Genomic DNA, 72,089 nt, shown 5'->3' on the forward strand with positions numbered 1-72,089 from the left:
GACTTGTCTTTAAATACTGCTCCCATTCTTCTTGCTCTAAAAAAATATAAGCATTGATGTGTATCAACTGTTATTTGACGGCATCAATGATTTCAAACTAAACTCTTCAGGTATAATTTGTTATTTAAAACCAAGTATTTATTTAAAAAATATTAACCTACAGAAAAGTCACAAAAGTGGTAAAATGCATCCCTATACTTTGCACTGAGATTTACCAGTATTTAAACTTTCACCACATTTGATTTAACTCTCTCTGAGTCCATTTTTCCTGTTAAAAATATTCAGTGAATGCTGATCATATGTAAATTTTGATTATATTTTTATTCATTCAAGTTAATGATAGTGCCAGCAATAGATTTGGCAACGAAGTGAAACACACCATCCTACCTCCCCCATCTCCCATCTCCCAGGAGTTCCAGGTACTCAGAGAGAAAGGACTGGAAAACCTTATTGAAGTATTTCATACTAAAGTGTGAATGAAGTCTAACTACCTGAGGGAGGATTTGCACTTAATAAAATGATGTAGTTAATCCACTTAAGCCTGTAACTGGGGATATAGAGTGGGTATGTTTGACAATATATTTGAGTAGCAAATTTCTGCTGATCCTAGCCAGTCCAAAATTATGTCCTCTGGTCTTTCCCTGCCATATGCATTTTAACTACACACTAATGTTTCCTGTATCCCTAACTTGTCCTTGAAAGTGGCTCTGTGGTCTGCATGTGGCAAATAGAAAAATGGGGTATGGACTTTGAAAATCAGAACTGACCCAGGAAATCCATTTTGTATGTGGTTCTTATATCTAAATGTGTAAGTGACATAGTCATTTCTTTGGGATAAATTATGGTTTTGGAGACATAGGCAAATATTTGCAACCATAAATCACTAATCTAGGTTCGGGGAGGGCCCCACGTATTTCATAAAGCAAGGCATGCCTGTGTTCCCATTCCCCATAAGCATTTTGGTTAAATGTGAATCAGAGTTTGGGCTTCCTCTTAGACATGCTGACCTGGGCCTCCCAGCACAGCTGCAGGCTTCTAAAGAGGTTGCTCTGAAGAGTGATCCTACATATCTGATGAACCACAGGATGTCAACAAGACACACCCATTGGCCCACATTTGGCAGGCTCCAAAAAAAGAATGTAGCAATGAGCTCTCAGCAAGCCAAACCAACACTGACCATAGTAACAGGCTCTTCCAAATGGGTGCGGCCAAGTGGATCACACTGAAAAATAACAGGCCCTAGGATAAATCTGTATTAAATAAAAGCAAAACAGGGCTTAACTGTCACAAAGAATGGAAAGGAGCTGTGGACCCTTTCATCATTACCAGGGTTTGAGAGGGTGTTGACTGTGCAATATTGTTCCAACCTCAAGCTTTTTCCTTGTATTGAGAAACTTAAGAGTGAGGGGAGTAGGTTTAAACTCATGTTGGCTATACCACACCTCAAAATCCAGGATAGGGTGAGGTTCTTAAGTTGTAGCTTGAAGAGAAAGGCCCAAATAACTTTTAATTTGGACTCAGAATAAAGAAAAGTTCATTTTCTGTAACTGCTATTCATTTTAATACACAAAAGTATAAGAGTGCAATTTTCTTTTCATCAGTGGGTGAACTATTTGTTCAATACCTCTTTACACACACACATGCACCATGCACATACATACAACCCATGGATGAACACTAAGAAGTACATGTAAGACTGTGTGACAATTACACAGGTAAATATAATTATTCGGCATCACACATGCAAGGTAAAGGAGGAATATATATGATAATTGAAAAAACAGTCCTTCCTCCATAAGACTGTGTAATTATACTGTGAACTGTGTGTGAAAAGATTGTATATCCATAGCTTTGGAGAATTTTCTGAAACACTAAAGAAGATCTGGGTTTACTTTTACTATAATTTGAGTTCTAGGACTAATTTATTATGTCTAGAAGCTGAAAATTGATTAATTCTGGTGAATATGTCTGAGAAATCCAAGTTATCTCCTCTATCTCTGTCAATGGTCTTATCATGCCCCTCACACTCAACTTAAATCAAAAGGCAATCTTTGATTCTTTCCTACCAGCATCTCTCCCATTCATTTAGGAGTTTTTTGTATCTTTTTCTTCCAAATGTTTCAGTGCCAGTCTTCTTTGCATTTCAGTCACCACCAAACACACGTAACCTCAACCCTCTTCCACAGCATTCTGCTTGGGGTTCCTTCCTCATTTTCCAACCTCCAAATCTTTTACTCTGTTCTCAGATCATAATAATGGTGTTTAAACCACTGATTTTGAACATGATAATGCTCTACTGAGAAACTGTCACTTCATATTTTGTACAACACCTAGTTCAACATTCTCGGCCCGGCTTTCACAGCACTTTGTTGTTTGCTTCCACCACAATACTGAGAACTTTATTTCCATTATCTTCTAATACACATCACACACACCATTACTGCAGTCTGTTTGTTTACCAACTGGACACAACATGGTCATTTCTGTTTAACAGCCTACAATCTGCTTTTCTTGCAACAAAATGTCATCTCTCATTGCTTTTCTAAATCCATGCCACTTTCTAAGGTCCAGATAAAACTCAGTACTCTAAGAATTAAGCTGTGACTATGCTAGTCCTCAGTTATGTGCTTCTGTGCTAATTATTTCATCAATGATAATTTCAGTCAAACACATTATACACACTCACAGGTGCACATGTACACCACACATTGCCTTTAGATGGTCACTGTAGTTTCAGATGAATTTGTTTGACTAATTAGAGAAAGAAAATTCTTTGAGGAAAGGGACCATATTATAGAAATAAATGTCCCTATATATACCCTAAAACAACCAGCCTAATGCCATATACAGCATATAGAGTTTGGTAAATTCTTATTTTGGAATGAATTAGAATTGACTATAAATAGAATAGTTATTTTAAAAAAAGAACATCACATTAATCAAACTTATCAAATTTAGCTTTATTCTGGACAAATAGAGTTTTGATCTTTGGATGCAATAATACTGAAAATATAATGTCATTTTCCACTATATCTTGCTAAGAAATTTCCTATGGAGTAGAATACTGTTTCCACATGGAAGCATTATCAGGTAAATGTTGTTATCATTTCACATAAGAGGAAGCTATCTGTCAAGTTCACACTCTAAATCTAATCCTTACCTTAGTCTTAAAACTAATCCTAAACCCAAGCTTGAATTATGACAATAGGCTTAAATCTAATTCTGTCTTAACTCTAGGTCTAGCCCACACTTAGCCCAAGTTTTAGCCTTAACCCTAAACCTAACCCTAAACCTAGACTTAGCTCTAAGCTTAGCTCTAATCTAGCCTTAAACTAACTCGAGCCCTAACCCTAACTCTAGCTCCTATCCTAGTCCTCTTAACTCTAACAACAATCTTAATCTTACTTCTAAACTAATCATAGTCCTAGTCCCTAACCACAGTCCTAATCTTAATCTTAATCCTACCCCTAACTCTAGCCATAAACCTAACCTTCAGTACCAGAAATATTTGAAAAATAACCATCATTCTTTTATCAGTTAATGCCTAACTTTCAAAAAGAGAGAAACATAAGTGGAGGAAACTTTCCGCATGAATACATATTTATAAGTTTCCCCAGTAGGCCTTTTGGACTTCTTGATAAACACATAAAAATCATTTATTTTTTCATCTTTAGGAGTCTGAGATGATCACTGTAGCTTCAGATGGATTTGTTTGACCAATTAGTAAAGGAAAATTCTTTGAGGAGAAGTACCATGCTATATATATATATATATATATATATATATATATATATATATATATATATATATATATATATTCTCTACAACAACTAGCATAATGCCATGTACAACATACAAAATTTGGTAAATTCTGTATATAACTAAGTTGTGTGAAATAAAGTTCCACTCAGCAATCCCTATTGCTGTTGAAATGATTAATGAAAAAATGGTCAGAAATATAAGATGGGCATTGTGATGTTTTGAATTGTGCCTCCCCACAAAAAGGTATGTCTAAATATGGAACTTGTGAATGTTACCTTATTTTAAAAAAGATGTAATTAAGTTAAAGATCTCAAGAAGAGATCATCCTAAATCCAATGACAATTGTCCTCATAAGAAACAGAAAGGAAAAGATAGAAGGGGAGGAGATAATGTGACTGTGGAAGCAGAGACTGAAGTGATGCAACTGTAAGGAAAGCCAACAGCCACCAGAAGCTGGAAGAGGCAAGAAGCAGAATTTTCCCTAGAGCCTCCAAAGGGAGTGCAACTATGCCGACACCTTGGTTTTGGATTTTTGACCTCTAGAATTGCAAGTAAATAAATCTCTGTTGACTTTTAGGCCACCAAGTTTGTGGTAATTTGTTATAGCAGTCCTAGGAAGCAAATAGAGACATGCCATGAAGTGGTCAGTTCTATAAAGCCAGAGAGGTGAAGATTGTGAATTTACTGGGCAAAAGTTCCAGTAACAAACCACTAGGCAAAGAAAGCTTAATCAGAAAGAAGATTCCTAGTGCTGAAGCTTATGCTCTAATGAAATTGGATTGGTGTATAAGCTTTTTACATGAAGGATGCTATACAATTTTTCCATCTTTATCCTCTACCACAAACTGTACATGTGATTATGGAGACAAAAATAAAATGACAAGGTTACTGCTCTTGAGGAGTTCATAAACCAGGGGAGAAATAAATATGTAATTAGATAAATTCTAAAAGAATAGTATGGACAAATGAGGTTGGAACCCAGGCAGCTTTGTCTGCTGTAGTAGTGGGTGAGGTGGGGAAGTTTAAGGGAGGGTATTGGAGAAAACATCAAAGTAGAAGTGGAATGTCACTAGAAAATTAATTTCTCAAAAAATGGCACTGGAGGTCTTCCCTGGTGGCGCAGTGGTTGAGAGTCCGCCTGCCAATGCAGGGGACAGGGGTTCGTGCCCCGGTCTGGGAAGATCCCACATGCCGCGGAGCGACTGGGCCCGTGAGCCATGGCCGCTGAGCCTGCGCGTCCGGAGCCTATGCTCCGCAATGGGAGAGGCCACAACAGTGAGAGGCCCACATACCGCAAAAAAAAAAAAAAAAAAGTGGCACTGGAAATAAATACAGTTTACTTTCATATTTGCTTCTTATATAATTTATTTAAATTTATTAAATTGACTTGATTACCTCCTTCATAAATATTTATTGTCTTTATTGTCCCTCTTTTAATGTCAATATTTTTTGTATGATCCTGCCATTTACAGAGATTTAAAACAATATGGGTGATGCTTTTTTCCATGAGTGATTCTCATACTGAATCTTTATGGGATAGGTAAGGTACCTTGCAGCACTGAGTCCATTTCAGAGTCACAGAACAGAGCTCATAATACAGCTCTGACTTCCCCAAGTGGTTTTGGGGACTTTGATCAGGAAATGCCACTGGCACAATACCATGGCTTCAATCATACTGTATAGCTGATCAACAAATCACAGCTGTCTACAATGTAACCCTGAACTGGTACTCAAGGACTTCTCCTATCTGTTTCATTTCTAGCCTTGTCATGTCTCCTAACATGTCTCTACTTGGACCTACCATTAATTTTTTTTTTTTTTTTTATCCTTTAGTAGGTGCCCTTTTACATGGATTCCTTAAATTGTCATAAGATCTTACCTCCCCTTTAAGGAAATTATTTGCGATCCTTAACTCAAAGCTTCCCTCCCTCCGTCTCTCCCAGACTCTCTTCCTTCAACATACACCTATTTAGTACTTACCGTATGCTGGATACTGGGTTAGGTGGTAGGGATTTATAAAGCTTCCAATTTTTGTCTCCCAACAATAATCTGTTTGTATCTACATCTAGCGGGCACTTTTCAGTTCTCATCATAAGTCCTTATTTCCCCCACTGGAACACTAGCAAACAATCTGCTTGACAACCTCTTCCTTTTGTTCACTGTTTCTTTCCATTTCTCTGTGTGTGGCACATAGTAAGTATTCAGTAGCTTTGAATGAATGAATGAATGGGTAAGCACTGAGGTTGATATTGTATTAATCATAGAGAAAATAAAACAGTTTTTCTTGAGAAAAGGATTATTTACCAGGATCTTCAGCCCTGTTTGAAGGATGGAAAATACCTGGGCAAAAGATAGACTCAGCATAGGGTAGTTGATGTTTTTCTCTTCTTCCTTCTAAGTAACTGACCTGGAGTGGACTTCAATGGCAAATATAATTTGAGTCACTCAGAGGGAATTGAAATTGTTGAACTTGAGAAATCAGGAGTGATTCACTTTATTATTTCCTAGAAATAAGGACTAAGAATCAGAATGTTATTGCTCATGTCAGACAATGAAAGAAACGGAGTTACATTTACTTTTTAAAAATGATATTACATGTGTCCATTTTTGAACAGAAAAGAGCAGTTGAGGTTACTCATATCATAGAATTTCAGACTTATTTTAGTTATACACTCTGTTAAGTAGAATCTTTCATAGACAAATATACAAAACCAATGAATACAGAGATGTGGGGCTGAGTTGTTTTAGGGTCTTGGGTGACAATCAGTACTTTCGGTGACATTCTGTGGAATCCAAAGAAACTCAGCCTTCATAACATTTAGACCCTGCAGTAGCTTATAAGAAAGAGATGTGAAAATATTGATTAAAAAGTTCAAAGTTTCAATTAATGGAAGATGAATAAGTTCTGGAAATCTAATGTAATGTTACTATACTTAATAAAACTCTATTGTACACTTGAAATTTGCTGAAAAGGTAGATTTTAAGTGTTCTTGCCACACACACATACTCACACACACAAAAGCAAAAGAAAACAGTATGTGGTAACTAATGGATGTGTTACATAACTTGATTGTGGTTACTTCACAATGTATGTGCATATCAAAATATCAAGTTGTACGATGTAATATATACATTTTTTTGTCAATTATATCCTGATAAAACTGGAAGAAAAAGGAAGAAAAAATAGAGAGACATGTGAGACAATATCAATACTTTAAATCAATGGGTACTTTAAGTATATATGGCAGAACGAAAACATCTCTGTGTTGCTCTGTTCTCTGAAACCATCTGCATATAAGGAGAAGGAGCAGAAAATTGAAGATCATGAACTCTTCAAACTATTAGAAAGAAAATATTCAGGCTACAAAACAAAGAAATCTACAAATCATAGAGAAAGTTTAAAACACAAATGAAACATTAAAAACAGAAATTAGAGCATAAAATCTGATGATGAAACTAAGAAAATACATTCTCCTCTGCAACAAATACATATAAAATAAAGATACTTGTTCAAAAAATTCTTAAATTAGATTTTTAAAAAGAACCTTATTAAACTCTTTAAATGAAGTGCATTTAAAATGACACAAATATATCAAAAGTAAATAATGGGCAAAGACACAGGAGAAAAAGGCAAAGAAAAAGTTAAAGCAGGGATTGTAATATCCAACAATGTTGAATTCAAGTGATAAGAATGGTCATTCAAAAATGAAAATTGCATGAATCACAATGAAGGTGCATTACAAAGTTTTAATAAAGTAGAATAGACTCAAAGCCGAAGGCAAAACAAACCAAAGTATAAGGGAAAGAAAAATATAAATAATAAAGTAGGGGTTGGGGACTTTAATCTGCTTCATTGAGAGCAAAACATACTGTGCAAAAATAGTAGATATTTACAATCTAAGTATATAAGTAGCATGATAAGTAAGGTATATCAGATTATATAATCAAGAAATCAAACATCTCTTCTTTCATGTGCCCATGAATTTTTTACAAAATTATACCTTATATTAAGCCACAAAAAAATTCTCAATGTCGTTCTTCATTCATAATTATGTAATAAGCCTAGAAATTTATGACAAAAGGGAAATCAACTTTACCACCAATATGTTAAAGTAACTTTCTTGTTGACTCTTAGTTCAAATATAATATCAGAAATTTAAAATTACAATACACCTAGAAAAATAGGAATAGTTAAAAAATCCATACATCAAAACTAAGAGTATGGTTAAAACGGTCCTCAGAGGAAAATCCTTAGCCTTAATTACATAGCACACTAAATCAAAAACTGAAAAAAAAATAAAAGCAAAAAAACCCCTCAGTATCCAACCCAAGAAAACCATTTTTAAAAGAGTCAAATGAAAACAATTAATAGAAATTCACAAACATGAAAATAATATCAGAATGATTCTTTGAAACTGGTAATAAAATATAAAATCAATTAACTAAAAATATCAGGAAAAATAGGTATCTGAAATTATAAAAAAAAAGAATTGAGAAATAATCATGGATAAAGAGAAAAACCTCAATTACTCTGGAGACTGCTTTTTTCAATTTTATGCAAATACGTTTGAATACCTGAATGAAATGCATGATTTGCTAGGGAAAAGAGAAGAATGACTCCAGAAGAGACAGATCAATTTCCATGTAATAAATCACTGCAGTTGACAACAAGTTACTCCCCACCTCCCCCTGTCTCTCCCTCAAAAATACTAGATTATGTGATTTTACTTATTGTTGAAAGATAAACTGAAGTATATTAAAATGTTTAAGTTTATTTGAGCAAAAATGGATTAGAATGGGACATCGCCAAACCAGATGTGGTTCTGAGAATTCCACTGACAGAGCTCAGGTGAGACACTTATAGAGAAAAGAGTAAAGCAAAGCAAGGAAATTATTTGATTGGCTGTAGCATAAGGGGTTGCCTTAGTTGGAAGAGTCTAGTTGGCTGTTTGTGATGGGTTGTCTTTTAGGTTTTTTTTTTTTTTTTTTTTTTTTTTTAAAATTTTTATTTATTTATTTATGGCTGTGTTGGGTCTTTGTTTCTGTGTGAGGGCTTTCTCTAGTTGTGGCAAGCGGGGGCCACTCTTCATCGCGGTGCGCAGGCCTCTCACTATCGCGGCCTCTCTTGTTGCGGAACACAGGCTCCAGACGCGCAGGCTCAGTAATTGTGGCTCACGGGCCCAGTTGCTCCGTGGCATGTGGGATCTTCCCAGACCAGGGCTCGAACCCGTGTCCCCTGCATTGGCAGGCAGATTCTCAACCACTGCGCCACCAGGGAAGCCCCGTCTTTTAGGTTTTGATTTCTTAACCTTGAGGCATTTACAGGCTTAGGTTTTGGTTTGTTTGCATATGATACTAATGCAGTAAGTCTGATGGCCTCCTTGCTTGATTAATTTAGCACTGTGGACATACAAATTCTCTCAAACCATTGAGAAACAGAGAACTTCAAAGTCATTTAAACTGCTTTAGACCTTAGAGAAAGAAAACCTCCAAATTACTATTATGACATCAATATAACATAGAAAAAGCTAACAACATCACAGTAAAGAAATTATGGGAACTATGGACAGATATGAATGCTGACATATTACTACACTTTTAGCAAATAAAATCTAGAAGCACTTTAAAAGAATAGTAAAACTCTAAACAGGATTGCCTAATAAAGGCAAAAATGAGGTATTGAAATATACATCATATATGGTCTCATTTTGTTTATTTATTTAACTGTATATACATAAAATTTTTGAGAAGTGCACACAAGAAATGGTTATCATTGGAGTGGGGGCTAAAGACCTGGGGTGGCAGAAAGACTTAGCTATCAGATTTCATCAAATCTAATCACCATCTATTATAAGATATATCAGTATGCTGTAATACTAAAAGGAAATAACCTTGCCAATTAAATTATGACACACCATGGATTTTGATATTGTTATAATTACTAATAATGATTCATTTATTTTACTTCAGAAATACCAAAATATGAACAATCTTAGGATTTATGAAAATCAGTGTTATTGTATATTTTTGTTAGTCCTTGAAGTTTTTACAAATATATTGATTACCTTTTTATTGAGAAATAACTAAACAAAAGTTTTAGTATTGCTTCTGGATAAATAGTAAACAATTATGGGACTTCAAATTCATATTCTTTCTTAAGCAGTATTAAGCTTATAAATAGAGCGAGTAGGGAATCTACTCCTTAGTGGGTTAAATTTAAGGGATTCTGAGAAACTGGGACGTAACTCAGCTTCCAATACTAACAATGCTGGGCTCTGATCATCTTCTGTCAAAGAGCATTTTTGAACTTAAGGATTGGCTTCTGGTGAAACCCTTTGTGACACTGGGATCTTTTGTCTTGGGAGAATGAGTTTTTCAAAGATTTCCCAAATTCCTTAATGGATGTGCTAAAGGAAATAAAGAAAATCAGAATATGATGCAAATTAAGTGTTTGATTAATCTTTAAATGAACAAATGAAGGAACAAATGAAGGTAACGAAGGAATGAATTAAAAGAGGCACATGAGCATTGGGGGGAGAGGGGAGGGTCCCTGAGAGAGGAAGTGAGAAGGTTCTGAGCCTAAATTTCTATCTTTTTACAGATATGATGAGACCAGTCCTGCTGTATAAAAATACTTTCTATTCAGCAGCTAATGGAAATATCTCAGGTCATTTAAAAAAAGAAAGACAGAGAGAAAAAAGAAATTAGAGGAAGTTTGTGGATATTGGTAAATAAGATAAGATAAAAATAGAGCAGTCACAAAAAAATAGAGCAGTGACAAATGAACTCCTAGATTTTATAATATTTCCCTTTTGCAACACTACTTCCCCCTATTGCTTATATAATATTTATTGTTTGTTAAACTTTGCCCTACATTTGTCTTCATGGTCTCAGTTTAACCTGGAGGAAAGGGGGGAGGGAGGAAATGATGTCTTTTCTTTTAAAATATTCCTTACTAAACACAGGAACTGTCCCAAATTGTCTGGGAAGCAGGGTTCCCCATGAGTCCAGGCTCTATTTTTGAAAGTCAAAAGGATTCCAGGCAGGCAGTCTTGGTTTAGATAAGCATCCGGATTTGGGGATGGTTATCTGAAGCCCTGCCTGTCATTACATTTCACAGCAATGAAAGAATGTCCCCTCTTAGGTTCTAATCAGTGGAGAAGATTCAATGAATATCTCAGCTTGTTTTCTTACCCAAGTCACTGTAATATTTCCCAGATTTGCACTTCACCTATCCAAGTGTGTGAATATCAGTGTGTGATCAGCACCTCCCATCCTGTTTGTAGGTATATTGCTTCCTATCCTCTTAACTGATCCTTAAAATAGAGGTCAGGATGAAAAGGTGCTCTTGTTATTTCTCATGAAGGACATTTTAATGGCTAGAGTTCCAGATCCTGAGAAACTAAAATAACAAAGGGAATTCTTTGGAAGAGAAGGTGAGAAACTTCTTATCATGAGATATCATTGCAAGACTCGAGCATCACTTAAATTGAAGGATTACTATCAGGAAAAGCATTCAGAGATAATGGGCTGGAGTTAGAATGAATATAGTTAGAATGAATTAGCTACAAAAAGGTAATACCTTCTGTAGAATTAATTCCAGGTCAGTTGTGCCCTGTTTCAAAAAAGTTATCAGATATAACTGTGACCACAAAACAGGGTTTCAGGGTAGCTTTTAAGATGCAAGTGAAACTATATTTCTTGATCTGGGAGCTGTTACACAAGTATTCTCAGTCAGAGAAAATTCATCAGGATTATAATATGTACATCTTTATGTATATACATGTTATATATCTGTAAGAATAAACAAAAATCTGTTACCTATTTATTTGGAACAACTACAGAAAGTTGTCACTAAACATTCAAAGATATGGTCCATTTCATATCCCACTCAACTCAACAACTACTCCCCACTTGTGACCCTCAACATTTTTCCTCCAAATTTGGTTTTGGGGTGTCCTCTGGATAGTGTCCATTCATAGAATTCTGGCAAGATCTGTTGGGAAAAATGGGTCAAGGAAGAAACATGTGTCATGGGACTTGTTAGACTTCATTGTTGTTATTTATTGAAGAGTCAGAGGATGATGAAAGAGACATTTCCAAGTGTAGTGAATATGAAAGTAATTACATATTGTGATTGCCGTCAGTGGCTGCTTGTGGTACCGTTAACAACTGCTATTATAACTTATGCTAGAAGGGCAGGAACGCCTCCATTATGTGAGGGCAAGATGTGGACAGATGTACAAAAACACATTATAGGAGATAAAATCTAGAAACTTTTTTTCATTGCTCCTAGAGGCCTTTACCCCCTGCTCGAGTGTCCCTTGAGATAACTAGCCTGGTGGATTTCTCATTATGGATTATGACTGATTTCTTTTAACTGTTGTCTCTCCATTGTACTGGTAGCCCAGATCTATATCTTGTTTCTCCACTGATTTTCATCATTTCTCTAGACTCTGGTCACCATTCCAATACTGCTGTCAAGGCCAGTACAAGTTCACATGGTCCAAAACAGAAATTTCTAATTCAAACAATCTGTAAATTAGCTTCATCAAGGGATCTGAGAACCCCTGAAATTCTATGAAAATATTATGTATATACACACTTGTGCAGTTTCTTAAAAGCAGGTGACTAATATATATCACAACCTTTCAGATATTTGTAACCCCCATTCACCCAAATGTAAGTACTACAAGTATAGATTCTCTTTGGCATGATTTGGACACTTTTATTATATTGCCTTTTAATTTGCCTTCCTACAAAGCCAATAGATTCTTAATAAGGGACAGGATTGTTTTTGTTGCAAATAGGAATCCTCACTTCCCTCATTCATCCAGATCCTCTTTAGAGGCAGGCGCAACCAATTCCTAGCTGCCATGAGTATTGTCAGGTATCAGTTTAGGACTGCCCCTTCTGCAGAGAATTATTGTCCATCTAACTGTGAAGCTTTGCTCACAGGATGAGCACAGCCCACGTCTAATGACCACTGACCCAGAACACCAAAGGCCTGCCCTCCTGCTGAAAGAAAACACCAAGTTTATGGTGCATTCACACTTCAGAGGTCTCTGTGGGATCAGGCTAAAGCTCACCTCCAGCTGAGACCACATCCTTGTTCAATTCATTCTTCTGCCTCATTCTGCTTCCCTCATTCCCCCTTTTCTGAGAGCATCTGAATCTCTGTCTTAGGCCCTGTATTTGTAGAACCCAACCTAAAACAATGCCCATACTCTTAAACCCTGAAGCTAATTTAATGTAGCTGATTGTCTCATGGAGATACTAGTCTAATGGGGGCCATTGTATGGGATCATTAAACTCAAATTAGTTCTAAGTAAAAACTTTACTCTTGAATATTTTCTTGGGCTATTTATTTAGAAATAGAAATAACACTTCGGACTTATGTAAGACTATTTTTCATAAACTGTGGGTGGCAACTGCTATTGTGAACAACTCTAAATAAAAATAATATATTTGACTTTTTCAAGTTATCCAGAAATGGAATTATATAATCTATCTACTTTCCATCATATTTATTACTTGAGCATCTCTCTTCCATTTTCCATTTATGCAAGTATTTCAAGCTAAGTTCTGATGAAAGTTCAGCTTGCAAATTTGTAGGGCTAGCCTTTTTCTAGAAGAGTACCCAAATTTTGAAGGCAGGCAAAGAATCTTGGCATCCTCAAAACTTGGCTCTTTCTTTAGGTAAGCCAACAGGTGATGTACTGCTTATCACCTGTTGATGAGGCATACGTACATGGCTCTAATAAAATAACTGGCTTTTCACAAATTCTTAAAACATGCCAGGCCCTATGCATGCATTATCTCATTTAAGGATCAAAACATTTAAGGGTCAAAAATCATTATTGTGCAAATACAATTATCTCCATTTCACAAATGAAAATCTTAGATATGTTAATATTTTCTGTATAATCACAGAACAAGTGACTGGCAGAACTAGGCTTCAGAAATGGATCTTCTTGACATTAATCCTTTGCTCTTAACAAATCCTTTGCTCGAACCAAACTTGGGTCCCCTCCCCAATCTACTGACGCTGGGTTGTGATGAAGGAAAGTGCAGCCTTTATTGCAGGACACAAAACAAGGAGTCCAGGACAACTTGTCTCAAAACACCCAAACTTTCCAATGGGTTTCAGGGAGGCATATTTAAAGGACAAGTGAAGGAAGGAAGTTTCATGGTATATGATCAGCTTGTGCACAATTCTCAGATTGGGTGATGGTAAAGTAACAGGGTGGTGTCACAAGGGTTAACATTATCAATCCTAAGGCACCAGTAGATCTGGGGACTATGTGCTTATGGTCATCAAGTAGTTAATTTCTTCCGTTTGGTGAGACTTTTACCATCTATAAAACAACTCAGGAAATGAGCATCAGATACTATTACATAGGTACTTCAGAGAGGAGCTAAAGCAGAGGGTATATGGGAAGGGGTCTGTCCCAGGAAGGCCCTATAGGGTCCTGCTTGATTACAAAACTATATTTTGTTCCCATAATCTGCCTCTCATTTGAGGAAGGACAAGAAGTAATAGTTTATGTCCAAAAGTAAATGGGAATGCCAGCACAGTGTAGAAGTGTGGTATGGAAGATGCAAGGTAATTATTCCTGGAGGTTCTATTTCATGGTTGAGCACAGAGCAAGCTTGAAGATTTCTGACCAAGGTAAGTGGGGGACTCTCCAACTTCAGTGAGTCTCTGAGTTTTTTGTTTTACATGCTGCTAAGACACCTTAGGGTGACTCCTTTCCTAGTCTTACCTCCAGTTTGCTGCCCTCATTGTCTACTTGTTCTGAGTTTGAGATGCATGGAAAATTGTTTCCTTTTCAAACCTGGGTGTTATGACATGGCTGCTACCTACGCAGTTAGCTGTCTGATAAAGTTGGGTGTTCCTCAGTCAACTCACCAGTCTCTCTTCTATAAAGAGTTATCAATGATCCTCACTGTTGTTATAACAACAGGAAGTATTAAGCACAATTTAAAGTAGATAAACAAAACTAAACTCATTTCTTCTTCTTAAACTGTGTTTACATAAATTGAATTTATTTGACCTCAATATTTTTGTGTATTTTTTTATAAAATATGTATGATTGGATGTTATTTCTCCCAATTTTTATTTATTGTTGCCTTGAATTTTCTGGTATATTAGAAATAGATAACTTGGATCTCATCATATTTGAAATTTCCCTCTGTGAAAGATCCTCTTAAGAGAACTGAGAAACAAACTAGAAACTGGGTGAAAATACAATAAGTCCCCTACATATGAATGAGTTCCATTCTGAGAGTGCATCCAATTTGTTCGTAAGTCCAACAAAGTTAGCCTAGGTACCCAACTCACACAATCGGCTATATAGTACTGTACTGTAATAGGTTTATAATAATTTTCACACATATAATACATAAAAAAACAAACAAAAATATAGAAAACATTTTTAATCTTACAGTACAGTACCTTGAAAAGTACTGTAGTACCAGCTACATCACTGCTGCTTTTATGCTTGTTTCCTGGGCTTGAAATAAAGATCCTGTTCCACTGTACTCTATACACTACTGTACAATAAAGTACACAGAAGGGCAACCACTTGTAGAGGATGCAAGCACATGACAATGTATGCCAGACATATGAACTAACTTACGTGATTGGACGTGTGAATGCACTTGCACATCTTAGAAAGTTCTCGACTTGAAGGTTCATATGTAGCGGACTTAATGTATTTGCAAACCACATATTTAACAAAGTACTAGTATCTAGAATATATAAAGGACCCTCAAATAGCAACTTTAAAAAAACAATCCTGAACAGACATTTCTGCAAAGAGCATATATAGGTGGCAAATAAGCACATGAAAACATGTTCAACATCATTAGCAATTTGAGACATGCAAATTGAAACCACAATGAGATATTACTACATACCTACTAGAAAGGATAAAATAAAAAATAGTGATAACACCAAATGCTAGTAAGGTTGCAGAGAAACTGGATCACACATATATTGCTGGTAGAAATATAAAATTGTATGGTTACTCCTGAAAAGAGTATGGCAATTGCTTACAAAACTACAGAGGTACTTATTATATGATCCAGACATTACACACTTGGGCTTTTATCTCAGAGAAATTAAAACACCATTGACACAAAGACCTGTATACAAATATTCATAGCAGCTTTTTTCATAACAGCACAAAGTGGAGACAACACACATGTTCTTCAATTGGTGAATAGTTGAACAAACTGTTGTGCATACATAGCATGGAATACTACTCAGCAATAAAAAGGAACAAACCCTTTACCACACAACAGCTTGGATGAATGCTCAGTGAATTATGCTGAATGGGAAAGCTAATCTCAAAATGTTACATATACTATATGATTCCATTTATATAACAATATTGAAATGACAGAACTATAGAAATGGAGAACAGATTAGTGATCCTTAGAGGAATGCAGCTTCTAATGGAAGTACAAAAAGAAAGGAGCATACTTTGGTCCATGAGCTGGGTAGAGGAATGAGGAAATGGCAAAATTATATTAACTTGATCTCTCTTCATCTCAAAGTGGTTTTGATGATTTCTCATAAGGAAGATGTCACAAAACCAATTTAGATGGTCCAATGGGCCTGAGATTTATCCAACAAAGGTAATAATGTGGAAAGAACATTTACTCAGTATTAAGTTTTTCAGGCACCATTCTAAGTGTTTCACATTTATTAATCTTCATGATAGCTTAATGAGTTAGATGCTATGATTAATCCTATTTTCAAACCAGCGATTAGGCATAGAGAGACTAAGTACTAAGTACTAAGACTGCATATGTTCCTAAGGTGGTGGAGTGGGAATTTGAATCTAGGAAGTTTGTATCTGAATTCTTGCTCATAAACTTGATGCTATAGCTTTGTATCCTCAAGAAATTGTGCCTCACTCATTTCTCCTACTCCATGTAAAGTTTCCTTAAAATAGAAGCTCGTAAGTCTGATCCCTGGTGGTAGCCTGAAAACACTTTTATCCAGTTCATCTGGAAATGAGTACATTAAACTGATATTTAAGAATCTTGATATGAAATGACAAGCCAAAAGAGTTAAGATGAAACAGACTGAATAAAAATTATAGTTTTTGCCTTTATTATTTACTCTTTCCTCTAAATTGTGTGTATTATACTTAAGTACATGGAAGAATTTTCAGCAATGTGTAAATTATGAATCCAAAGTGGATACCTTTGCACTTTGCTTCACAATGTGGAGTGAATAAAATGTGAACCAGAAATAAAAGCATCTGAACATTAGAATGCTTTTGGCACATAATTAGTGTTAATTAGCAATGGTAGTGATTTCCGTACATTATTTCATGTCACAAAACTTGTGCTTTGGAATATTGGCTTCTTGCCCTCATTGTCTTTGGAATGTGGAAACTCTTAGAAATTATTGCTTTGCAAAAAAAATCTACCATGATGGAATTTCAGGAGGCTATGAATAATATATTTTCAGTAAGGAAATGATTGACCACGTGGCCCTTCTTTATAGTTTTTGTTTTTCTCTCTGAGTGTGAAGGTATAGACTCAGCATTTTATTATTCTCATAGCCTCTTTTGTCATTAAAAACTCTTTACTTTGTAGTCAGAGGCAGATAGGAGAATGCTAAGAGTTGATTATCTTGCTGAAAGGAAGAAAATAATGCTGTATTTAGTGATCTCTTAAAGAAAGGCTAGTTCTCAAAAGGCTTATCTGACAAGCACTTATTTTGGAATCCAGCTTCAAAAAGTTTGGAGAAAAGAATATCAGTTAGAACCCTTTCTTGCAGTTCACTCAGCTGGTAACTTCTAATGCCTCAAGCCACACAGCTGAGATCTAATGGAAACAAATTCGTATGGAACTCTGTCTGACTCCAGACTTCTGTACATCAGTGTGTATCTTCTTTATGCAGAAGAGAAATTTTGTTACTTGTGAAAGCTCAAAAAATAAGACTCAGACTTTTTTCTGAGAGTGATTCAGAGATCAGTCTGGAAAGTCCTGAGCTGAGGCTGAGACTTGCAGTATGGCCTGCCTTGACTTAACAGGAGGCCAGGTAGTAGCTGCTTCTATAGTTGCTACATGAGGCCTTCCTACCTTCACAGCTATAGTCTCAGATATATCCAGGACATCAAATACAGTAAAAGCCAAAGAAATGGAGATGCAAGATTAAATAAACATTTATCTTTAAAATACATTTAAAATAATTAATCTAAGTAATGGTAATACTGAATATTCGACTTGGTGAAAAGCCCGAAGAAAGGAATCAAACAGCTCCATTTTATCTTGATACTTACTGCCTTACAGTAACACAAGGATTATTGTACTGTAGTAGATACTGTTAGTGCCTTATCAAGATTCCATTTACCTTCTTAGTACCACCATCTCTCAGCTGCTCTGAGAGTTTGCTGCTCATGGTTCAGAGCTGCCATCCCTCCTCAAAACTTCCCCTTGGCAAATGGCAGCCATTCCACCCAGAGGTGCAGGGAAAATTACATCCACTGGAGAAGATGGCTGGTAGTCAACGACCAAATGATGAAAGGGTACAAAAGCCCTACCCTCTCACCTCAAGGTATAACCAAGCTTGCGGTACTATTCACATTCCAGAGTTCCTTATGGGATCAAACTGAGGCTGGGCTTCAGCTGAACCACCTGTCTGTATATTTTCTTCCTCTTTCTAATAACTGGAAAACTATTCATTTTTACCTAATGCAAATGCTTGCTATCCAGTGTAAATTTCCTTCCTCTCCCACCCTGTGTAGATTTGAGAAATTAATGAGTTATAATGTTCCTTTACTTTATCAGAATTCATTTTCTTACTTTCTTTTTTGGAGCAGAAACGAAATGAGGATTCCCATTCCTCTAACTGAGGGACAAAGCTCTGTTTGACCTCCCTCTGGTTACAAACAGCTAGATATTCTGGATAAGATATGCTAATATCTGCACAGGAATGGTTAAAAAAAAAAAGACTCTAGAAATAAAGAGGGAAACTAAAGCTAAGATGGCAAATAATCTGGTAGCCTGGGACGGTTATGGGTCCAATATATGTTAGGATTTCAGGGTAGCATTTTATAGCTGTTAGGAGCTCCGTTGAGCTGGAAGAGAGAATGAGCTGCTAGGTGTCAAATAGGCATTTAAAGCAACAAGCCAAAAACAAAAAATTTAAGCCCTTAATCACTGTGATGGTATAAGCAAGAGTCTAAAATCAGAGAATGTGTTGGTTGTCTCCTGTTGGGTGAGTCAGCACAGACATAGGTGGGAGTTTCTTAATTGTTGAAGGAGCTCTGAACACCTGGGTGGGGGGAGGGGGATGCCGGAAGGGTGTGTGGCTCACAGTGGAAAAGTGCTCAGAACTGAGATTGGGGAAAGTGTCTTCAAGGTCTTCCCCTCCAACCCCCATAAGAAAGCTCAGCAGAGGTGCCTGAGGAAGACCTCTCTCTACCCAGGGCCTCAGAAAAAGAGACCTAGGAATGAAGGGTCTGAGATAGGAATGCAAATGTGTGAAAGAGTGTGGGCAGCAGAAGGGGTCTGAGACCTTGAGGGCAACTCCCCTTGAAGCTTCCACCAGACTGGTGCACTGTTTCCCTGTGAAGCTTGGCAAATAAAGCCTTTGTCATTGTCTATGGTTGGGCCTGAAAAGTCACACATAAGTTTTTAACAAAGAACCAGAATCCTCGCATTGAATGTAAGGAGAGGTAATCTGTCCTTGTGCTAGTAATAAGACATATCCTTGGAACAGATAACTTTACATTAAACTAGCATCCTGGAAGAGATTTTTCTTTGGTAAAAAGAAGAAGAAATTAACTTTATACACTAGTCCACAGAAGGGAAAAATAAGAGCTTCTCTTTGCCTCGATCTCTATATGGAACAAAAATCGCACATGAGAAACGCAAGTCCTAGGACTATCTCTTCTGGGGCTTTGGAGTCTAATTTATAATATGAATGTGGTGGGAGAATCCCCAAATTAGGGTCTGAAAATGAAAGACATGAAGACTTGCGAGGTGCTTTGTAGCAGCCATTACAGAGCAAAGAGTACACAAGATTCCCACAGAAAATATTAAATAACCAAGCTGAGATGAAGATGAGCTGTTAGTAAAAATTTACAAATGACACAAAGAAACCACCCACCATGATGGACGGTTATGTGAACAGTTAACCATACGATGATTAGACACATAGTGAAACTGCAGAACATGGAGGACAAAGAAAAGAATCTCATAAGAATCAGAAAGAAAGAGCAGATTTTCTAAGAAGGAATGACATTTATATCAATAGCAAGGTATACTATAGACCAGGAAACAGGGAAAAAATATGTTCAATAGGTATTTGGAAATAACTGTCATAAAGGAAGAAATCAATTTTTTTAAAAAAAAGACATTATTGAAGCCTGCAGAAAAATCAAATATTAAGAGGTTTTTTTTTTTGAGGATAAAAATTAACATACAAAAATCAATAGCATTTCTATATACCAGCCAAAACCAATTATAACTTTTAATATATTTTACAATGACTGCATTCACCAAAGAAGGAAAAACCAGAAGGTATCTCAGAGCAAAAGGAATAAAACCACATTTATGAAGAAAAGTATTAAAATTTATTTTAAGTCATAAAAGAAAACCTTATTGTTTTGAAGGAGATGTGTTCATGGATAGAAAGACAATGTTAATTTCAATAAAATAATCTATAGATATATTTCTAATTAAAACCACAAAATTATTAATTTTAAAATTATTCATTATTAAAAACTTAGAAATTTGGAATTCTTTTTCACAGACCTTGCCAAATAGATTGTTAAACTCTTATATAATAAGATGTATAAAATCAATTTGAAAAAGAAAAACAAAAAGGTATTTTTTTACCAGATATGAACACTAGTGATAAAATTATAGTTATTAAGGCAGTGAGCTATTAGTATAGACAATAGATAAATGTAGTGCTAGTATACACACTAGGCCAATTGAAACAGGAGGGAAGGGGCAGTGCACAACCTTTAAAAGAATGATATAGCCATAGGACATGACAACGACTGATTAGAACCAATTGTGTCCAAGATGGCAGAAGATTTGTCTTCCAGTAGACCTTGAGCCACATTTTATGCTCATTATAATACATCAGCACACTAAATGACACACCCACCAACACCATGACAGTTCTGAGGTCAACCATAAAAGTTCAAAAAGTGGGCAGTGACCCAATTCCTGGAAATCCCCACCCCCTCCCCAAAATAATTAGAATAATCCTCCCACTCATTAGCCTATGAAATTACCCAGCCTATTAAAACTAACCACACTATATTGCAGAGCTCTCTCTCACCTTCTGAGATGGCCCACACTCTGCCTGTGGAGTGTGTTTCTACCAAGGCCTCTTGCTTTCTGAAATGGCCCACATCCTGTCGGTGGAGTGTGTTTCTCTCTAAATAAATCCAATTCTTACCTATATCTTTGTCTCTCACTGAATTCTTTCTTCAATGAGACATCAAAAACCTCAAATTCACCAGGAATACAATGACAGAATGGACCTTAGAAACAGACCCACATGTACATATATGAATATTTGCTTTATGACAGAAGTGTCATTACAAGTCATTGTGAACAGAATGAACTATGTATGTGTAAAAAATAAAATTATATTACTACCCCACATAATACATAAAAATAAATTCCCTACAGAGTAAAATTCTAAATGTGACTAGCACAAAATTTAAAACTTTTAAGAGAGTCTATAGAAGAATCCCTTGATGGCCACAAAGTAAATTAAAATTTCATAAACAAGACAAAAATGCACAAACTGTAAAGGAAATGAATGACAAACTGGCCACATTAAAATGAATACAATCAGTGGTAACAAAATAACACGATGAGCAAAGTTGAGATCTACACCACAGACAGTCAGAAGATATTAACAATGAACATAGTCATGGAAGGCTAGTAGCCAAAATACATAAGGCACTCCTCCAAAACAATGGGAAAAAAAAAAAAAAAAACAACCTGATAAAAAATGGGTTGAAAATGGGCAAGAGATGAATAGGCAAGTTTTAAGAAGGAGAAAAACAAATGCCAATAAAACAGAAAATATTACTTAACCTCACAAATATAGATAAATACAAATTGGCACCATACTGAGATTCTTTTAGCCATTTGTCTCGTAAAATTAAAATAGTTAAAAGTATTTTAAGTCTGACAACTTCAAAAGGAGGTGAAGATGGAAAGAACTGTACATGCAACACATCAGTTGAAGGTAACATGTAGCAATCACATTTGAAACAGAAACATAATCTCAGTGGCTTAATACAAAGAAAGTTCATTCATTGTTCATGTCCCAGTCCAGGGGACATGTTCCTGGTCATACAGCCTCTGATGAAGTTATTCAGACAGCCCAGTCCCTCTCATCTTGTAACTCAACTCTGTTCAAAGTCCTTAGAGAACTCTCCCTGCAGCTGGATGATGAAGAATGAGACCATTGGGAAGTCTCACTTCTTGGTCATGGAAGCTTTAAAGCACCACACACCTCTTATCTTCACATGTCACCAGCATTCAGGTCTTCAGAAACATCTAACTACGAGAAAGACCAGGAAATGGAAACAAGATTTATGCTCAGGAGGAAAAGAAAATGGGACTTGGTAGATATGCATAATTTCTTGCCACAAAATACTTGTGCATTTCTGGTAAGAATATACATTAATACAATCATTTTGAAGGCAATTTTTAGTAAAATTTTCATTACACATAATTTTATAAGCCACAATTCAACTTAAATAAATAACCTAGGAAAATCTTATACACATGTTCAGAGGATCACTTACAAATATATTTTTTTAATATTCCTTTCAATATTTTTAATAATTTTGATAAATAGAAAACAACATAATTTTCTCTTTGTTGAGGAATGGAAATGCGAACAGTGGTTTATTTATACAATGGAACATTATAGTGTAGTTAAAATAATTTTAAAATTAAATGTTATCAGTGTAGATACATTTGAAAATGTGAATTACATTAATATAAGGTATTAAATGATAAAAAGTACAAAACCATATGTGCACAATTTAAAATTTTAAAGAACAACAATTTCCACTGTTCATGAGTACATGTACATGACAATAGAATAAAAGCATGCAGGGAATAATATACACTATTTTCAGGATAGTGGTAAGCTCTGAGGATGAAATGACAAGAAAGGTGATTTGAATTCTTAAAAAAGGAAAGAAAAAATCTGAAGCGTATCTGGCAAAATATTACCATGTTTTAAATCTAGATTTTGTGTACAAATGTATCTGTTATATGCTCCCAGTGTATATTTCAAATGTATATTAATAAAGTTATTCTAAAAATAAAGTGAAAAATATGTAAGAGATGTTTCAGCAGTAACTAGTCTGTCATAATTTTCAAAATATTTTGACTTCACATATTGCAGTAGATAAATTATATAAAACAATTAGATTTTAGTATAATTTTAAAAGGAAGATCTTTGAGCAAATGAAATGGGAAAACATTACCTAAAAATCATTAAAACACATTAATTACAATGTTTTGATAAAGGCAGATCTTTTGGGGGTTTATGGAGGCTTCATTACAATAGACAGGGTTGATTAAATCATTGGCCATCAGTGACTGAACTCAACCTCCAGCACCTCTCCTCTCCCTGGAGGTGGATGTGAGACTGAAAGTTCCAACCCTCCAGTCACCTGGTTGGGTCACCTGGCAACTATCCCCCATCTCTTAGATAGGGTCCAAAAGTCATCACATTAACATAATAAGAGAACTATATTGCTCTCATCACTTAGGAAATTCCAAGGGTATTAGAAGCTCTGTGCCAGAAACAGGGACAAAAAACAAAAAATAAACCAAAAAACAAAAACAAAAAAAAACCCATTTCTTATTATAAATCCCAGTATTGAAACCGAGCAGAACACTTTGGGGCCCTCAGGATACAAATCCTTTCTATGTCCCCCATTTCTTGTTTGTGGGAAAAAGGCTTCATTCAGTCTCCTTGATCATCCTTGAGTACCAAAGGGCAGTTTCAAACAGGTGCTTATCAAGGAAGGTTGGGAATGCAAAAACAAAGGAGGAGCAGTCAAGAAACAATAGTGCAGCATCCTACTCAAGGAATATACATAACAATATATCTTTGAGTTATTCTTCAGGAGCTAAGATCCCCTCCCAGGTGGAGAATGATAACTTCAGGCTGAGCACAGGAGTCCTAGAACAACATAGTTCTAGGTAACAGGACTGGAACTCAACAGTCCTGTTACCTCACCACCAACCAGTTAGAAGAAAATCTTCACACGGTGGAAGAAAACAAAGACTCTGACTCCCTTCCCAAATGATTAACTGTGACTGATCTCCTCTTTATCCCTTTAAAAACTTTTATAGCCAAGCAGAATCTTCAGAGTTGGTTCTTGGACCTGAGTCTGCCTTCTCCTCAGGTTGCTGGCCTCCTGAATAAAGCAAGCTTTGCTTTCCAACCAATACTTGTCTCTCAAGTATTGGCTTTTGAATGGTGAGCAACCAAAACCTGAATTCAGTAACAGTATCACAGCAGACCTTTTAATTGATTTATTGCTCTCTTGCTCTCCTACCTTCCCCAATATACAAAAGTTAGATACATAAAATAATAAAAAATAGCTTATGTAGTCATGAAGTGGCAATGAGACAGTCACGTCTTATCTTAATCCTTTAATGGTATATTATTTATAATATCATTTTCAATATCTCAGTGGGGGCATCTAGCTATTTACAAACTGAATATTGGTTAGAGATCCGCTGTTCTCAGAATCTCATGTGACTCTGACTTGGTGAGTGAATGCTCCATAATCACATAATTCTTAATTTTTAGGTTGTTTCAGCTACTCTGTCTCTTGAAAACTTATTCAGACCCATTTACATTTCCTTGAGATTTTGTATTCTAATATTGTGGTTTTGAAATAAAGCAGGACCTTATGGTACCCTCTTGGGTGGGTACAAAATACTTTCAGTATCCCCTTTTCTTGTTTGTAGGAAAAAGGCTTCAGCTTCCTAGATTTTCCCTAAGTTCCAAAGGGCAGATTCCATTTCTAATTAGGGAAGTAAGGAAATGCAGAAACAAAGGAGAAGCAGGCAAGAAACAGTAGTGCAGTGATAAAGCAGGGTCCTGATTCCTCCTCAAGCAATATACATAACAAATATCTTTTTTTTTTCTTTTTTAGTGTTGGTGTTTTTTTTTTTTTCACACACACACACTGTATTTTATTTTTACAGGAGATAAATAGACTGACACCAAGCATTGTAAATGGATGACCACAACAAAAGCAACAAGGATTGCAGTTACCAAACAGGAAACACACTCATACTATGTCATAATGTTGACATTCAGTCCAGTAATCCTCCATTGTAACAGCTCCTTTACTTTGCAGTGGATTTTTTTTTATTCAAACAGAAAGTCACAAAAATTATAATAATCCTCATCAGTTCACTCAGTCCCATGTAATTAATTTCCTTTTTTTCATCTTGATCTTCTGTTAGCACTTTTATAAATTCATCAGTTTTCCATTCGAGTTCTGAAAATGCTTATTCATTCAGTTCAGCAGTATAGTCAGTTACCAGAAACCTGTACTTGTCAGTCTTTTCCATGAACTCCTTGAAGATGAAACCCTTTCATAGGAACATTTTTGCAAAAGCATCAGAGTACAGAACTGTCTGTAAAACAATAAATCTTTGAGGTCTTCTGCAGGAACTAAGGCCCACCACCCAGGTAGAGGATAGTAACTTTGGGCAGAGCACAAGATTCCTGGAACACCACCCTGTTACCTCACCACCAAACAATCAGAAGACAGTCACACACCCTCCAGCCCTCACCCCAAATTTTTCCTTTAAAAACTCTTTCCTGAAACTCATCTAAGAGTTCAGGTCTTTTGAGCACAAGCCAATCTATCGCCTTGTACGGACCTTGTAATTAATTTTTCTCTGCTCCAAACTCTGATATTTAGGTTTGTTTGGCCTCACTGCATCAGACACACAAGCTTGTGTTTGACAACGTGCATTCAGTTTCTACTCAATATATCAATACTTAATTAACTTAGTTTTAAGGGGTTTAAATTTTCTGGCACTAAAAGTCATAAAACATCAGAAAAAGTGCTCAAAGAGCAAAGCATATTTTTTTTTATTAGTTTCTGCTTTACAAAAAAGTGAATCAGTCATACATATACATCTGTTCCCACATCCCTTCCCTCATGCATCTCCCTCCCTCCCACGCTCCCCATCCCACCCCTCCAGGCGGTCACAAAGCACCGAGCTGATCTCCCTGTGCTATGCGGCTGCTTCCCACTATCTATCTACCTTACGTTTGGTAGTGTATATATGTCCATGCCTCTCTTTCGTTTTGTCACAGCTTACCCTTCCCCCTCCCCATATCCTCAAGTCCATTCTCAAGTAGGTCTGAGTCTTTATTCCCGTTTTACCCCTAGGTTCTTCATGACATTTTTTTTTAAATTCGATATATATGTGTTAGCATACGGTATTTGTCTTTCTCTTTCTGACTTACTTCACTCTGTATGACAGACTCTAGGTCTATTCACCTCATTACAAATAGCTCAGTTTCGTTTCTTTTTATGGCTGAGTAATAGTCCATTGTATATATGTGCCACATCTTCTTTATCCATTCATCCGATGATGGACACTTAGGTTGTTTCCAGCTCCAGGCTATTGTGAATAGAGCTGCAATGAACATTTTGGTACATGTCTCTTTTTGAATTATGGTTTTCTCAGGGTATATGCCTAGTAGTGGGATAGCTGCATCATATGGTAGTTCTATTTTTAGTTTTTTAAGGAACCTCCATACTGTTCTCCATAGTGGCTGTACCAATTCACATTCCCACCAGCAGTGTAAGAGCGTTCCCTTTTCTCCACACCCTCTCCAGCATTTATTGTTTCTAGATTTCTTGATGATGGCCATTCTGACTGGTGTGAGATGATATCTCATTGTAGTTTTGATTTGCATTTCTCTAATGATTAATGATGTTGAGCATTCTTTCATGTGTTTGTTGGCAGTCTGTATATCTTCTTTGGAGAAATGCCTATTTAAGTCTTCTGCCCATTTTTGGATTGGGTTGATTGTTTTTTTGCTATTGAGCTGCATGAGCTGCTTATAAATTTTGGAGATTAATCCTTTGTCAGTTGCTTCATTTGCAAATATGTTCTCCCATTCTGAGGGTTTTCTTTTGGTCTTGTTTATGGTTTCCTTTGCTGTGCAAAAGCTTTGAAGTTTCATTAGGTCCCATTTGTTTATCTTTGTTTTTATTTGCATTTCTCTAGGAGGTGGGTCCAAAAGGATCTTGCTGTGATTTATGTCATAGAGTGTTCTACCTATGTTTTCCTCTAAGAGTTTGGTAGTTTCTGGCCTTACATTTAGGTCTTTAATCCATTTTGAGCTTATTTTTGTGTATGGTGTTAGGGAATGATCTAATCTCATACTTTTACATGTCCCTGTCCAGTTTTCCCAGCACCACTTATTGAAGAGGCTGTCCTTTCTCCACTGTACATTCCTGCCTCCTTTATCAAAGATAAGTTGACCATATGTGCGTGGGTTTATCTCTCGGCTTTCTATCCTGTTCCACTGATCTATCTTTCTGTTTTTGTGCCAGTACCACACTGTCTTGATTACTGTAGCTTTGTAGTATAGTCTGAAGTCAGGGAGCCTGATTCCTCCAGCTCCATTTTTCGTTCTCAAGATTGCTTTGGCTATTCGGGGTCTTTTGTTTTTCCAAACAAATTTTGAAATTTTTTGTTCTAGTTCTGTGAAAACTGCCAGTGGTAGTTTGATAGGGATTGCATTGAATCTGTAGATTGCTTTGGGTAGTAGAGTCATTTTCACAATATTGATTCTTCCAATCCAGGAACATGGTACATCTCTCTATCTATTTGTATCATCTTTAATTTCTTTCATCAGTGTCTTATAATTTTCTGCATACAGGTCTTTTGTCTCCTTAGGTAGGTTTATTCCTAGATATTTTATTCTTTTTGTTGCAATGGTAAATGGGAGTGTTTTCTTGATTTCATTTTCAGATATTTCATCATTAGTGTACTGGAACGCCAGAGACTTCTGTGCATTAATTTTGTATCCTGCTACTTTACCAAATTCATTGATTAGCTCTAGTAATTTTCTGGTAGCATCTTTAGGATTCTCTATGTATAGTATCATGTCATCTGCAAACAGTGACAGCTTTACTTCTTCTTTTCCGATTTGGATTCCTTTTATTTCCTTTTCTTCTCTGATTGCTGTGGCTAAAACTTCCAAAACTAAGTTGAATAAGAGTGGTGAGAGTGGGCAGCCTTGTCTTGTTCCTGATCTTAGTGGAAATGGTTTCAGTTATTCACCATTGAGGACAATGTTGGCTGTGGGTTTGTCATATATGGCCTTTATTTTGTTGAGGAAAGTTCCCTCTATGCCTACTTTCTGCAGGGATTTTATCATAAATGGGTGTGGGATTTTATCATAAATGTGTGTTGAATTTTGTCAAAAGCTTTCTCTGCATCTATTGAGATGATCATATGGTTTTTCTGCTTCAACTTGTTAATATGGTGTATCACATTGATTGATTTGCGTATATTGAAGAATCCTTGTATTCCTGGAATAAACCCCACTTGATCATGGTGTATGATCCTTTTAATGTGCTGTTGGATTCTGTTTGCTAGTATTTTGTTGAGGATTTTTGCATCTACGTTCATCAGTGATATTGGCCTGTAGTTTCTTTCTTTGTGACATCCTTGCCTGGTTTTGGTATCAAGTTGATGTTGGCCTGGTAGAATGAGTTTGGGAGTGTTCCTTCCTCTGAAATTGTTTGGAAGTGTTTGAGAAGGATGGGTGTTAGCTCTTCTCTAAATGTTTGATAGAATTCGCCTGTGAAGCCATCTGATCCTGGGCTTTTGTTTGTTGGAAGATTTTTAATCACAGTTTCAATTTCAGTGCTTGTGATTGGTCTATTCATATTTTCTATTTCTTCCTGATTCAGTCTTGGCAGGTTGTGCATTTCTAAGAATTTGTCCATTTCTTCCAGGTTGTCCATTTTATTAGCATAGAGTTGCTTGTAGTAATCTCTCATGATCTTTTGTATTTCTGCAGTGTCAGTTGTTACTTCTCCTTTTTCATTTCTAATTCTATTGATTTGAGTCTTCTCCCTTTTTTTCTTGATGAGTCTGGCTTATGCTTTGTCTATTTTGTTTATCTTCTCAAAGAACCAGCTTTTAGTTTTATTGATCTTTGCTACCATTACCTTCATTTCTTTTTCATTTATTTCTGATCTGATCTTTATGATTTCTTTCCTTCTGCTAGCTTTGGGGGTTTTTTGTTCTTCTTTCTCTAATTGCTTTAGGTGCAGGGTCAGGTTGTTTCCTCAAGATGTTTCCTGTTTCTTAAGGTGGGATTGTATTGCTATAAACTTCCCCCTTAGTACTGCTTTTGCTGCGTCCCATAAGTTTTGGGTCGTCCTGTCTCCATTGTCATTTGTTTCTAGGTATTTTTTAATTTCCTCTTTGATTTCTTCAGTGATCACTTCGTTATTGAGTAGTGTATTGTTTAGCCTCCATGTGTTTGTATTTTTTACAGATCTTTTCCTGTAATTGATGTCTAGTCTTGTAGCATTGTGGTCCGAAAAGATACTTGATACAATTTCATTTTTTTAAATTTACCAAGGCTTGATTTGTGACCCAAGATATGATCTATCCTGGAGAATGTTCCATGAGCACTTGAGAAAAATGTGTATTCTGTTGTTTTTGGATGGAATGTCCTATAAATATCAATTAGGTCCATCTTGTTTAATGTATCATTTAAAGTTTGTGTTTCCTTATTTATTTTCATTTTGGATGACCTGTCCATTCGTGAAAGTGGGGTGTTAAAGTCCCCTACTATGATTGTGTTACTGTCTATTTCCCCTTTTATGGCTGTTAGTATTTGCCTTATGTATTGAGGTGCTCCTATGTTGGGTGCATAAATATTTACAATTGTTATATCTTCTTCTTGGATCAATCCCTTTATCGTTATGTAGTGTCCTTCTTTGTCTCTTCTAATAGTCTTTATTTTAAAGTCTATTTTGTCTGATATAAGAATTGCTACTCCAGCTTTCTTTTGATTTCCATTTGCATGGAATATCTTTTTCCATCCCCTTACTTTCAATCTGTATGTGTCTCTAGGTCTGAAGTAGGTCTCTTGTAGACAGCATATATATGGGTCTTGTTTTTGTATCCATTCAGCCACTCTGTGTCTTTTGGTAGGAGCATTTAGTCCATTTACATTTAAGGTAATTATTGATATGTATGTTCCTATTCCCATTTCCTTAATTGCTTTGGGTTCGTTATTGTAGGTATATTCCTTCTGTTGTGTTTCTTGCCTAGAGAAGTTCCTTTAGCATTTGTTGTAAAGCTGCTTTGGTGGTGCTGAACTCTCTCAGCTTTTGCTTGTCTGTAAACGTTTTAATTTCTCCATCAAATCTGAATGAGATCCTTGCTGGGTAGAGTAATCTTGGTTGCAGGTTTCTCTCCTTCATCACTTTAATTATGTCCTGCCACTCCCTTCTGGCTTGTAGAGTTTCTGCTGAGAGATCAGCTGTTATCCTGATGGGGATTCCCTTGTGTGTTATTTGTTGTTTTTGCCTTGCTGCTTTTAATATGATTTCTTTGTGTTTAATTTTTGACAGTTTGATTAATATGTGTCTTGGCGTATTTCTCCTTGGATTTATTCTGTATGGGACTCTCTGTGCCTCCTGGACTTGATTAACTATTTCCTTTCCCATATTAGGGAAGTTTTCAACTATAATCTCTTCAAATATTTTCTCAGTCCCTTTCTTTTTCTCTTCTTCTTCTGGAACCCCTATAATTCGAATGTTGGTGCATTTACTGTTGTCCCAGAGGTCTCTGAGACTGTCCTCTGTTCTTTTCATTCTTTTTTCTTTATTTTGTTCTGCATCAGTTATTTCCACTATTTTATCTTCCACCTCACTTATCCGTTCTTCTGCCTCAGTTATTCTGCTATTGATCCCATCTAGAGTATTTTTCATTTCATTTATTGTGTTTTTAATTGATGCTTGATTCATCTTTAGTTCTTCTAGGTTCTTGTTAACTGTTTCTTGCATTTTGTCTATTTTATTTCCAAGATTTTGGAGCTTGGAAATAGAATCTTGGATCATCTTTACTATCATTATTCTGAATTCTTTTTCAGGCAGACTGCCTATTACCCCTTCATTTGTTAGGTCTGCTATGTTTTTATCTTGCTCCTTCACCTGCTGTGTGTTTTTCTGTCTTCTCATTTTGCTTATGTTACTGTGTTTGGGGTCTCCTTTTTGCAGGCTGCAGATTCGTAGTTTCTGTTGTTTTTGGTGTCTCTCCCCAGTGGCTAAAGTTGTTTCTGTAGGTTGTGTAGGCTTCCAGGTGGGGGGGACTAGTTCCTGTGTTCTGGTGGTTGAGGCTCGATCTTGTCTTTCTGGTGGACAGGTCCACGTCTGGTGGTGTGTTTTGGGGTGCCTGTGGCCTTATTATGTTTTTAGGCAGCCTCTCTGTTTATGGGTGGGGTTGTGTTCCTGCCTTGCTAGTTGCTTGGCATAGGGTGACCAGCACTGTAGCTTGCTGGTCGTTGACTGAAGCTTGGTGCTGGTGTTCAGATGGAGATCTCTGGGAGATTTTCGCCGCTTGATATTATGTGGAGCTGGGAGGTCTCTTGTGGACCCGTGTCCTGAACTTGGCTCTCCCACTTCAGAGGCACAGCACTGACTCCTGGCTGCAGCACCAATAGCCTTTCATCTACCCAGCTCAGAATAAAAGGGAGAAAAAGTAGAAAGAAAGAATTAGTAGAAGAAAGAAAGAGAGAGAGAAAGAAAGGAAGAAGGAAAGGAAGGAAGGAAGGAAGAAAGAAAGAAAGGAGGGAGGGAGGGAGGAAGGATGGAAAGAAAGAAATAAAGAAAGGAGGGAGAGAGGGAGGAATGAAAGAAAAAGGAAGAGTGAATGGAAGAACGGAGGGAGGAAGGAAGGAAAGAAAGAAAGAAAGAAAGAAAGACAGGACGGAGCGAGGGAGGAAGGAAGGAAAGAAAAAGAAAGTGAAAGGAAGAAGGGTGGGAGGGAAGGAGGAATGAAAGAAAGAGGAAGAGTGAATGTAAGAAGGGAGGGAGGGAGGAAGGAATGAAAGAAAGAAAGAAAGCCAGGAGGGAGGGAGGGAGGAAGGAAAGAAAAAGAAAGTGAAAGGAAGAAGAATGGGAGGGAGGGAGGAAGGAAAGAAAGACAGGAGGGAGGGAGGGAGGGAAGAAGGAAAGAAAAAGCAAGAGTGAAAGGAAGAAGGGAGGGAGGGAGGAAAGAAAGAGAGAAAGAAGGAAAGGAGGGGCGGAGGGAGGGAGGGAGGAAGGGAAGGTAGGAAAAAAAGAAAGAGCAGGTAAAGTAAAATAAAATAAAGTATGAAATATAGTAGTGTTATTAAAATTAAAAAGTAATTATTGAAAAAAAAACGGACAGATAGAACCCTGGGACATATGGTGGAAGCAAAGCTATACAGAGAGAATCTTACACAGAAGGATACACATACACATTCACAAAAAGAGAGCAGGGGGATAAATCAAAAATCTTGCTCTCCAAGTCCACCTCCTCAATTTGGGATACTTCGTTGTAAAAAGAGGAAAAGGGCGAGAAGTCTGAAATCTTGCTAAGTCCACCTCCTTAATTTGGGATAATTGGTTGTAAAAAGGGGAAAAGGGGGGAAAGTCTTAAATCTTGTCCTCAAAGTCCACTTCCTCAATTTGGGATGATTCGCTGTCCATTCATGCACTCCACAGACGCAGGGCACATTAAGTGGACCGTGGAGCTTTAATCCGTTGCCTCCGAGGCTGCACAAAGAGATTTCCCTGTCTCTTCTGTGCTCTCACAGCTCCCGGGTCTCAGCCTTGGACCTGGCCCCGCCTCTGCGCGTAGGTCGCCGGAGGGCGTCCGTTCTTCGCTCAGACAGGACGGGTTTAAAGGAGCCGCTGATTCGGGGGCTCTGGCTCACTCAGGCAGAGGGGAGGGAGGGGCGCGCAGTGTGGGGCGGGCCTGCGGCGGCAGAGGCCGGCGTGACGTTGCACCAGACCAAGGCGCTCCGTGTGCTTTCCCGGGAAAGCCGTCCCCGGGTTCCGGGACCCCGGCAGTGGCGGGGTGCACAGGCCCCCCGGAAGGCGGGGCGGACAGTGACCCGCGCTCGCACACAGGCCCCGCGGCGGCGGCGGCAGCAGCAGCAGCCCCAGCGTCCGACGCCCGTCTCCGGGGTCCGCGCCTTTAGCCGCGGCTCGCGCCCGTTTCCGGCGCTTCCCAAAGCAGCCCTCTTAATGCCCTCTCCTCGCGCACCAGGAAACAAAAGGGGAGAAAAAGCCTCTTGCCTCTTAGGCAGCTCCAGACCCTTTCCCCGGACTCCCTCCGGGCTAGCCGTGGTGCACTAACCCCTTCAGGCTCTCTTCCTGCCGCCAGCCCCAGTCCTCTCCCTGCGCTCCGACTGAAAGCCGATACCCGAGCCTCAGCTCCCAGCCCCGCCCGCCCCGGCGGCCGAGCAGACAGGCCTCTCGGGCTGGTGTGTGCCTGAGGGCACCTATCCTCTGTGCCGGAATCTCTCCGCTTTGCCCTCCACACCCCTGTTGCTGTGCTCTCCTCCGCTACTCCGAAGCTTTCCCCCTCCGCCACCTGCAGTCTCCGCCCGCGAAGGGGCTTGTAGTGTGTGGAAACCTTTCCTCCTTCACGGCTCCCTCCCACTGGTGTAGGTCCCGTCCCTATCCTTTTGTCTCTGTTTATTCTTTTTTCTTTTGCCCTACCCAGGTATGTGGGGAGTTTCTTGCCTTTTGGGGGGTCTGAGGTCTTCTGTCAGCGTTCAGTAGGTGTTCTGTAGGAGTTGTTCCACGTGTAGATGAATTTCTGATGTATCTGTGGGGAGGAAGGTGATCTCTGCGTCTTACTCTTCCGCCATCTTCCCAGGGTCAAGCATATTGTTAAGAGTTTCCAAAGAGTCACCTCAAGTTAAGGAATATCACAGCATCCTGATAAGGAGAAGGGACTCTGAAAGCAGACCTTCTGGGCTTGGACAAGCAAAAAGAATTCTTTTTGTATCCATGTATCTTTAATAAAAACATAGATAGTACTTAAATAGATATCAAGATACTAATATGTAGTTAATACTAACATTAAAATATACATTATACTAGCACTTACCCTAGAAAGATTTTATAAGGATCTTAATAATTTAATATATGTAAAGTGTTTAAGAATTTCTGGCAGATAGTAATCACTTTATAAGTGCTTATTACATAAATAAATTCTCACATTTTACAGCACCTAATTTCTCTTGAACTGGAACCATATTCATAATTGTGAGTCTGGAACCTCTCAGACTTGTTGGTGCAATGCCAGGTTGACCTAAGATGTTATGCAAAAATAAGTTATAAACAACAAATCACTCCCAATGACCAGATCCGTGATGGTACTTGTTACCAAACAACAGTAAAACAAATCTTTCAACGGCAGATGACTTGAACAACCACAAGTGACACATTGGAAGTGATGCTCGTATCAATGAAAAACATAGGCTTATTATGAGTGAGCTGACCCTGATGTTGAAAACTTGGCCTCTGTGCACAGGTGCTGAATCGAATCTCAGAGACAGAGTATTGGGTGAAGTAAAAAAGAATAGCTTTATAGCTTTGCCAGGCAAAGCGGGACAGGGCAAGCTCGTGCCCCTCAAAAATTGTGTGTCCCAACCAGGGAGGATTGGGTGAGGAGTCCTTTTTTTTTTTTTTTTTTTTTTTGTGGTGTGTGGGCCTCTCACTGTTGTGGCCTCTCCCGTTGTGTAGCACAGGCTCCAGATGTGCAAGCCCAGTGGCCATGGCTCACAGGCCCAGCCGCTCTACAGCATGGGGGATCCTCCCGGACCGGGACACGAACCCGTGTCCCCTGCATAAGCAGGCGGGCTCTCAACCACTGCACCACCAGGGAAGCCCAGGGAGAGGAGTTTTATAGCAATAGTTCAAGGGTGGGGCTACTGATAGTTTAGGATGTGTGCAAGGTTTGCACTCCTTTAATCTGAGCTCACTCACATAATCTGATGAATTTATGTGGTTTCTTTAATCTGGCCTTCAGGTGGTCTTCTTGAAGAGCTTCTCTGGTTCCTTTAATCTGGCTTCAGTTGGTCTTCTCTGAAATGAAGAATACTGGCATCTTCCATTTGTTGGGTTTTAGTTTCTCCTCTGTGTATCACTTGGAGAGGAACCAGGACACTGCCTCAAGGCTGCATTATTGTTTCTTGGCTGCTACTCCCTTGTCTCTGCATGCCCTCCCTTCCCTGATTAGCAACTGTTTAAATCTCCCCTTTGGAACTCAGGAAAGATCAGGGAGGCTGGAGTCTGGTCCTTACAAACAAGGAATGGGGACATGGAAAGGCTTCCATGCTCAGGAGCCCCACAGGGTCCTGCTCAGTTTCAACCCTAAAGTTTTTCTCCACATCTCAAACCCCACAGTGCCTTCCTGGTGCCAAGATTTAAGAACTATAAAAATGAATATTTCTTATAGTTTAATAATTTTACCTTGTTTTTATTTTTTTACATTCAATAAACTTTTAAACTTTTAGAATAGTTGTAGATTTACAGAAAAGTTCAAGGATATTACAGAACTCCCATCTACCCTGCACCCAGTTTACCCTACTGTTAGCATTACAATGGTTATATGTTTCTATAAGCATTTGTATGCAGGTTTTTTCATGGACATAAGATTCTAAAGCAGTTGGATAATACCTAAGAGTACAATTTCTGGATTGTGTGGTAAGATTTTGTTTAGCTTTATGGGAGCAACCAAACTATCTTCCAAACAGCCTGTTCCATTTTGCATTCTGTCCCCCAATGAATGAGAAATCCTGTTGCTTCAATTGCTTACCAATGTTTGGTTCTGTCAAATCATTCCTCCTCAATATTAACCATTCTAAGATTAAGCTAGGTGTGTGATGGTATCTCATTGTGGGTTTTTTTGTTTTTGTATTTTTTTGTGGTACGTGGGCCTCTCACTGTTGTGGCCTCTCCTGTTGCGGAGCACAGGCTCCAGACACACAGGCTCAGCAACCATAGCTCATGGGCCTAGCCACTCCGCGGCATGTGGGATCTTCCCGGACCGGGGCACGAACCCATGTCCCCTGCATCGGCAGGCAGACTCTCAACCACTGCGCCACCAGTGAAGCCCAAGTATCTCATTGTTTTAATTTGCATTTCCCTAATGACATATGATGTTAAGGATCTTTCATATGTTACTTGCTATCCAAATATCTTTTTTGATGATATATCTGTTCAGGCCTTTTGACCATTTTTAAATGGATTTGTTTACTTTCTTATTGCTGAGTTTTAGTGTTCTCTGTATAATATGGAACAAATCCTTTATCAGATAAGTATTTTGCAAATATTTTCTCACAAACTGTGGCTTGTCTTTTCAATCTTTTAAGTGTCTTTCACTGAGCAAGAGGTTTATCTTTAATAAAAACTAGCTTATCGGGCTTCCCTGGTGGCTCAGTGGTTGAGAGTCCGCCTGCCGATGCAGGGGACACGGGTTCGTGCCCCGGTCTGGGAGGATCCCACATGCCGCGGAGCGGCTGGGCCCGTGAGCCATGGCTGCTGGGCCTGCGCGTCTGGAGCCTGTGCTCCGCGACGGGAGAGGCCACAGCAGTGAGAAGCCCACGTAATGCAAAAACAAAAAAACAAAAACAAAAACAAAAACTAGCTTATCAATTTATTCTTTCATGGATCATGTTTTGTTGTTGCAGATAAAAACTCATCACCAAACCCAAGATCACACAGATTCTCTCCTATATTTTCTTCTACAAGTTTTATCATTTTGCATTTTATGTTTAGGTCTTTAATTCATTTGTAATTTATTTCTGGGTAAAGGGTGAGCTCTGAGTCTAGGTTTATTTTATTTTTTATTTTATTTTATTTTATATTTTATTTTATTTTATTTTACTTTTTACAAATGGCTGTCCAGTTTCTCTAGTACAATTGTTTGGAAAGAGTATTATTTATTCATTAGTTTGTCTTTGCAAATTTGTCAAAAATTAGCTGACTCTGTTTGTTCAGGTCTGTTTCTTGTCTCTGTGTTATTTTCCATTCATCAGTATATCTATTATTTTGCCAATACCACATTGTCTTGATTAGAGTAGCTTTATACTGTCTTAATATCAGGTAATGTGAATCCTCCAACTTTGTTCTTCATTATTGTGTTGGATAGTTCAGACTATTTTACTTTGCATGTAAATTTTGAAATCAGTTTGTCAATATTCACAAAAAAGTGTTCTTGGGTTTTGAACGGGATTTGCATTAATTTTATAAATTAAGGTAGGAGGAATTGACATCTTAATAACATCAGGTTTTGCAAATCATGTCACCATTAATTTCTATCCTCTTTGATCACTTTTATCAGTGATTTGTAATTTTCTGTGTATATTTTGTGTATAAACTACACAAAATAGATTTTTTTCCTAAGTACTTAATTTTTAAAAATCTTTATTGAGATATAATTCACATGTCATACAATTCACCAATTTAAAGTTAAACTTCAATGTTTTTTAATATATTTCAGAGCTGTGCAGCCATTATCACCAGCAATTGTAAAAGATTTTCATGACCTCAAAAAAGAAATTCTCTACCCTTTGGCAATCACTCCCTATCTTCTCCCTTAGTCACAGGTAACCACTAATCTACTTTCTGTCTCTATAGACTGGCTTCCTCTGTATATTTGATATAAAAAGAATTTTACAGAGTGCAGCCTTCAGTAGTTGACTTTTTTCACATACATAATGTTTTCAAGGTTCATCCATGTTGTAGCATGTTATTAATACATTTCTTTTTATTGCCAAATACTAGTCCACTGTATGAATATGCTGCTTTCATTTATCCATTCATCAGTTAACAATGGATATTTTTATTGTTTCTATTTTTTGGCTAATATGATTAATGCTGATATCAACATTAATATACAAGTTTTTGAGTGTAATTATGTGTTTTAAATTATTTGGATATATATCTAAGAGTGGAATTAGTGGGTTATATGGTAACTCTATGTTTAATTTTTTGAGAAACTGCCAAACTCTTTTCCAAAATGCCTGCTCCATATTACATGGTAACCAGAAATGTATGAGGGTTCCAATTTCTCTATACGTTTGCAAAATCTTGTTTTTGTCCATCTTATTATAGTCATCCTAGCGAATGTTAAGTGGTATCTAATTGTTTTTATATGTGTTTCCCTAAGATTAATAATATTGAGTATTTTTCATGCCATACTGAACATTTGTATATCCTCTTTTGAGAGATCTTTTCTTATTTTTCCCATTTAAAAAAATTGAGTTATTCATCTCTTTAGTATCAAGTTTTAAGAGTTCTTTATATATTATGGATATGAATCCTTTATCATATATGTCATTTGCAAATTTATTTTATTTTTTAATGCTATTAAATATAAATAGTATTTATTTGAATTTTAAGTTCCAGTGATTCTTTGCTGGTATATAAAGTTGGAAGACTTTTGCATATGAACATTATCTACTGCAAACTTGCTCTATTCATTTATTAGTTCTGAGAGTTTTCTTGGTAAATTTGGGGAGTTTTCTACAGATAGTTATCTATGAATACAGACAATTTTATTTCTTCCTTTCCAATCTGTACAGCTTTTATTTCTATTCCTTCTGTCACAGCACTAGCTAGGACTTCTAGTATGATGTTAAATAGGAATGGTGAGAGAGCACATCTATGTCTCATTCCTGACCTTTAGGTGCTGGCCAGATGTTATAAATTGTATTGATCTTCTCAAAGAACCAGCTTTTGGTTTAATTGATTTTTTATCTAATTTTCCTGTACTCCATTCTAATTTTTATTATTTATTTTCTTCTACATATTTTTTAGCTTTAAATTTTCTTCCTTTCTGTATATTCTTAATGTGGAAGCTTAGGTTATTAATTTTAGATTTTCCCATAGTACTGCTTAGAGGTAAGTTTTTAATGTTATAAATTTCCCTCTAAGCACTGTTTTAGCTGTATTCTATAAATTTTGATAAGTAGTATTTTCATTTTTATTTTATTCAAAATATTTTAAAATTTCTCTTCAGACTTTTTCTTTCAACTATGTGTTATTTAGAAGTGTTTTGTTTAATTTTTGCATAATGCTTTCCAGGTTCATCTATGTTTTCACAAATGACAGAATTTCCTCCTTTTTGAGGCTGAATAATATTCTGTATATATATATATATATATATATATATATATATACCACATTTTCTTCCTCCATTCATTTATGAACAGACACTTATGTTGTTTTGATACCTGGGCTACTGTGAATAATGTTGCTATGACATGGGAGTACAGATATTTCTTTGAGATAAACATTTGTTTCCTTTGGACACATATCCAGAAGTGAGATTGCTGGACAATAGCATCATTCTAGCTTTAGTTTCTTCAGGAACCATCATACTTTTTTCTAAAGTGGCTGTACCATTTTACATTCCCACCAAAAATGTACAAGAGTTCCCTTTTCTCCACATCCCTGTCAGCATTTGTTACCTCTAGTCTTTTTGAAATAGCCATTCTAACAAGTGTGAAGTGTTATCTCATTGTGGTTTTTATCTGCATTTCCCTTATGATTAACGATGTTGAACATCTTTTCATTTACTGGTTGGCTCTTTGTATATCTTTGGAAAAATCTCTATTTAGCTTTTTACCCTTTTTTTTTTTTTTTTTTTTTTTTGTAGTACGTGGGCTTCTCACTGTTGTGGCCTCTCCTGTTGCAGAGCACAGGGTCTGGATGTGCAGGCTTAAGGGCCATGGCTCACGGGCCCAGCCTCTCCATGGCATGTGGGATCTTCCCAGACCGGGGAACGAACCCACGTCCCCTGCATCGGCAGGCAGACTTTCAATCACTGCGCCACCAGGGAAGCCCACCCACTTTTTTTTTTTTTCTTTTTTCAGTACATGGGCCTCTCACTGTTGTGACCTCTCCCATTGCGGAGCACAGTCTCCGGACGTGCAGGCTCAGTGGCCATGGCTCACGGGCTCAGCCGCTCCGTGACATGTGGGATCTTCCCAGACCGGGGCATGAACTCGTGTCCCCTGCATCGGCAGGAGGACTCTCAACCACTGCAAGCCCACCCATTTTTAACTGGGTTATTCATTATTACAGTTATTGAGTTGTATGAGTTCTGTATATATTTTGAATATTAACCTCCTATTAGATATGCAGATTGTAAATATTTTCTCCCATTCCTTTACTGAACAGAAGCTTTTTTAGTTTTCTGTAGTCTCACTGGTTTATTATTATTATTATTTTGTTGACTTTGCTTTTTGTGTCCAGTCCAAAAAGTCATCGCCAAGATCAATGTCAAGAAGATTACCCACTATGTTTTCTTCTAGGAATTTTATAGTTTCATATTTTAAGTTCAAGTATTTAATGCATTTTGAGATGATTTTTGTGTAAGGTGTAAGATAGGGGTCCACCTCATTTTTTTTGCATGTGGCTATCCAGTTTTCCCAGCACGATTTGTTGAAGATTATCCTTTCTTCATTGTATATTCTTGACTCCTTTGTCAAAAATTAATTGACAATATGTGAATGGGTTTATTTTGGTGTTTTCTGTCCTGTTCCATTGGTTTATGTGTCTGTTTTAATGCCAAAACCCACATTATACTGTTTTGATCACTATAGTTTTATAATATAGTTTGAGATCAGGAAGTGTGATACCTCCAGCTTTGTTCTTTTTTCTTAAAATTATTTTGGCTATTCAGAGTCTTCTGTGATTCCTTATAAATTTTAGTTTTTTTTCTTTTCTATTTCTGTGAAAAATGTCATTGGAATTTTGATAGAGATTGTGTTGAATCTGTTTATTGTTTTGAGTAGTATAGGCATTTTGACAATATTAACTCAATATTTATACCTTTCCATTTTTTTGTGTCTTCTTCAATCTTTCATCAATGTCCTATAGCTTTCAGAGTACAGATCTTTAACCTCCTTTGTTAAATTTATTCCTAAGAATTTTATGCTTTTATAATGCTATTATAAATGGGATCATTTATTTAATTTTTCTTTCTGAAATTTCATTGATGGAGTATAGAGATGCAACTGATTTATCATTATTATTACTGACTTTGTATCCTGCAACTTTATTAAAGTAATTTATTAATTCTAAGTTTTATTTTTTGGTGGTCTATGGGGTTTTCTAGGTATAATATCTTGTCATTGGCAAATACCAACACTTTTCCTTCTTCCTTTCCTATTTAGATATTTTTATTTCTTTTCCTTACTTAACTGCTCTAGCTAAGACTTCCAGTACTATGTTGAATAAAAGTGGTGACAGTGGGCACTCTTATCTTGTTCTTGATCTTAGAGGGAAAAATTTCCACCTTTCACCATTGTATATGATGTTAGCTGTAGGCTTGTCATATGTGGTCTTTATTATGGTGAGATACATTCCCTCTATACCCAGTTTATTAAGAGAATTTATTATGAAATAATGCTGGGTTTGCTTTTTTTTCCTTCTCCTAAATTTGACCTTTGTTTATTCTTTTTCTAGTTCCTTTGTGTTTGGAAAAGATGCTTGATATGATTTCAATCTTCTTAAATTTGTTAATACTAATTTTATGGTCTTGCCTATGATCTATCTTAGAGTGTTCCATATGTGCTTGAAAAGAATATATATTCTGCTTCTGTTGTATGGAATGATGGAATGCCCTGTACATGTCTGTTAGGTCCATCTGGTATAATATGTAGTTAAAAGCCAATGTTTCCTAACTGACCTTTTGTCTGGATGATATATCCATTGTTAAAAGTAGGGTATTAAAGTCCCCTGCTATTATTGTATTGCTGTCTATTTCTCCCTTCTAATCTGTTAATATTTGCTTTATAAATTTAGGCATTCCTAATGTTGGGTGCATAGATATTTACAATTGTTGTATCCTTTGGATAAACTGACCTCCTTATCATTATATAATGACCTTCTTTGTCTCTTGTTACAGTCTTTGGTCTTGTATACTCTCAATTATTAAGTACAGTTAATAATTATGGATTAATATTAGTTCATCAGTGTAACAAATATATTTACTAATGAAAGATATTAATAATGAAGGAAACTGTGTGCAGGGAATTTTTAAGAATGCTCTGTACTGTGTGCTCAACTTCTCTGTAAGACAAAGACTATTCTAAAAATATAGTCTATTAGTTTAAAATACACACACACACACACACACACACATACCCCTATGGAACTCAGCAGGATAATGAAAAAGTAGCAAAGGAAAAACATAGCCTTAAATTTTTATAGTCAAAATAAGGAAGGTTAAGCATTAATTATGTGTCTAACTTAAGAAGTTAGAAAGAACAATAGAATAAATTCTTAAATAGAAAAAGGTTATAAGTACAAGAGAAAAACTTAATGAAATATGAAAGAAGCATGCATTAGACTAAACTTTATAAAAATATTAATGAAATACACAAAACTCTGATGAAATGACCAGTAAAAAGAGAAAGCACAAATCAACAAAATTTTGAATAATACCACATAAATAAAAAGATAACTGGAGAACTGAATCAATAACCTCACCAAAATCTATTTGAAAATTTGGAGGTCATGGATATATTTCTTAAAAGAATGTATATTTCATAAATTGATTAAAAAATAAGAAAATACTACCACAAAAATTTAAACCTATACAAAAATTATCTGCCCATAATGTCACCCTCCATAGCCCACCAGTGAATGCCACTATACATACACAGATGCCAGTCTTGAATGGTTATACAGGTAATGATCTATAAAAGGAAAAGTGAGACATTGGGCCTCATTAAAATTAAAAACTTTTGATCTGTGAAAACCCTCTTAAGAGAATGAAAATACAAACTAGAGACATATGAAAATATTTGGAAAGCATGTAACTGACAAAGGGTTTGTATCTGGACTTTATAAATGACTCTCAAAACACAATAATTTTAAAAAATCTAATTGTAAAATGGACAGAAGTCATGAACAGACATTTGATCAAAAATATATACAGATTTCAAATAACCACATAACAAGTATTCAACATAATTGGCCATTAAGGAAATGCAAATTTAAAGCAAAATGATAAACTGCTACACACATATCAGAATGGTTAAAATAAAAAATGTGAAAACACCAAGGAAGTTGAAAAAATGGATCACAACGTTGGTGGGAATGTAAAATGGAACGATTATTGTGGAAATTTATTTGTCATTTTCTTTTAAAACTAAAAATGCATTTTGCATACAGCCCAGAATTTCACCCTTGGGAATATATCCTTGAGAAATAAAAACTAATTTTCAGCCCATACCAGCATTAAACAAGTGGAATTTGAAATTTAAAATACAATACCATTTACATTAGCACCCAAAAATGAGATACTTAAGTATAAACATAACAAAACATGTAAAATCACCATATGAGGAAAACAAAAATCCTTTGATGAACAAAATCAAAGAATTAATAAATGAACAGATATTCCATGTTTATCAATGAGAAGACTCAATATTGTCAAGTTGTCAGTTCTTTCCAACTTGATCTAAGATCCAATGCAATCTCAATCAAAATCCAAGCATTTTTGTTTGTTTGTTTGTTTGGATATTGACGCACTAACTCTAAAGTTTATTAAGAGAGGCAGAAGACCTAGAATAATAGTAAATACAATATTGAAGAAGAAGAACAATGTTGAAGGATTGACATTACCTGACTTACTATAAAGTCACAGTAATCAAGACAATATGTTATTGTTGAAAGCATAGATAGATAAATGGAACAGAATAGATAGCCCAGAAATAGACCCACATAAATACAATTGTTTTTGTATTGTTCTTCTTCTTCAATATTGTATTTACTATTATTCTAGGTGATCTTTGACAAAGCAGCAAAGGCAACTCAGTGGTGGTAGAGCAATTGTACACCCACATGCAAAAAAATGAATTAAGACACAGACCTTACACGTTTCACAAAAATTAACTCAAAATATATCACACACCTAAATGTAAAACACAAAACTATAAAACTTCCAGAAAATCTAGATGAATTTGGTTATGACGATGACATTTTAGATATAACATAAAGGCATAATCCATCAGAGAAATAATTGATAATATGGATTCATTAAAATAAATTTTAAAATGATACTTCTGTGTTGTGAAAGACATGGTCAAGAGATTAAGAAGACAAGCCAAAGTTTTGGAGAAACTATCTCAAAGACACATCTGATAAAAAACAGTTATCCAAAATTCAACCATAAGAAAACAAACAACTTAAAAATCAGCCAATAACCTTAACATTTCACTAAAGAGAATCTATAGGTGGTAAACAAGCATTTGAAAAGATGTTCAACATCATTATGTCATCAGGTAAATGCAAATTAGAACAGCAATGACATACTTCTACACACCTATTGGAGTGACTAAATCTGGTATGCTGACAACACCAAATACTGGCAGGATGTGGAGCAACAGGGACTCTCATTCATTGCTGGTGGAAATGCAAAATGGTACAGCCACTTTGGAAAATGGTTTAGTGCTTTCTTACAAAACTAAACATCCTCTTACCATATGATCCAGCAATCATGCTCTTTGCTATTTACCCAAAGGAGCTGCAAATTTATGTCCACACAAAACCTGTGCATTGATATTTATAGCAGCCTTATTCATAATTGCAAGTACTTGGAAACCACCAAATGTCCTTCAGTAGGTTAATGGTTAAATAAATTGTGATATACCCAGACAATGTAATATTATTCAGTGCTAAAAAAAACAAGCTTTTGAGCCATTAAAAGACAAGGAGAAAAGGTAAATGCATTCTATTAAGTGAGAGAAGTGAAAAAGGCTACATACTGAAAAAAGCAAAACCATGGTAGGCAATAAACAGATCAGTGGTTGCAAGGGATTGGGGAAGAGGGATGAATATGTGGAGCACAGATAATTTTTAGAGCAGTGAAAATGCTCTGTATGATAATATAATAATGGATACATATCATTTATAAATTTTCCAAACCCTTAGAAAGTACAACACCAAGAGTGAACCATAATGTAAACTGTAGACTTTGGGTGATTATGATGTGTCAGTGATATGTCAATTGTTACAAATGTAGCACAATAGTGGATGATGTCAACGATGGGGGTGGCTATGCATGTGTTGGGGATAGGAAGTATATGGGAAATCTCTGTACCTTCCTCTCAATTTTGCCTTGAACCTAAAATTGCTCAAAAAATAAGGTCTTTAAAAATAAACAAAAACTAATATTTACACATACACAAAAACTTGTACATACATGTTCTTACCAGCTTTATTTGTAATAGACAAGAAATTGAAACAACCTGAATTTCCTTCAATGGGTGAATGGTTAAACAAACTGAGGCATATCTTTACCATCAAATGGAATACTGCTTAACAATAGAAGAACAACTCCAGTTACACACACCACTTGGATGGATTTTTGCATAATATTGAGTGAAAAATGCCATCACAAAAGTTTACATAGTGCATGAACCAATTTATATAACATTCCTGAAATAATGTAATTATAGGGATGGAAAACAGATTGGTGGTTTCAAGGGTATGGTGCTTTAGAGGTAAGGGGTGTGGGTGGCTGTAAAGTTTTAACATGGGATAAAACAGTTCTGCACCTTGATTACAGTAGTAGCTCCACAACGCTATATATTTAATAAAATGACATAGAACTATACATAAACATACACACACAAAAATGCATGTGAATACATGTGTAACTGGTAAAATCTGAAAAAGGTCTATGGATTGTACTAATTCTATTACATGGTACTGTAGTTATGAAAGTTGCTAACATTGAGGTAGGGTGCATGAAGGATGCTCGGAACCTCCGTGTGTGTATGTTTGTGTATAAAACTTCCTGTTACTCTATAATTACATTGAAACAAAGGGATTAAAAATTAATTTTTTCTTGTAATAGAAAAAAATTGACAAAAGTATTTCGAAGTGAACTAAAATTCACTAAATCTGGAATTGCTGAATAATTTGGTAACACTATAGATGGAATTTTCATTTAAGCAGTAATTAAATTAAAAAAAAACTGTCACAGTATAAAAAATATGTAATTTTTGTATTATATAAAACATGTTGACAAAATTATGTTGAGATGTAGTCACTCAGGAACGGATAGATATGTGCTGAATGTATCATATATCTTTGTTATACTAACATTATTCCCTGAAAATGATGTGTGTGTGTGTGTCACTGGGTCAGCTCCTGGAACTTACAGAAATCCACCAGTTCCGGTGCCTCCATCACAGCCACCACAGCCCTGTGCTGTCTGTGGTGCACCCCATCCCAGCTGGCCAGGCTCTGCCTCGCCCTACCCCTAAAAATGATTTTTAATTAACATATTTAATTTTGTTTTAATACTACTGATTTCCTCATTTCCTTTTTTTTTCTAATTATTCCTTCCATGATTTCTACACCTTTAAATGTCTAGTTGAATTATTTTAAGTATTTTTATCTTAGTTGGCAACTCTCAAAGTTTATTTTTAAATTTCCTCTAAGGTATTGTTTTTTGTTCACATTCACACTGCCGCATATAGAAGGTTATAGGGAATGCACCTATAAAACTTGATTTTTTTTTCTCAATACCTTTAAAGTAGGGTTGAGTAAATGGACTTAGCAGTCAATTTCATGATGTTCAACATTTCCTGCATTGATGTTTTCATTTTTTGGAATTTTTGGAGTCTCTAATATGAAGTCAAAACTCTAAGTATTAAGAAAGACATTTTCATTTTGAAAAACATTGATCATGAGAATGTATTTCATATTTGAGTACCTTCTCTTTTCTGTTTTACTGAATAATTTAGTGACATTACATGAGACTTTAACATATTTCATATGTTTTCACTCAAGTATCACGTGACCCTATGATCCAGGAACATCTTATATATGAAATAAATGAGACAGGATAGTGAGTTGTTCAATATCAGAGACAGAAAGTTGAAGAAAAATCTCTTTAAGCAAAAAAAAAAAAAAATTGTTTAGTGCTTTTTGTGTGTGAGGTGCAGTTTGATGACTAGGGATGCAGAAGTGGCATACAAAACAAACAAAACATTGCATGCATGGAGCTTACATCTTAAGTAAAGAAAGCATATTGGTGGTTTTTTTTTTTTTTTTTTGACTCATTGATGTAGTGAGAGAGTCTTTTTTCTTACTAATGTAAGTCGTTTCTATAATTAACCTGTTTTCCAAACTAATTAATGACTCTGGGTGGTACTGAATCAGAAATATTAACCATAGTTTTAAAAGTACAAGAAGGGGATGATAAGTGTTATTTTCTGATTTAGAGTCAATAACACAACATTCCTTCTGACCAAGGTCTCTGCCTTATCTCACATCACACTTCCTCCTCTTCCTCAGTAAAGTCAGATAATATAATAACCCTTTCCTTCAAAAAGTAAGTATATGTAGTGGCTTTGAATCCACAGTTTGAACCTGTAAGTTTTAAGTCAGCCCTGGGCTGACCAGGGTGTGGCACTTCAGTCTTCAGCACCATGGCCAGAGCACAAAGTAGGGAAAAATAAAATGGGGGAAACTATGCACAGGAGTCTAGAAGCAAAGTCTTATTTTCTTATTTTAATGATAGCCTCCTGAAATGCAAAATGTGACCATGTTATATAAATGTAACTGTGTGATATCAGGGTCTCCATGCCTAAACAGATTGTGGTCTGGCTAGTTCCCCTTCAGTTTCTTCTGATATATACAATTGTTCTTACTGTTTACTTGCAAAAAATGTAAGGGTGTTGTTTGTTTGTTTTTCTTTTTTCCCCACCTAGGATAGCTCTGCAGAAGGTTTAAGAGGTTACTCTTTTTTGTGACCAATGGCTGTCTCCAGCACATATTTCTCAAAGTAGAATTTCTGACCAGTTAGAGAAAGTCATCTTTCCTGTTTAGATAAGTCAATGTGATAAAGATAGGCATAAATTAGTTGATATAAAACAAGAGCTGATTTAATAATTCAAGTGTTAAGCATGTTTCTCAAATGGACCATTCATTTCTTTACTGCCTCTGTTACCAAACACAAGTTGGTGTGCCCAGTGCACAGTGAGGTCAAACCAAAATGTTGGAGTTTGGAGCAGAGAATGGTTTATTGTAGGGCCAGGCAAGGAGATGGGTGGCTCATGCCTAAAAAGCCCTGAACTCCTGGAAGGTTTTCAGCAAAGCACTTTTAAAGACAAGGTGGGAGAGGGGCATGGTTAGTTGTTGCAAACTTCTTGGTGTCAGATTCTTTTGTTCTTGAAGCTGTCCACACAGGTCAGGTCAAGGTGTTCCTATAAAACTCCAACAAGACAAATATTGTTCTCTGTTCTGCAACTTTTTATCTCTATATGAATGGACTCTTAAAGGTCAGAGCCCCGAGAATAGGCTATCCTGTGTATTTCAGGCTAGAGGCAACATTTTTTTTTCCTTTTTTTTTTTTTTTTTTTTTTACAAAAGGTACAGAGCCAGCATGTCTAAGCACAGGCAACAGAGCACAAAGTGTAAAGTAAAAGGAACAGGTCTCATATGGAGTCAGATTTGTTGTTCCCTATTACACATCTTTTCCAGGTATTACATATAATATTAAATCTTGGTAGCTGAAGAGTCCATAAGAGATGAACTAGATTAAAATTGGTGTAAATATTTATTAGTTTTCACTACCAATCTCTCTTCTTCTGAAAGCAGGGCCAGTCTCTTCCTTTAGGGAAATCACTCCTCTTTCCCCTTCTGTTTATATCATTCATATAGGACTCAGCTTACTGCTCATTTCTGGAGTGGGCATGTGACCCAGGCCTGATCAATGAGAGCCATAGAGTGATAGGCAAAGAAAGACATATGGTCCACGTTGGGTCAATCCACATAGAATTCGTGGCTTTTGATGTACCTCTTGGGGAAGGATTTTTTTTTTTCCTTCAGAGACTATGGGTACAAAGAATAATGTCGTATTGGCAATTCTGGTATCCATTTTTTCTATTACATAGGGGAGGATTGAAGAAAAGGAAAAGACATGAGAGATCAGATCTGCTGAATAAAGTTCTGATCAACCAGTTGATTGCAACCAATTTACTCCTAGATGTTTTAGTTATTTAGGCTAATAAATTTTCTGTTGGGATTGAGTTTGAGAGTTTTCCCTCCCTTTCGATAGAAAGATTCTCAGCTGATAGAAATCCATTCCACTGTTTTTAAAATTCAGAAAAGGAGGACCAGGGAAGTGAAAAGTTATATCAAAATTCCCATAACTAGTTATTTACAGTAGAGAATTGGAACTAATCCTTCCTACTTTGGATTAATACTTTGTACAAATCAGCATACTGCCTTACAATATTCAGTATATTTTAATACCATAGAGAGGGGTTGAGACAGATAGACATTTCTGCACATGATTGCATGGCAGTATGATTCTGTCCACAAAAGACTGGCCCAGTTTCAGAAAATTGTGCCATCAATTTAGTACAACAATTAGTACAGTTAGTACCTTTGTAACAGAGGAGAACAAACCTAACTCCATTTTGGCTCTATTCTTTTAGTTTTAACTTTGTGCTCTGTTGCCTGTGCTTAGTCATGCTGGCTCTGCACCTTTGTAAAAGAATTTGACCTATAGGCTGAAATGTACATGATAGCCCATTCTCAAGGCTCTGTCTCCCAGGCTGTACCTTTAAAGATATAGCACTTTTCGGGGCTTTCCTGGTGATCCAATTTTTAAGATTTTGCCTTCTAATGCAGGGGGTGAAGGTTCGATCTCTGGGAACTAAGATTCCACATGACTCGTGGCCAAAAAACTAAAACATAAAACAGAAACAATATCGTAACAAATTAAATAAAGACTTTAAAAAATGGTCCACATCAAAAAATAAAATCTTAAAGGTATAACACCTTTCATTCATACAGAGCTGAATAGTTACAGAAGAAGAATAACATTTGTCTTACTGGAGGTTTACAGGAATATTGTGACAGCTGCAAGAACAAAGGATTATCCGCTACAAAATCTGGCCAGCACCAAAAAGTTTGCAACAACCAGCCACACCCCCTCCCTTTTTTAGTATAAAAGAAGCCTCAATTCTAACTCAGGGAAGATGGTTCTTTGGGACACTAGACTGCTATCTCCTTGGTGTGCTGGCTTTCCAAATAAAGTCGCTATTCCTTGCCTCAGCACCTCATCTCTCAAGTCATTGGCCTGTCATGCAGTGAGCATTAAAAGCTTGGACTAAGTAACACATCAAGTTAGTACAATCAATTCTTTTTTTTTTTTTTTTTTTTTTTTTTTGTGGTACGCGGGCCTCTCACTGTTGTGGCCTCTCCCGTTGCGGAGCACAGGCTCCGGACGCACAGGCTCAGCGGCCATGGCTTACGGGTCCAGCCACTCCACGGCATGTGGGATCCTACTGGACCAGGGCACGAACCCGTGTCCCCTGCATCGGCAGGCAGACTCTCAACCACTGCACCACCAGGGAAGCCCCTACAATCAATTCTTGATCAACAACTATGATCACAATTCCCAAATAGTTTTGGCATTGTGTAGTCATATGGTGTTTACTATTATCATGCATGACTTGTATTAGATTAAACATAGTTTGTAAATTATTAACTTGATTGCAATTTAGTCATAAAGAATAGAAATAATGGTATAATCATTTTGCCATTGCATTCTCATTACAGATATAAGAGAACAGAGCAGCTGTCTTAGGCTTTTCTTAAGTGTCAGTATAAAAATTTAGGATTTATAATTTGTACATATTGGTACAAATATAATGTACCCCTAATAATGAGGGACCCCTGCACATGGGGGTATATGTTGTTTGCAATTTACTCTAAATGTAAGCTGAAAGATATTTCTAAATTTGTAAGTCCATTTACTCATTAACTACATTAGAATGTGTACATGAATAGAGTAATTATGATATTTTTATATCATATAAATGTTTTCAAAGTGGCAACTATCCTCTGTATTGAGAGGAAGGTAGAATGTCCCATCAAGGCAAGTATATATGTTTTGGAGTCATTATCACAATATTGTTGACTGTATGACCTCAAAAGAGTAACTTAGGGCTTCCCTGACGGTGCAGTGGTTGAGAGTCCACCTGCCGATGCAGGGGACATGGGTTCGTGCCCCGGCCTGGGAAGATCCCACATGCCGTGGAGCGGCTGGGTCCGTGAGCCATGGCCGCTGAGCCTGCACGTCCAGAGCCTGTGCTCCACCACGGGAGAGGCCACAACAGTGAGAGGCCCGTGTACTGCAAAAAATAAATAAATAAATAAAAGAGTAACTTAACCTCTCTGAGTTTCAGTTTTCTCATTTAGAAGATGGGGAAAAATAATACCTATTTAATTAGTTGTGCCATTTAGATTAAAGGTAACATGTTAAGCACCTAAAACACTGTGTGGCATAGAGTAGGGTTTTAAAAAATGCTATCTACTATTCTCTGAATACTGATAAATATGTGATTTCTTGTATAATATGTACAATAAAAGATTTATCTGAAAAATATCCTATTTATTCAGTAAATCAAAAGAAGACAATTATATTCATATTATTTCCTTTGAATACGAGGCAAATAAGTCTTACAAAGTCTAAAGACTGAAAAAGAAAATGTAACAGTTCAATCTCTGAGCTTAGAATAATCTCAAATGCTCTGCTTATATTTTCTGTCTGCTCAATAGACAAAGCTTCCTCCCACTTCTGTCCACGATAGAGACAGTGGACAGAAATTTTCTAGAATATTTCAAGAAATGAGCAGCATTATGTAGTTAGAATTGGAAATTCTTGTCCATTCTGTTTGCCAATGACTTTCAGAACAGCCCATACTTAAATTTGCCCTTCTTTTGGAGAAGGATTACTTTATCAGGTACCATAATGAGAGAACAAGATAGAAAGGTTATAAAACACATCCAGAGTTCCCCAGGATGACAAAACCTGGCAAGAATACATGATTTTTTCATCTATGGGTCTTATCCAACTCAGCATTTAATATATTTTAACATAGTATTCATTTTCTCCAGAATGCAGCTGGCAAAGTAGGACATCAAATGAACATCAATATGTTTTATTTTGCTCAGTTTCCCAGGGTCCCTTGGGGTGGTGCTGGAAGAAAAAGATGAGTTAGAAGTTGCCAGACAAGATAGATGATGTAAGTCCTTTCTTAAGGCCAGGGCAGTATATTCCCTGACCTCAGCACTGCTAAAGATCAAACAGAAGCAAAGGACCCTCACGTTCTTCAGACCAAGAAAATGCAACAAAATAACTAAGCTTGCTTTCATACCAAATAACTAAGCTTGTTTTCATACCAACATTTTTTGTCTCAAAAAATTTAGCTGAATATTTTCCCTTCTGGTAACCATTGACTCTGAAACAAACAAACACAACAACAACAAACTCAAAGGTAAATCATAATCTCATGTTCAGTGGCTGAGCCAGCACAGTACTTTCCAAATAAAGACATCTTTTAATTGATCAGAATGAGACACTAATATCTGACACGTTTGTTTCTTTTTATTCTTTTCTTCTGAAGAGAGGAATATGGATTGTAGTTTCAACAGAAATTATGGTTATAGTAGGTACATTCCTAGGCACAGTATTTTTCCAAAGCTGGTGGTTAATAAGTACCTCCTGTTGGATTATTGAAATAGAATATTAGGGTGGTGAAAAAACATGACCTTTATCTAAAAAGGACATGGGTTTGAAATCTTGACTTATTACTTGGACAAGGCAGTGCATCTGTGTCTGTTGTTTTAGCATTATTAACACACGAAAATTCCCACCTCAAAAGGTTGTTAGGAGCAGTGGTTCTTTTTTGTTTGTTTGTGTTTTTGCAGTACGTGGGTCTCTCACTGCTGTGGCATCTCCCATTGCGGAGCACAGGCTCCGCGGCCATGGCTCACAGGCCCAGCCGCTCCACGGCATGTGGGATCTTCCCAGACTGGGGTACAAACCCGTGTCCCCTGCATTGGCAGGTGGACTCTCAACCACTGCGCCACCAGGGAAGCCCAGGAGCAGTGGTTCTTCAACTTTACTGCACATGAAGCACCTGGAGCTCTTATAAATTCAAATTCAATGAATCTGACCACACTCTAATGGCAAAGGTTTAGAGGCTAATGTGAAATGCTATATGTGAAAACACTAAGAACAGGACCTGGAAAAATGTCTATTGATGTCCTTTGCCCATTTTGAAAATCAGCTTGGTTCTTTTTTGGTTTTGTTTCTTTTTGCTATGGGATGGATGAAAGAATGAATAAATTGTGATTTTATATATATATATATATATCTATATATATCACAATATATTCATCTGTATATATATATATATATATATATATATATATATATATATATATATATATATATATATATATATATATGATGGAATATTTTTCAGCCTTAAAAAAGGAGATTCTGCCATTTGTGACAAACTTAGATGAGAGTGAAGGACATTATGCTTCCTGAAATAAGCCAGATCCAGAAAGAAAAACACACTGTATATCTCAGTTACAAATGGAATCTAAATAAGTCAAAAACATAGAAGCAGAGAGTAGAACAATACTCACCAGGGGTGGGGCAGTTGGAGAAATGGGGCAGTGTTGGTCAAAAGGTACAAAGTTGTAATTATGTAGGATGAATACATTTAGAGATCAAATGCACAGCCTGATGACTCCAGTTAATAATACTGTATTGAAAGCTGGAAACTTGCTAAGAAGATTTCATGTACTCTCATCATGTACACAAAAACATAGTTAAGTGAGGAAACAATGTGTTAATTAGCTTGACTATATATCATCATGTTGTACACCTTAAATTTACATAATTTTAATTTTTTTTAATTTTTTATTTTTCTTTTTCTTTCTTTTTTTAAAAACTATATTCTGCCTAAATTCTATATCTTTGTTTTTCTTCTTTCTGGATGAATAGTGAAATGGAAGCAAAATTGGACTGAATAGACAGAAGTTGCTAAAGGAACAAGAAGCATTAGACATTGCTTCTTACAGAAGAGTATCTCTCTCAATGGTCCAAATGCTTTTCAGTATCTCTGACCCACTAACTTAAGCATAAACAAGTCAGGGAGGACTAACACATTTAGTACTTCATCACCCCTAGTTGACAGCTTGCAGAAAGCAAGATCTTTGAAAAGTGATATAAAAAGGATACATGCTCAGGAGTTGGTGGACACCCTCTCTAAGACAGGAGTGGGGGAAGGCATAGAGAAAAAAGTGGTACACCTCTTTGTCCAGTCCTGAACCTGGATGATGCATACATACTCTGATGCAAAGACCCATCCATGTCTGGGCGCTGCTCCCAGTTGCAAACCATTGTCCTTCAGAGAGGAAACCTGAGCTGTTCTTGATGGTGTTGGGTGTACGGGTGGGCATACACTATAACAAGTCGTTAAAATTCTCATAGACAAATCATAAGAAGTACTGTGTGTTGCTTCCTCAAATACACTTCTATTTCAGATCTCCTTGACATAGCTGTGTTTTCAAAATGGCTAGAAAGAGAAACAAATCAATACAGAAAATTATCTGACAATTAATCAGAATCTTTGCAAGCTTCCTTTCTCTTGTAGATATTTACATTGGCTGATAGCAATGGATATATACATGGATATATAAATAATAAGACAATGATAACTTATGTGTACAGAGAGAAAGGTTTTCTCTAAGGTAATTGTGACAACCAGGCACAAAGCCACCACTTATGTGAAGGAAAAAATTACAAATTTAATTTGACAATATAATAAATAATTTAAAAATTTTCTACCTGACCGTTAGCTGGCAAAGAACAAGAAAAGTTCACCTTATAACTTGTGCTATACTGATTGGTATAAGATAGGCTTTCAATTTGAGTTTATTGGACTAAACTGAACTAGGAAGGATAAAAGGAAGAGGAAAATGAGGAAGAAAGTGTCTTCTTTTCTGAATCTTCTTTTCTGACACGTGGAATTGAACATAGCCAATGTTCTTACAAACAATGTAAAAATAACCATTTATGTCAGTATCAGAGCATTCTATCAATAATGACCCAGGGGACATTTCAGCATAGCACAAGAGCTAGAAACCTTGAAATGCTAATAAGATGGATTTGCAAAGGAAAGTGATATATTCTTATTATTCTTTATTTCACTTGATCATGATTAGTTTTGATTTTATAATTATTCTTACGTCCTCACTATAGATTTCCATGCCTTTATTAAATAAATATTTCATTCATGTCTGAAAAGTGGCCCATATATGATGACAAAAATGTTAAGAATCAACAACTTGCTTAAAGGAAATTGAAGGATGCTCGTCACTTCAGGTAATTTGCACTGATTCTCATAGCAGATTCTCTCCCAACTGCTGCAGAAGGGACAATGCTGACTGCATACGGAGTATACTAGGTGAACATTTCCACATTTGTTACTTCTCTTTGACTCCTCACAAATCTAAATCCAGCCATCTGAAAACTTGTTTCTGTTTTTGCAAAAAATTTCAGGAAAAAATGAAATTTTTAGTAGTTATTTGTTCCCTGTGGATTCCGTGGATGACTTTTTCCTCATGAGCTTGGCTATTGTGTTACTGTGAGCTTCTTATTCTCCTTGGAAAATTCTTGCTGGGAATTCTTTGAGGCCTAGGATGAGAGTGCACTTCTTCAAGAGAACCAACATTTACTTTTGCCAGGTGTCTGCTGTCTGGGGCCAATTTAAATGTTATGGGCTGATGTATTATGGATCACCCAGAGGATGTAAATTTAGGTTTGCAAAGCCACTGAACACAGAGACAGGAACTCCTCAGGTGTATTTCCCCTTCTGCTCCACTCAGAGTAACTGTGGATTTCTGACGTGTGGGGATGAAGCTGATCCTGAGGTAGATTTATTTCTGTCTCCTCTTACCCTAAAGGTATAGCTTTTTCAGTTCCTATATTTATGAGAGCAAATCTCCCATAAGAATCCTTACCTTTGTGTTTTCACTCTTGTTCTGTGGTCCCCATTTGGTATTGGGAAAAACACCTCAAGTTACCCAGATTTGGTTTATACATTTGGGCAAAACCTTCAGAATGCTCTTATATTTCTGACCTTTAACTAGATCTTGTACTGCAAGTCTACTAAACTAGCAGTGCCATTTTATCCCAAATTTTAGTTGACTTGTAGGAAGAGTGGTCTGAATAACCTAGCCTACTATAATTCTGGAAGTGGAAATCCACATAATTCTTTATTAAATAATATAAATATAATAATAGCTGCACACATAAAGAAAACCATATATTTTTATATGCATCCAAGGGCTCACATCACTTAGAGTGGGTGTTTAGGGAATAAGGAGAAATGGAAGACTAATGGTGAAGGTTTTTTAAAAAAAATGTTGGTCTCCTATTATTTATGGAGAAAGAATGTTTCAATCGAACTATAATTGTGACTTTATTTTTCCTCCTTGAAGTTCTTTAGATTTTTTGTTTTATATATTTGAAGCTATGTTATTAGATGTACAAAATTTTATTTTTTTATATTTTCCTTGTGATTTCAAACTTTTATCATCATGATGCATCCTCTAAAACTATAGCAATGCTTTTCAATCAATGACATTCTTCATTTCTGATAATACAGCTATACCAGCTTTTTCTATCCTTTAACTTTTAACCTTTGCCATACAGGCATACCTGTTTTATTTACCTTTACTTTACTGAGATTTGTAGATACTATGTTTTTTAACCAATTGAAGGTTTGCAGCACCCTGCATCAAGCAAGTCTGTAAGTGCCATTCTTCCAAATGGTCACTTCATGTCTCTGTGTCACATTTTGGTAATTCTCACAGTATTTCAAATTTATTATTATTATATTTGTTATGATAATCTTTGACCAGTGATCTTTGATGTTATTATTGTAATTGTTTTTGGGTACAACGAACAGTGCCCATATAAGATGGCAAACTTAATTGATAAATGTTGTGTGTGTTCTGACTGCTCCACCAATCAGTCATTCCCCTATCACTCCCCCTCTCCTCAGGCCTCCTTAATTCCTGAAAAAAAGCAATGTTGAAATTAGGCCAATGAACAATGCTGCAATGACCTCTAAGTATTCAAATGAGAGGAAGAGTCACATGTCTCTCACTTAATTTTTTATTTTTATTTTTTTTGTGGTACGTGGGCCTCTCACTGCCGCGGACTCTCCCACCATGGAGCACAGGCTCTGGACGCACAGGCCCAGTGTCCACAGCTCACGGGCCCAGCCGCTCCGTGGCATGAGGGATCCCCCCGTACCGGGGCACGAACCCATGTCCCCCGCACCAGCAGGCAGACTCCCAACCACTGCGCCACCTGGGAAGCCCTGTCGCTCACTTTAAATCAAAAGCTAGAAATTATTAAACTTAGTGAGGAATACATGTTGAAGACCTATATGGGCCCAAAGCTAGGCCTCTTATACCAAACAGTTAGCCAACTTGTGAATACAAAGGAAAAGCTCTTGAAGGAAATTAAAACTGCTGCTCCAATGAACACAAAAATGATAAGGAAGTGGAAGACCTTTGTTGCTTATATGAAGAAAGTTTTAGTAGTCTGGATAGAAGATCAAACCAGCCACAACGTTCACGTATGCCAAAGCCTAATCAAGAGAAAGCCCTAACTCTCTTCAATTCTATGAAGTATAAGAGAAGTGAGGGATCTTTAGAAGAAAAGTCTGAAGCTAGCAGAGATTGGTTCATGAGATTTAAGGAAAGAAGCTCTCTCCATAACACAAAAGTGCAAGGCAAAGCAGCAAGGGTTGATGCAGAAGCTGCAGTAAGTTACCCAGAAGATCTAGCTAAGATAATTAATGAAGCTGGCTACACTAAACAACAGATTGTCAATGTAGACAAAACAGCCTGCTAGTGGAATAAGATGCCATTTAGGACTTCCATAGCTAGAGAGTAGAAGTCAATACCTGCCTTCAAACCTTCAAAACACTGGCTGACACTCTTGTTAGGGGTTAATGCAGCTGGTGACTTGAAGTTGAGTCAAGGCTCATTTAACATTCTGAAAGTCCTAGGGTCATCATGTTACTAAATCTATTCTGCCTATGCTCTATAAATAGTACAACATGGGCTTCCCTGGTGGCGCAGTGGTTGAGAGTCCACCTGCCGATGCAGGAGACATGGGTTCGTGCCCCGGCCTGGGAAGATCCCACATGCCACGGAGTGGCTGGGCCCGTGAGCCATGGCCACTGAGCCTGCACATCCAGAGCCTGTGCTCTGCAACGGGAGAGGCCACAACAGTGAGAGGCCCACGTACCACAAAAAAAAAAAAAAAAAAAAAAAAATAGTACAACAAATCCTGGATGATAGCACATCTGTTAACAGCATGGTTTACTGAATATTTTAAACCTACTGCTGAGAACTACTGCTTAGAAAAAAAATTCCTTTCAAAATATTACTGCTCACTGACAATGCACCTGGTCACCCAAGAGCTCTGATGAAGATGTACAATGAGATTCAGTTGTTTTCATGCCTGCTAACACAACATCCATTCTGGAGCACTTGGATCAAGGAGTAATTTTTACTTTCAAGTCTTATTACTTAAGAAATATATTTCATAAAGCTATAACTACCATAGATAGTGATTCCTCTGATGGATCTGGGGGAAAATTGATTGTAAATCTTCTGGAGAGGATGCACCACTTTAGATGCCATTTTAAGAATGTCTCTTTGTGATTCATGGAAGCGGTCCAAATGTCAACATTAACAGGAGTTGGGAAGAAGTTGATTCCAACCATCATGGATGACTTCAGTGGAGGAAGTCACAGCAGAAATAGCAAGAGAAATATAATTAGAAGTGGAGCCTGAAGACGTGACTGAATTGCTGCAATCTCCTGATAAATATTGAATAGACAAAGAGTTGCTTCTTATGGATGAGTAAAGAAAGTTGTTTCTTGGGATGGAAACTACTCCTGGTGAAGATGCTGTGGAGATTATTGAAGTGACAGAAAAGGATTTATAATATTACATAAATTTGGTTGTAAAGCAGTGGCAGGCTTCAAGCAGATTGACTTCAATTTTGAAAGAAATTCTACTGTGAGTAAAGTCAAACCTCATTGCATGCTACAAAGAAATTGTGAAAGAAGAATCAATCAATGTGGCAAACTCCACTGTTGTCTTATTTTTAAAAATTGCTACAGGGGAGCTGTGGGAACAAAGAAGAGAAAGGGAAATCTCTCCCAGCAGCCTCAGAAGCAGCATATTAAAGCTCCACAATCAACTTGATGTACCCTGCATCTGTGGAATACATGAATAGACAACAAATTATCCCAAATTGAGGAACCAGGAGTCAGTGCGGTGCCTCTGAGGTGGGAGAGCCAACTTCAGGACGCTGGTCCACAAGAGACCTCCCAGTTCCACATAATATCAAATGGCGAAAATCTTCCAGAGATCTCCATCTCAACACCAGCACCCAGCTTCACTCAACGACCAGCAAGCTACAGTGCTGGACACCCTATGCCAAACAACTAGCAAGACAAGAACACAACGCCACCCATTAGCAGAGAGGTGGCCTAAAATCATAAAAAGTCCACAGACACCCCAAAACACACCACCAGACGTGGACCTGCCCACCAGAAAGACAAGATCCAGCCTCATCCACCAGAACACAGGCACTAGTCCCCTTCACCAGGAAGCCTACACAACCCACTAAACCAACCTTAGCCACTAGGGACAGACACCAAAAACAATGGGAACTACAAATCTGCAGCCTGCAAAAAGGAGACCCCAAACACACTAACATAAGCAAAATGAGAAGACAGAAAAACACACAGCAGGAGAAGGAGCAAGATAAAAACCCACCAGACCTAACAAATGAAGAGGTAATAGGCAGTCTACCTGAAAAAGAATTCAGAATAATGATAGTAAAGATGATCCAAGATTCTATTTCCCAGATCCAAAATCTTGGAAATAGAATAGACAAAATGCAAGAAACAGTTAACAAGGACCTAGAAGAACTAAAGGTGAATCAAGCATCGATTAAAAACACAATAAATGAAATGAAAAATACTCTAGATGGGATCAATAGCAGAATAAGTGAGGCAGAAGAACGGATAAGTGAGGTGGAAGATAAAATAGTGGAAATAACTGATGCAGAGCAAAATAAAGAAAAAAGAATGAAAAGAACAGAGGACAGTCTCAGAGACCTCTGGGACAACAGTAAATGCACCAACATTCGAATTATAGGGGTTCCAGAAGAAGAAGAGAAAAAGAAAGGAACTGAGAAAATATTTGAAGAGATTATAGTTGAAAACTTCCCTAATATGGGAAAGGAAATAGTTAATCAAGTCCAGGAGGCACAGAGAGTCCCATACAGAATAAATCCAAGGAGAAATACGCCAAGACACATATTAATCAAACTGTCAAAAATTAAACACAAAGAAATCATATTAAAAGCAGCAAGGCAAAAACAACAAATAACACACAAGGGAATCCCCATCAGGGTAATAGCTGATCTCTCAGCAGAAACTCTACAAGCCAGAAGGGAGTGGCAGGACATAATTAAAGTGATGAAGGAGAAAAAGCTGCAACTAAGATTACTCTACCCAGCAAGGATCTCATTCAGATTTGGAGAAATTAAAACGTTTACAGACAAGCAAAAGCTGAGAGAGTTCAGCACCACCAAAGCAGCTTTACAACAAATGCTAAAGGAACTTCTCTAGGCAAGAAACACAACAGAAGGAATATACCTACAATAACGAATCCAAAGCAATTAAGGAAATGGGAATAGGAACATACATATCAATAATTACCTTAAATGTAAATGGACTAAATGCTCCCACCAAAAGACACAGATTGGCTGAATGGATACAAAAACAAGACCCATATATATGCTGTCTACAAGAGACCCACTTCAGACCTAGAGACACATACAGATTGAAAGTAAGGGGATGGAAAAAGATATTCCATGCAAATGGAAATCAAAAGAAAGCTGGAGTAGCAATTCTTATATCAGACAAAATAGACTTTAAAATAAAGACTATTAGATGAGACAAAGAAGGACACTACATAATGATAAAGGGATCGATCCAAGGAGAAGTTATAACAATTGTAAATATTTATGCACCCAACATAGGAGCACCTCAATACATAAGGCAAATACTAACAGCCATAAAAGGGGAAATCGACAGTAACACACTCATAGTAGGGGACTTTAACACCCCACTTTCACCAATGGACAGATCATCCAAAATGAAAATAAATAAGGAAACACAAGCTTTAAATGATACATTAAACAAGATGGACTTAAATGATATTTATAGGACATTCCATCCAAAAACAACAGAATACACATTTAAAAAAAAAAATTGCTACAGCCACCCCAACATTCAGCAAACACCACCCTGATCATTCAACAGCCATCAACATCAAAATGAGAGCTTCCACCAGAAAAAAGACTATAATTTACTGAAGGCTCAGATGATGGTTAGCATTTTCTAGCCATAACATATTTAAAATTAAGATATGTACTTTTGTTTAGACAATGCTATTGCACACTTTATAGACTACAGTATAGTACAAACATAACTTTTATATGCACTGAGAAACCAAAAAAGTTGTGTGACTCACTTTACTGTGACGTTTGCTTTATTGTAATGGTCTGGAAAAGGACCTGCTATATCTTCCAGGTATGCCTGTATTCCTATGTTTTATACATGCTTAGAAACAACACATAGTTTCATTTTCATTTTATCCAGTGTAAAATCAGTTACCTTTTAATTTTTGTATTTTGTTTTAAATTTATGATCTTATTAAGTGCTTTTGCTTTATCACTCATGTTCGTTGCACTATTTTACTTATGTTTTGTCCCCTTTTGCACTGTTAATTATTTTTATTATTGTACCTCTAATATTAGCTTACTAGTTATATATTCTTTTATTATTCTTTCACTCATTACAAGGCATTCTTTCTTTATCAAATCTGTTATTAATTATTAATTATACCCTTTTCCAGAGTTATGCAAGGACCTGAAATCCTTATAGTCCATTTATCCTTCTTCTGATATATATGAAAATATATGCAATGTTTTCATATATTTTAACTTTCTGTATATTTTATAAACCTTTTATTATTTTTAAATATTACTATTATATTTATTCAATTTTTTATATTTTTCATTACTTGTCATAATGACTTATATTTATAATACTCTCATCTGGTATCATTTGTCTTCTGGCTGAAGAGTATCATTTATTATTTCCTTTAGAGGAATCTGCTGGTGACATTTCTTTAGTTTAGTTTGAGTAAAAAAATTTTTTTTATTTGACTTTCATTATTAAAGGATATTTTCTGGGAACAGAATTTTAGGATGGTAGTTATTTTATTTCAACACATTTAAAATGTCATTGTATTTCTGCCTGCTCTCCATTTTTCTATTCAGAAGACAGCTTTCCATCTAATTGTTTTTCTTTTGAAGGTAATTTTTTTCTCTATCTTATTTTGATATTTACTAATTATCTTTTAATTGTCAGTTTTACTATGTTGGGCCTAAGTAAATTCCTTCTTATTTATTCTGCTTGGGGTTCATTGTGACTCTTGGATCTGTGACTTAATATCCTTCAACAGTACTACAAAATTCTCAGTTATTTTATCTCCATGCAATGTTTCTATTCTTTTATTTTTCACCATCATAGGACTCCAATTCTAAATAGTTAGCTTTTCTTATGGTGTCCTCTATATCTTTTAATCTCTGTATTTTATATCTTTTTATCTCTCTGTGATTTTTTCTGGATATTTTTTTCGGACCTATTATACATTTCACAATTTCTGTCTTCATGTTTGATCTAATTGTTATTTACTTATTTAGCTCTTCTTTATGGTTATTGTATTTTTAAATTCTAGACATTTTATTTAGTTTTACTTAAAGTTCAAATTCATACTTTACATTTTAGTCTTTTTTTTATATCATTCAGCATAAAAAGCATAGCTCTTTTAAAGCCTATGCTTGATAACTGCAAAATCTGAAGCCCCAGTGTGTCTTTTTTGTTTGTCTGTTAGTTATCTTTCTTCCACGTTGGCTTATGTCTTCAAGTGACTAACTTTTTATTTGGGGCAGGTTTTTTGTTTGCAAGATAATAAGGCTTCAGATGATAGACTATGTTAGCTCCCTTCAGAAATAATTTAAGTTGGGTTTTGTGGTTCTTTTTTTGTTGTTGTTGTTGATTTCCTATTAGGTCTCTAAGGACATTACTCTCAAGGATTATCTTAATCAAATTTCAGACACTAATATTATTTGAAACTGAGGTGCAGTCTTTATGAGGGCTTATTAACTCTAGACTCAGTTTCCAAGTCCTTGAAATTTGTGTCAGTATTGGCTCAATCAGGAAAGGAAAACTACTGTGAGTCATGGGATAAGAAATTCAATATTTTGTACTTATGGGAGGAGCTGAAGAATTGAAAGGCTGAAAGGAATAGTTGGAAGATCACAGAATCACCAGCCATTCTATCTGATTAAGCCAAGCAACCCAGACACCAAGTGATATCATAAAAGGGAAGCTTGATATGATGTCTGCAAGAAACTCTTGCTTTTCGTAATCTGAAGGCAAGAGTTTAATGATAGGCTTAGAATAGTTGTTAATTAATAAGAATTGTAGTAATGAAGAAGACCTGAACATTGAGCAGAAGAGATTGAGGATAAGCTGAAACTTTGAAACATATCTGCATCTCACCCCATCTAATCATGATAATGTTCACAGAGCAATGGTAAATGTTTTACTTCCATCTCCCTAATCTTCTTCAAATTTCTCATTTGCCCAATTCCAAGAAGTATCATACAGGGAAGAATATTCTAAGATATAAAGTTTCCCCTTTAACCAAGTTTACAATTTAATATTCCAGCACAAGGTCCCAACACAAATGAGGGATGTTCAGGATTATCTCTGTATCCTGGGAATTCAGAAATGTTATCAGTGCATGTCTTTTTATTATGCCATTAGTTTCTTGGTGGTCCTTCTTGGTTGAAGTTTTTATGTTTTTTTCATCTTACAGAAATATTTTTCTAATGTACTTGTGATGATTTCATTCCTGTTGTAAAAGTATTTTTGATGAGTCACTTTTCTGCACATTTTGTGAGTAGAAACACTGACTGTCCTTTGTTTCATAATATCTTTGACAAGTATTATTATATAACAAACATCCTTGGAATATAAAGATAGTGTCTCCATTTGGAGCAAAGAGCAAGGTTGTATACATCTTGGAAACGTAAGGATAGTGTCTTTCTCCAGTATAAAAGATCTGAATGCTTATTCCCATTATAAATGTTTTGAGTTACTTAACTTCAGGTTTTTCTTCTATAATTTCACCTACTGCATGAACAGGCAACCATTTGGGCCCATCATGTCACCCTGCAACATTTAGGAAAAGTGGAACTGATGCAAATATTCTGATGCTCATTGTCCTTTCTGTGTTATGAGCATCAAAGTGTTTTATCTCTGACCCAGAGTCTTATGTCTTCTACCAATCTCAATAAAACTATGGCCTGCTAACTTCTTAGCTTGAAAGTAGTGTAAAATCCAAGGTTCACAGTTTTTGTCATTACCCTCTATATTTTTTTCCTGATTTTTTTTTCTTCTTAAATTCCTATTAGATGGATACTGTATTTGGTACACATATCTTTCAATTCTAGAAGTCATCTCGCCTATTTGCCATCGATTCATCTTGTTGCCTTTCATTTTGGGGGGCTTAATTGACTTATTTTTCTAAACTACTAATTATCTTCTGTTGTTGTTCATTATACTATTCAGCCTTTTGATTAAATGCACTAACAATTTTTAAATTCTCCTCAATATTCTTGTTTTATTTATTCTCTTTTATAACATTCATTTAGGCTCTGATTGACTTCTCTACCAAGACTCAAAACTCAAGTTGGGAGACCTTCCCACGTAGATCTTGCATTTTTAAAGGATATAGTAGTTGAGAGTTTAATCAAGAATAAGAAATTGATGCCAGTCAATCTGAATATGCAGGGAGTGAGATGAAATAAGAAATTGTTGAGAATTACTGATCTGCTGATTGTACCTTTTTTTCCCCTAAGGATTTTTACACATATATTATTTCTAAACAATCCAATCTATTTTTAGTGAGAATTTCAAACATAGAAGAAGCAAACAAAAGTGTTCACTCCACAATTCTTGACACCAAGTTATTGGAAACACTTTTGACTCATCTGTTCTTTAACAAATACAGTTTACTGAAATACAAAGAGAAAAATAAAATGTGTTCAAAATAAGCTATGGTCTCAGACTAGTGGTTCTCAATCTCTCTCCCTTTCTCCTATGTTCTTGTTTTATAAGTACATTGAGATTGGTATTGACCAATGTGGACAGCCTGGACCCTTTGTTAAAACCTCACCCCATCCTATTTCTTTGGGTAAAATAAAGTTTATTTTTCTAAAAAGAAGGAAAGAATTAGCAAACTAACCAAATTTTATACTATTACTGAGGCTCTTGGTTTATGATTTGTTTCCAATCACTTCAGCAGACATCTGAGCATGCTCTGACAAACTAGAGCACTCTCTGTGCACTTAGCAGGGATAGATTTCAGTTTATGATCCAGATGGAACTGCAGTAGCAAGCCATAATTATTCAAATTGTTTCATAACTTGTCTACTGTTTTGGAATCAGCTGTACCTCAATTTTCTGCTTTTTGGTCCAATCCAAAAACATCCCCTTGGTAAGAATCCTGCAAATGGATCTTTTTATTTTAATTTTTTACCTTTCTCTAATAATTCAGTCAGGTTTTAATAGACCAGACAAGCAGGAGATGAGTTTTCCACAGCCTTTTATTCTTGCCAGGAAATCTCCAGGCTTGGTTACATTTCTGTCTTTTGGTGCTAACTTTGTAGCTTCTGTTTTTTATTTCAACTGGATGAATTCCTTCAATGTCAGGTCTATGACCTCAGTGGGCTCATTGAGCTCCCTCAAATATGACCAGCACACAGGTTTTTAACTTGCTTGGTGCATTGCTTCCAAAATATCCATGTTCAAGCTTCCATGTTCCCCCAGGTGTAAACCACAGTGAGAAACCTATCATTCATATCCTCAGATTATTTATTAATCCATTTCTGCCCAAATTGATTTACAATTCAGTGGACTTTCTGGGAAATCTGATATTAGAGGCTAAAATGACAAGCCTTAGAGCCAGAGTTCCTGGGTTTGAACCCTACTCTGTCATTTACTAGCAGAGTGATGCTGGAAAAATATTTAATATTTTTCATAACACTTAATGATTCAAACATCTTTAAGTCTTCCTATGTCTATCAATAAACATCTAAATACCTTAGTCTGGCTCTCAGAGCCCTATGAAATATGACCCCAGATAACTCCTCACCAAAATTTGGCTTCCTCCTCTTAATTATATCATCTGTAACTTCCCAAATGCTATTCCTTCTCCATCCACCCATCTAAATGCTTCTCATCCTATATCCCAGTACAAATTACATTTCCTTTGTGGAGTCCTCCAAGGTTAATGGATCTCATAATGACATCCCTTTTTTCTAAACTCTTGGAGTGTTTATTGTCAGTACTTCATCATGTGACCTAGTACAGAATTTTCTAAATTCCTTTTTTTATTTTAATATACCTATCTAGGAGGGAAAAATACAGATGATTAAGTAAGCTTAGAAGTACTGGATTAAATATAGTTTAAAATGTTGCTCAACTCTAATATTCTTTGGAAAATTTTCTTAATCTATAATTTATTTTCAAAGAAAGACTAGAATATATAATATTTCCCAAGATTATTATTAGATAGTACATTTTAAGAAGTGAAACCAGCACTATTGGTTAGTGGAACACTTTTTGTAACATGCTACCCTTGTTTAATTTGATTATTTCCTGAATTGTAATCTCAACTTCTCACCTAAGGTTGTAAATTTCTTGAGGGTTTACATATCTACATAATGCTTAGAAAAATGATGAATGACCATTGTTATACAGACATTAGGAGTATTTTTTAAATACTTGCCGATTCTTTACCTGCCTACTTTTTCTTTCCATTTCTTTTCCCTTTTTTCTTTTTTTTCATTTTGAAATTTTCCTCTTTCAGTTTCTTTATAATTTCTAATAGGATTTAATGTCCAGTTCTTCATTTAATCATTAGCACTGATTCATTCATATCAGAAGAGTTAGATAAGGGTAGCAGAACCCTTCTGAATGATATGGCATAAGGAATTTATTATAGTCATTAGATAGCTCACAAGTTTTGAATATAGTGTTGGCCTGAAGTTGCTATAGGTCAGGGCTAGTGGGAAAGAAACCTGGACATGAAATAGGGAAGAGTGAAGACAAATTGAGCCAGAGGGTTCAAGCCAGACGGTTGTCCAAACAAAAGGACAAATGGGTGTCATTGTCTGTCCATCAAGGCATCCAACCTTGACAGTGAAGAAGCTAGTATCATTTGTTACAGAGCTGCACAATTTTAGATTCAGAACTTGAGACCTGAAATAGTAGATCGAGTGAGAGCTGGAGGAGCTGCTGTCTCACACTAGCTACAGCTATCCCTATTGTCTAGGCTGACCTTCCAAGTCTCATGTAAATTTCTCTTATGGCCAATCCTGACTTGTAGCTATCTACGATGGGGCATTCTGGAAAATGATGTTCCTGCTTAGTTAGGTTGACACAGTGCAAATTACCACACTTATGGAGTCATAAGAATTGGAAAACATATTAGAGCCAATTATCCTAATCTTCCCAAGCTACAGAGGAGGAAATTGTAACTCAGGGAGGTTGTGTCTTGTTCAAGAATCATAATTAGCTAGAGTCAGAGTGGAGAAATGAATCAATACTTCTGATTTCCAGTCCATTCTTCTCTCCTGGTATTCCTCTTGGAAACACAATGGTCTAGAGTATATTTTATGACAAATTAGACCCAAACTCCTACACCCTCTGGGGACTTCATCTAATGGGACACAATTTTATATGGCAAGTTATATCTAAATCCTCCCCTCTGACCATCACCTGCAATACCCTCTTTGACAAACATATGAGCATTCTGAGGGACTCAGGTTTATAATTTGTTAAGTAAGGATCACTATCAAAGTTAAATTTCTAGCCTAGGGTTTCTTTATCTGGGCACTCTTGAGATTTGGAGCTGGGTAATGCCTTGTAGGATGTGTGGTGGAGGGCAGGGGCTGTTCTGTGCATTGTAGGATATTTAACAGCACCCTTGGCCTCTACTCACTAAATGCCAGTAGCATGGCCTTAGTCATGATAAAAATGTTTGCTGACACTGTAAATATTCCCTGGTTAAGAATCTCTGGTCTAACAGCTAATTTATTTAGATTAACCAAACAATTTTCTTTTCTAGCACTTGATATATTGTGGGAATGTAGTTGTTGTTTTTTTTAAGCTACAAAATATTTCACTTTCTATATCCCAAAAAGACCCTCTCCATCTACTTTACCTGTGAAACTCTTTTTGTTCTAGTTGAGAACTGAACCTCCTCTGCAGTAAGAGTATTCAAAGCAGGCAATGAGGATATCTATGAAATTATTTTATGCATTGTCTATACTCAATTGTTTATATAGAGGATATTCAGGAAAACTAATGATGTGATTAAGAAATAGACCAGATGACATTCACAGTAAGGACCTGCTTAAAAGATTACCACTCTCCTGCTTTACAAGGTATATCAAGGGCTCTTTCAGAGCCTGCACACATTTGCATGCATAAAGCCACAATTGGTAGCACATCAAACTGCATGACTCTGGTGGAGGATCAACTGATACTCTTGATAGAATCTAAGACATTTCTTCTATTTTGCTGTAAAAACATGGCAGTTTTGTATTTTTGGTTGAGATGTACAATAATAAAGAGATTTCATCAAAAATAAATTTGTTTTGTTTTAGCTAAAATGAGGCCATGAGTTCAATGTTGCTTATCTTTATCCTCCACAAACAAGAACATGAAGAAGTAGTAAGTGAAGATGTAAGATTTCTTTGGTGGTCTCTTAAAATATTGCCCTTTCAGGCTTCCCTCGTGGCGCAGTGGTTGAGAGTCTGCCTGCCGATGCAGGGGACGTGGGTTTGAGCCCTGGTCTGGGAGGATCCCACATGCCACGGAGTGGCTGGGCCCGTGGGCCATGGCCGCTTGGCCTGCACGTCCGGAGCCTGTTCTCTGCAGTGGGAGAGGCCACGACAGTGAGAGGACCACGTACTGCAAAAAAGAAATCTTGCCCTTTCGAAAATCAGTTGGTGTCTTTGAATACAACCCGTTTGTATTTAGAATACACCAATTACTTTCCATAACCTTTCAAAAACAAAAAATCGAAAACAAAACCCCAAATTCTATGCCATGATCTAGGAGAAGATGTTTGATTTGTTCAGCTTATTTCTTGACTTTATCTTCCACCACTCTCCCTTTTTGATAACTATACTTTAGCGAAAATGACCTTTCTATTCATCATAAGCTGTCAGTCTTGGAACTTTTGTATCTCTTGTCCATTGCACCTGAAAAGATCTCTCTTCTTCTTCTTAAGACTGGTTTTTCCTCATACTCAGGTCTGTTGAAAATTAAGACTTCCATGTTCTCGATTCATTAGTCTGAGGTGAAGCACAGAAATTTGCATTTTCATGAGAAACTGAGACAATGCTGATGCAGATCATTTACCTATACACATTGAAGAACACTAATTTCAAATTCTAAATGATGCAATTGCAATTCCTGGGAGCAATAGAGGAGACTTCTCCCACTTCCATGGAAATAAGCTGTGGAGAGACATTGTCTTGAGGACTCAGCTTTCCTTGGAAAGAAGTAAAAAACCCACTACAAAATCCCATCAATCACCTATTTCATATTGTGCCTTTGTGACATCAATTTCTTCAATGAAAATGCCTAACTTACAGTGTTGACCAATCTCTCATTTCTTCCTACCAAGCTGATTTGTCATTCTCTAAAGTTTTCTCAAAACTGTATTGGATGCATCTTTGGATTTAAGGAAAATAAAGTAAAAAGATCTTTTTACTGTACTAAGTGTTGGTTTACTCATTCTCTGTTGGTTCAACTTCTCTATTCTCTGGATACTATGATTAAATATCTCTCTTCAAGGGAGCCTTTTATATCCCTCCCAGGCCAAGTTCGAAATATCTTTGTTCATAGTACTTCATTCAGATCTCTATGAAAATAAATTTAATTTAAATTTAAAATTTTTCACTGAAGTTATCATGTAGTGAGGACTTCGATGTAAGCTCTAAAAGACACCCTCCTGTCCATCTTTATCCTCTCGCCCTCATTTGTTAAATATTTCCTTATAGCTCATTATATTATATTGTGCTTTATTCCTTTGTTTACAGTTTCTTTCCCCATTATAATGTAAATTGCATGCCGGAAGGGACTTTGTCTACTGTTTTCTCCTATATCCCAAGAACAGTGCCTAGAATATAGTATAGGCCCAATAAATGCTAAATAAGTAGATAAATATTTTTAGACTCTTATTTTGTAATTTTTCTGTTTATATATATTTTTTCTTCAGAACAATTTTAGATACCATTGACACTGTTAGAATTTATCATAGTTCCTGGTGTGTAAAATGTATGGAATCATTAAACATTATGTATATATATATATATATATATATGTATATATATATATATTTCAAACCACTGTTAAGAGAGCATTTCATTTGTTAAGTTTCTATAATAAAAGGTAGAATTGTCAATATTACTAAGTTGGTTGAGATGAGGCAGAGGTTCCAGAGGACATTTTGACAAATGTCTCTCTCCAAAGATGTGACCAATAGGATGGCCTGGGTGAAGCTAAGAGGTTCATTTTTTAGTTTCAAGTAATTGGGCACAAAATTAACCTTGATTACTGGCAACATGGTAGTCATAAAGAGGCCTTAAGATATTCACCTCAACTACAGAGGGCTTTTATATTCAAGGGAAAAATCTAAATTCAAGATTATCTTCAAATTAACAGACCAAGCTGAATAAAACAGGAATTCTAAAAAGAACATCAAGGAGAAATATGTTAATATATGGCAGATCTGCCTTATAGTTAAACTTTACCTATAACAGAATTCCTTAAGCTTTTTTGGATAATATACTGGTAGAAAGAGAGGAAAGCTCTTTTTCCCCTTTCTGCTTTCAGGCTCACTTATATGAAGCCTTCTTGTACTAGAGATTCCAAAGACAGAGAGGGAATGAGGGGTTGACCCACTCTCACTTCAATCTAGACTTCAAAATCAAGAGAAGTACAAATACAGGGAATCCTGGGACTCTGCCCTGGTTTTTCCTCATGACTGGTGTGGGTGATAAAAGAGGGGTAATTTAAGTTTGAAGAGAAATCAGAAATTTGTAAATGTGTGAAACTGGGAGGTATTAAAATGAAGGATCATTTTTAACCTCCTCTTCACCTATGGTTTCTTCTATGTTAATAGGGATAGAGAAATCAACAGGCCACTTCCCACTCGCCAGTCCTGCAGGTTGACATCCCAGCATAGATCTCCCCATGCTAGTACAAAGCCAGCTGAGCTCTCTATAAGCAAGCCTTGGCTCCTCTGAGTGTACCTCTCTGTGAGGGTGTAGTTAACCTGGAGCCACTCTGTCATGGCTGCCATGTCAATGTTTACACCTCTTCTGTTCTTTTCCCAGTTCAGACAATGGAACCCAAATCTATAAATGTGTATGTCACACTTGCACATCCAGTTAGTCACTATATAAGTGAGCTGTAGGTCTTAGTCACTTAACTGATGCCAACCTCAGTTTCCTGGTTTTTAGATTGCAGTTTGTTCTAAATTAAATAAAAGAAATACAAATGAATGAGTCTGGCACATAATTGGCTTTTCCCCATCTATATTATCGTCTCTTTTATTGTGAAAATCTCCATATCAATTGCTTATTTAATCTTTTTTTTTCTATCTAGACTTTTAGGTTGTCATATATGCAAGTGAAGGTGAAAAAGTGTGTAAATCCAAACTAACTCCATTTCCTATAAACTGACATCATATACACATACACACACACACAGACTTCTTTTAAATTCAAAAGTCTCGTTGCCAGTACTCTTTTTCACCTACTATCCCTCATAATTCAGTAGCATTTCTAGAAATGAATCCTGTCTGGCAGAATGAAGGCATATCCAAGTGTACCTTCCTAGTTCCCAAACATTCCCACTAAGTAAATTTCTCATTTGGTAAATTAAGATTGTCAAAGCTATGAAAAGAAACTTAAGATTTATGGTTACCCATTTTGGTACATGTGAAATAATTCTTTACTGCTACTGTCATCAAAATCATGAAAGGTTTTGGAATGTGTCTGGGATGGAAATTACTCTTACTCTGGGGAGGAAGTACAGCGTGTACTTTATGCAAAGTCTATTGCTTCAATTCTTG

Source organism: Hyperoodon ampullatus, assembly GCF_949752795.1.
Source record: "Hyperoodon ampullatus genome assembly, chromosome: 14".
NCBI classification, from domain to species: domain Eukaryota; kingdom Metazoa; phylum Chordata; class Mammalia; order Artiodactyla; family Ziphiidae; genus Hyperoodon; species Hyperoodon ampullatus.